The sequence below is a fragment of the Pinus tabuliformis genome, chromosome 8, assembly GCF_031772625.1.
Source record: "Pinus tabuliformis cultivar Carrire ecotype Pingquan chromosome 8, CPIR1, whole genome shotgun sequence".
In the NCBI taxonomy this organism is placed as follows: Eukaryota; Viridiplantae; Streptophyta; class Pinopsida; order Pinales; family Pinaceae; genus Pinus; species Pinus tabuliformis.
The window spans coordinates 1,689,734,587-1,689,806,675 of NC_142294.1; the positions used below are offsets into that span (position 1 = coordinate 1,689,734,587).

The 72,089-nt window shown below is 40.1% G+C and overlaps 2 protein-coding genes across 2 annotated transcripts; one reads left to right on the forward strand and one right to left on the reverse strand.

Annotated features, from left to right (window-relative positions):
- The first annotated feature begins 9,114 nt into the window (after positions 1–9,114).
- LOC149242738 (GTP-binding nuclear protein Ran1A-like) lies at positions 9,115–57,253 on the forward strand. Its single transcript, XM_089370981.1, has 5 exons — positions 9,115–9,320; positions 56,411–56,500; positions 56,610–56,789; positions 56,879–56,956; positions 57,064–57,253. Exons 1-5 carry the CDS (start codon positions 9,115–9,117, stop codon positions 57,131–57,133), a joined length of 624 nt encoding a protein of 207 aa, XP_089227107.1. The 3' UTR covers positions 57,134–57,253.
- A 4,979-nt stretch (positions 57,254–62,232) lies between these two features.
- Positions 62,233–62,541, reverse strand: LOC149242739 (F-box/kelch-repeat protein SKIP20-like). Its single transcript, XM_089370982.1, has one exon. It carries the CDS (start codon positions 62,539–62,541, stop codon positions 62,233–62,235), a length of 309 nt encoding a protein of 102 aa, XP_089227108.1.
- Positions 62,542–72,089: the final 9,548 nt, after the last annotated feature.

A 72,089-nucleotide genomic window follows, 5' to 3' on the forward strand; every position in this document is an offset into this window, starting at 1 on the left:
ATATCTACAAGCAATGAGTGGTATGGGGATATAATCATTTATCTCCAAACCCAAAAATTTAGGCCAAACACCTCCCATTCTGAACAAAAACGTATTTGATACCAAGCAAAAGACTACATGATCGTCGGTGATACACTTTATCGTCGTGGTATTGATACGGTTCTGAGAAGGTGCCTCACCCATGAGGAGGCCGAAAAAGTCCTGAATGAGTGTCATTCAGGCACGTGTGGGGGGAATCAATCTAAATATGCTACAGCAAAAAACATTCTACGAGCAGGATACTTATGGCCAACAATGTTCAAAGATTGCATAACCGCAGTCAGAAGTTGCCATGCTTGTCAAATTTTTTATAGCAAAACCAGAAGACCACCCGCACCTCTACAGCCAATAGTTATTGTTGGGCCATTCGCCAAATGGGGCATCGATTTCATGACATGTAACCCCACCTTGACCGGGGGGCATGGGTATATCATAGTCGCAGTTGACTATTTTACCAAATGGGCCGAGGCGATGCCTACATTAGATAATATTGGTGAAACAGTTTCCCTCTTCAATGGGCCGAGGCGATGCCTACATTAGATAATACTGGTGAAACAGCTGCCCTCTTCTTTTTCAATCATGTAGTCGCCAGATTCGGCGTACCACAGGCTATAGTTACAGATCATGGATCGCATTTCCGCAATCACATGATGGTTGAATTAGCTGCCAAACTAGGGTTATATCACGACAGCTCTACTCCATATTATCCACGGGCCAACGGACAAGTTGAAGCGATCAACAAGGTCCTAAAACACATGCTGCAAAGGATGATCGGAGTTCACAAAACAAGATGGCACCTAATCCTGTACTCAGCTTTGTGGGCTTACCGAACATCGGTAAGAAATGCAACCGGGTTCACACCCTTCCAACTGGTATATGGCCTGGAAGCAGTCTTACCAGTCCAATGTGAAATCTCGTCTCTCAAACTCGCAATTGATATCCTCCCCGGAACTTCGGAAAAAGAGGCTCGTTTCTTGGAATTAATCCAATTAGATTAAACCTGTCTGATGCCGCTTTGGCTAACGAAGCCCATAAGAAATGAGTCAAGCCGCAGTTCGACAAAAATGTCAAACCCCGTGTCTTCTCAGAAGGTGACTTGGTCTTGCTTTACGACCAAGAATTTGATAAATTGGGGGCAGGTAAATTTAAGTCTTTATGGATGGGCCCCTATATTGTTAAGCGGGTGTTAGCAAAGGAAGTCTACGAGTTAATGGATTATGACGGAATTCCACTGGCGCAACCTCGTAATGGGTTGTACCTCAAGCGTTACTATGCGTAGTAGTGACCAGTATGCTTTTGTTATATTTTTTTTTCGCTAAAGTGTTTGTTTTGGTCAAGTAATCCACCTTTTTACATTTATTGCAGATGTCAAACCCATTGGAGCCATGTGTTGGATATGCCGACGGAGCGAGTCGTAGTTCGCGGAACCTGTCCTCCGCAGCCTGGGCCATTTTTGATCCAAGCGGCGAGTTAGTAAGTTTCAGAGGTGTATGTATTGGTCGATCAACGAATAGCGCGTTCATAGAACTTCTTTCTGATGCCATCACTCATGGTATACGCGGACTAATTGTCAGGCTAGAGTCACAGCTCATAATACTACAACTCAATGGTATATATTCCTTCCGAAACCTAGCTATTTATCGCATTTTCCTAAGGGTTAAGATTTTGGAAAGACAATTTGATCTTATTCAATACCAACATATTTCCAGAAACTTAAACACATTAACCGACTCATTATCAAACTATGTGTTAGATAGACATTTGCAACATTTATAAAAGGAAACACATCATCAATATTTTACATGTGGATCATATAACTCAACCAGAATAAAACTTCGAAAATCAAAAATATATATAGTTGTTTATGGTTTACATATAATTTTTTGTAACCAAGACAAAATTGGTCACGCGACCCAAAAACTCAAAATGTTAGGGGGCACCCTAGTATAATGATGCTCGTGATAGCAAGTCACAGCCTATGCGATCATGCGTAGGAGACGAGTCCATCGTTTGGGCACACCAGTAGTATGCCGTTGTAACCGCAAAGGTAGCTCATCAGTCCTCACATCTAGTATACCAAGAGTGAGGCCCTCAACCTGCTCCTGCAAAGTTGTGAGAGTCTCGGCCACATCGAGGTCGCGAAGAATAGCCCTTCCGGCGGCCTCTCCTGCTGGGGCAATAGCTGGTACTCTAGGGCAAACTACTCGACGAACAGGACCAACATCTGCATGTACACATGAGTTTGATTAGAGTCTTGATAGAACAAAGCACAAGGAAATTATAAACAAAGACAGTAAACAACAATATGGTCAAATATTTTACCAATAGCACCCCACTGCTCGCCATCCGGCAGTACTAAATCTGGATCACCCCGGAAGTCCATGCCAGCATATGGATACTCGGCATAAACCATCTCCTGACGTTCAAACCACCTGAAGAAGGTATCAGAAAATGAAATCTGAGATTGGCCAGCATGCCTATACATATGGTCAACCCATCTCTGCATACGTGGTTCAGTAGGAGAAGGTAAATTGAGTGCAATGTACTGTGGCTGCATCAGTGGTATCTTCTCCAAGGCAAAGGCGGTCAAAATAGAACCGTACCCAAAGTTATTCAACCTCCCGTTCTTTATCTTGGTCAACTGTTCTTTCATCACATGAAGTACTGCGTCACACTAGTTGAACACCTTCGGTTGGAGGCATTCCAAGGCATGATGCATATAGGATCTGTTGGCTACATGAAGAGACGCACTACCGGCCATCCTACCAAAAGTAAACAGGATAGTCCTAAGGGACCTATCAGTGACATCACGGATGATGATCTTGTCATCTTTACTCAGCAGAGATCCTTCTTTGCAATACCAGTGGACATAATCTCTCACAAAATCGCCTCCTCGGGCCGAACGTGACAAAGAGATGGGGGCACCCCGCCTCGACAAGCCAGTCAAGAAATAGATGCCTACTAAAGTCAAGGGGATAGATTTTCCCCTTATCTGGAAAACCTGATTGATAAGATCCCATGAATCAAGCAAATACTGCAGTAAGTTGATCTGTTGTCTCATGCTAGAAATGCGGAAGAACTTCAGCAAGCCACAATTCCGCAGCGCGTTCACTGTAACTGCATCATGTAGGGCAATCATGTCCTCTTCTTCGTGCTCGCGTTCTCGCCATGTAAGGGTCATATTGCTCCAAGATCTCTGAAAAAGAAAATAAGAGAGGAGTTAGATCCTGATTTTGGTGAGAAACAGTCAAAAATTCCATCAAAAATTGTGCAACAAATTCCCTTTCTGCGCCCAACGCACCTGAGACAGTGTTCTAGGTGTGTTCAATGTCAAACTGCCTTCATACAAGCCATCATTCAACGCAGGTTTCGATACACTGGGGGTGCGTTGATGGCAGAACGAGTCCCTCAAACCTCAGGGGCTCAGAAAAGCAGGGAATTAGGCTCAAAATTCAAAATGGAAACCATGAAATGAAAGAGCTCAGGTTTAGCTCCTACCTGGTCCAGACGGCACCGAGAATCGTCCACAGAATCTCCTGAAATCAACTGATGAAAATCAAGAAGGAAAGCACCTCCAAAGCTCCAACAAACCAAGTTAAAATGAAATGGTAAAATGAGAGGTAAAAAACACTTTTTAATTACTTTTACATAGTTTAAAGTAAAATATTAGCGTTTTAATCTCGTTTTCAAGCAAATATTGTTCATTTCTAACTAGTTTGATGAGGCAGTTGAAAACACAGTACGATATTTGAAAGGACAAAGCTATTTATGGTAAAAAATCAAAACAAAACCATCTAATCGAGCATTGTTTACCGCAAGGTTCAAGCTCGTTAAAAAATAAACCCGGACCATTTCACCTCCATTTGATTGTTTACCCATTTTGAGGAACAGCTGCGAAGAGTGATTTCACTAGCCATCCTTGTGACACTGCCTTGATTGGAAAATTCCAAACCTTACTTGGAATCAGCTGCTACCCATTTTATCACTTGTTCCTCAAAAGGCGAGTCTTCTTTAAGCTCTTTTCAACTGACTCGTAAAATATGAAAAGATTTCCGAGTTTTGGCCTTCCAGCTCGTTAAAGCGATGGGAAGTGCTATCCCTACTCTAGATTTTAATATTTTTGGACCTAAGGGATTATTGGACAAAAAGATCGAGCGCTTGTTTTGTTCGGCTTGTTAAAGCTAATTGAAAATTTATCCCTTCTGTATTGTTTTATACTTTTTCGGACTTAAGGGATTAGATGACGAAAAAGGAATTTTGGAGTTATCTTTATGTACCTTTTCAGACTCTCTAAAAATGAAAAGGACCGAGTTATCTTTGTCGTTAGACTCGTTAAAAAGATTAATAGCAACAAACTTGTCTTTAGACGAGAACGAGTTTCACTATCGCTAGGCTCGTTAAAACATAGCGATGGGTTTGCCCGAAGGGAAAATTATAGAACAAGCATATGTTATCCTCCTCAATCTTGACAAAAATAAAGAGGTACTGGTCAGCAATGACTAGGGAAAAATTGGGAAGAAAACTCAAAGAATCTTTATTGGTAGCAAGTCGCTCTTGAACATGACAATTCCACTCCATGCCCGAGTCAGGTCGGGTTGTTTCATTCACTGGTCACGTCGCCATGGTCTCGCCATACCATCCACATTTGGGGTTAATGCTACCAATCCATCACATAAGTGTCGCCGACATGTTCAAGAGAAGTCATCCAGAAAGGCCACATGTGTCCCGCCCACTACCATACATTATGCTCCATTCCTTCATGACCGCCACCCTGAACCATATATCATCAGATCGTTTTCACCTCGATCAAAATAATTTGCTCCGTTCCGTGTCATTGATGTGGGATTCATTAAGGCCCTCCTATGACGGATCACTTCTTGTCGACACCCGCTCATTATCCAAGAAGTTGATCTAGGAACACCCCATTCGGTACTTTGAAGATTGCATGCCTCAATGGCAAGTTTCTCACTTTGGGCGACAGGTATACATTAATGACCTTCGACCGAAAGATTTTGCGCGGTGTTCGATGCTAAGTCCTTTATTCACACCACGTGAATTGTACTGCAATACCTTGAGGGTCATTATCATTATCGGTGATTCCTCTCGCGCTTGTTAACAGTTTACATCATTGACTGGTAATCAAGCGATGTCTTTCCATGTTCGACTTCAAAACATTTCTCACATGGATCGACTTGTAATTCGAGTGAAGATCGGATGAGATTGAAGACCCCGGATCTAGTTTCATCCATCCGGGCTGCGATATATATTCAGGAAAATAAAGACATTGAAATGTACAACATTGCAGCACAGATAATCATCCTACCAAAAGGATGATGGCTCTATCGGAATCATCAGTCTACCATCAAACGATTGTCTGTCCTATGTACATGAAAATGAATTTATAAAGCTGGGCATGGGAATGCCCACCTCAGCTAGATCATGAAAATAGTATGAAGATAATGTATTGTATTGTATCTTATTACAGGTCTCCTCCCAGCATTGAAAGAACTTCGGATCCTCCTAATAAAGAATTTCACCCGATAAACGGCCTCATAATTTAGGGGGCAACTGTTATAGACATTTTTGTGCCTTACAGCTCTAAGCATGAAATTTCCATAAACCAAGGGCTCCTAAGTCCCTAAAAGTGCTGTTCTAACTCCTAAAGGAACAAGGTCAACAAATTACAGCTTCTCCCAGAAGTTCTCCACCAGAAACTGCTCAGAATAAGTCAAATCAGGATCATTTCAGCTGCTCCACTAGCCAAGTGCGTTGCATAGCACCTAAGTCCACTAGCTAGGTGCGTTGCAACGCACCTAAATGCACTACCAGGGTGCGTTGAGCGGGAAATGACAACTGGCAGAGTCATTCCACGAGGTGGAGAGACAATGGAAGCTTCCAAAATCTTCTCCAATGACACTTGCCACACTGAATTTGACAAAGGATGAGTAAGAGGCTTTTAGTCTCCAAGTGGAAACAAGAACTGACAGAGAGAAGCCGCTAATCAACTCATGAGCTGACTCATCCTCCTTGCATACATCTATATATGGATCCCTCATCCCAGAGATCCAGAGGCTGGAATTTTTCACATTGTAAGGAATTGCTGTTGGTTTTGAGATACATATCAGAGGATTGGGTGATCTATGCTTTGTTGGGGTTGAAGAAGGGACTTCTTTGCTGGGAGGTTGATGCTGGGTCAGGAATCATCAATTGTAACTCCTCCTGGATCTTCTTGTATATCAATAAAACTATTTGAGTTTCTTCTCCATGCTTGTGTTTCATTGATGCTTGTTACATTTGTATGGTTAACTTAAATCTGATCCTAAGTTATTTATGAATATAAATCCATGTCTTTGTATAGTTTCCTTCTTCTGTGATCTTACAGGTACTTGGTGAAGCTGGGTGAGTGAGGGAGCTGGTAGCTGGAAGCTGTCAAAGAGGAGAGAGATTGGATCAAAGGACTAGCGCAAGGCACAGGTTGGTTCATCCTATTCCTCTTCATTTATAGTTCATAAAGAAGAATACAAAAGTAGTTTTCTCTGTTTGTTTCTAAGGTAGTTGTCACACCTTAGTGGGATAGAGCAGATCTAGATAGACACTTTTCCCGATAACACTTAGCAATAAAATTCCTTTAGTAGGAAGGTGGTGTATTTTATCTGCAAGTCATGCCCAATACTTCATTGAAGGGGTATCTGTAATTTCATGATAATTTCATTTTTATATCTCAAAGAAGCATATAAATTTACATGCAGAGAGAACTCTAAGAGGTGTGAAAATGATTGTTACTCCTAGTATTTCTATAGTGGATGGGAATTTGATGGTGTTGGGGCAATGTATTTTGTCCAAAACTCATGGGAAGATCACCTTAACCCCTGCATTAGGTGTGGGAATCGTTAAAAATCCATTTTTGGGAGCCATGCCAGATGAGAGCAAGAGTCATCATATTTTTCCTATATGGAAACTCAAGTGAGTTATGCAAATCTTGCCTTCAGGATTTGGCATTTTTTATTTTAATATGTATTTGTATCTATCTTTTTGGTTTTATATACATTTCTGAGAAATTGTATGATATTTTTATTTTATTTTGGGTTGGGATTCCCTCTATTTTTGTGAATTTAATACTGTATGCTTTATCTATGTTTCTAATTGGTGGGGTGGTCAACCTTTTGAAGTTGGATTTTTTTTCATTGCCAATGAGAATAATTATTTATTTCTTTGTCTTTTGTGATTTTGGAGGTAATATTGGGGGAAGGATTGTGGACTCATTTTTTATTTCAAGTAGGCAGACAGATCATGGTTCAAATCCTATCCAATATTTACTGGGATCCACATTATCACCCTAGAAATTGGTTGTTCATATTGATCACTTATGAATTTTCGATGATTATAGACTGAATGATGGAGTTGAGGCACTCTTTGAATCTTCTTGATCAAAAGGATTTTGGAAATTGTTCAGGCAGGTCATGTGCTACGTCTACCTATCGTGAAAAGCATGTAGATTATCTTTTGTGTCTTTTAACTAGCTCATTTTATTTTTTTATTTTTCATTTTGATACATCCTTATTCGCAAGGGTTTCAATATAATTTGTGTTTGTTTTGATTGTCATTTTTGTGGTTCATTATTCTTTATAACGTTTAGAATGTTTAGTATTGGTAATCCCTTGTAGTTGTGAGAATTGGGTAGGCGAAAATTGAAATTCTAATAAGTATGTCTTAATTTAGCAGTCTTATTTGCACTTTGTGTTCGTTGGTTTGCTCTAACCTCCTCATAAGGAATCTACAACAACTCTAAATCTCCAGGGTTGCTGCAGATAGGATGTTACCCTCAAAGCGCTCCCCACCATAACCATGAAGTTCCATCAACTGCCTGGTTGACATATTGAATAGATAGATATATGTTTCACTTAGTTGGGACACGGTTGTCATTCTCCCACTCCGCCTACAAAAAATTGGTCACGCCACTGTGTACCGCACATAAAAAAGAAGCCAATATCGCGGGGAATGGGAAGAGTAGATACAACACTACAAGTGTCCTTCCCCACGTCATACTTCACCTGTTCATGTTTGGTGAACACTTACAACTCCCCCCCCCCCCACCAGAACAAGAAGAAATGACACAAATTCTCCACAGTTCTCCCCTGAAATGTGCCATTCTCCATGTTCCCTCACTCGGATCGAAAACTTCTGCACTTTGCCTTTCGTCGTCTAACACCATGAACTTTCCTTCCACCAATCCACCGCGGCTTCCCGGCCCGTGTGCTTCGATCATAGGATGCAATATTTCCCACTTATCTTTCTCCACGTCATATGCTTCTGTAGAGGCAAGAGGGTTGACAGTCTCATTGATCCCACCGGCCACGTAGACAAGTCCGTTGGAAAAAGTGGCAGAGCACACAAAGTATGCTCGAGGTGGGGGCATGTCAGCTCCACGATGCCATCTCGCAGACTCAAAGTCGTAAATTTAAACACTCTTCATCAAAGTTGCTGATTGGAATCCGCCTATGAGAAGTAGCTTGCGATTCACAGCAATACCACTATTACAGCAAGGGCATTTTTGAGACTTTTTTTTAAGACAAAAGAAATCTTTTGTCTCAAAAACTCATTTTCTATTTTAGTTATTTTACATTAAAAATTAATATCAATTGATTTGTCTTAAATATAGATTTTAAGACAAAAATAGGTTGAGACAAAACTATTTTAAGAAAAAACTTTATATTTAAGAAAAAAATAGTTTAAGACAAAAATATTTTAAGAGAAAAGTAGTTTGAGAAAAAAATATTTTAAGTCAAAACTTTAATTTGAAACAAAAATATTTTGAGACAAAACTTTATATTTAAGATAAAAGTAGTTTCAGACAAAAATTTAAAGAAAAAACTTTATATTTAAGACAAAAATAGTTTAAGACAAAATTATTTTAGGACAAAAACAATTTAAGACAAAATTATTTTAAGACAAACCTTTATATTTAAGAGAAAAGCATTTTGAGACAAAAATATTTTAAGACAAAATTTTATATTTAATACAATGACCACTTTAGATCAAACCTATATTTAATACGATATTTCACTTCCAATGAAAATGGAGGGCAGCGCTGAGTTTCAGGGTGATCTACCCGCGCATTCTGAACTGGAGCTCCCGCGCCCTTGCTTCCTCGGCCCCTACGACCTTCCACAGGCCCCCTGCCTGGCAGACCCTACTGCTGGGCTTTCAATCCTTCCCGGCATCCCTACAATCGTGCTCTGCCTCCCTCCTCTGGCCAGTGCTTCTGCTGGCATAACATTCGCGTTTGGGTTTTGCGATCGCAGAGCAGCGTAGCCACCGCCATGAGTGCGCCTGGGGGTGGGGAGCCTTGTCCCACCCCACCAATCTCTTCAAAAGAAGCATTCAAAATATTTCTCTCACAGAAAGGGAAGAAACGTTTGATTCCAGAAGTCCTAAAATTCATCAAAAAACTGGAGGAGATTCCTGCGATCGCCCTACCAGAAGACCAACCAATAAAAATCTCCCTAGCACTGGCTGACAGAGGGTTGGTAGGACAATTTATGGGATTTTGGCCCTATACAAAAACAAGAGATGATTGGATCCAACGCAACTGGAGGCCCCAACTGGAAAACAATGAGATCTGCTATGTTTTCGGAAGAGGGTATTTCATTTTCTAGTTCACCTCCAAAGAAGATCGAGATTTGGTTTTCAGAAACAGTCCGTATTTTATGGGAAATTAGGGTCTGTATCTTAATAAGTGGACCCCGACTTTGATCCCTCAATCAATACCCCTAAAGAGGTCCCAGTTTGGGTCCAGCTTCCCAATCTTCCGATCCATTACTGGAGCTATCATACCTTGCAGAAGATTGGAAATGACGTAGGCCATTTCATTGACAAAGCAGATAACAAGGGCCAATATACCTGCACAAGAATCTATGTGGAAGTCGATCTAGAAGTTGGATTTCCCGAAGCGGTAAAACTTACAGTCAGAGAATGGCATCACTACCAAAAATTGGATTACGAGCAACTGCCTTTCAATGTAGAACCTGTCACGAACATGGACACTTCCAATGAAATTTCCCAAAAGCTCCAACCGGGGACAAAGTGGATGAAGAAGGATGGAAAGAAATCAAAAAGGGAAAGGCAGTCCCAAAACCAACTGAGAAGAAAACTTAAGGTCCATTGGGGAAGCCCGGGCCTAAACCAAAAGCCAAAGAAGTTCCAAAAGAGGGTTCTTCCTCTGGGGTAAAGACAGATGCCATTGGAACCCAAGAGGAACTAGGAGACCCGTCAAAGAAAGTGAAAGAAGAAGAGCCAAAGTCAACTCTTCCTCCATCAGAGGATGAATAAGGGGAAAAAGAAGAAAACGAGGAGCGCATCAGTCTGGGCTCTGATTCCGAGGGAGATTCAGAAGATGGAGTCTCAAATTCAGACAGCTCGCAAGTTACTCCTATCAAGTTGGCCAAGGGTCGAAAGTCTAAGAAGGAACAGAGAGAGGAAAAAACTTATATGGATGTTCTCCAAGGCTCTCAGAAAAATCTCAAAGGAATGATGAATACCAGATCTAGGCACAAGCATGGTTAGGCTCCAAAAGGAGCCACAACCTTCCAAGCCAGTAAATAATGAAATACGTCTCCTAAAATTGCTGAGGGTTAGGCAGCAGGTTGAAAGAAGAAGCTCTGAAAGACATTATAAGGATGTACTCGCCTGAAATCCTTCTCATCCAAGAGACAAAACTGGAGGACCTTTTACTCCTTCAAGCAAGCAAATCATTTTGGCATAAAGGCTAAGCGAGAGTAGTCAATGCTAGAGGCGCCTCTAGAGTGATTGCCTCCTTTTGGGCCAGCTCCAAAAATAATCTCATTCAAGAAAAATGTTGCCCCCATTGGCTACTCACTAAGCTCCTCCATAAAGAATCTGTCCACCAAGTATGTTCAATCTTTATGCTCTGGTCTTACCATATGAGAAAAAAATTTGTTGGGACTAGCTCCAATCCTATCTTTTCTTGCACAACCTATAAAATATTATTATTGCAATTGATTTGAATGTTACGCTAGCTGCAGAAGAGAAAAAGGGGGGCTCGATGGTTAGGGACCTAGCTAGAGAATGGGTTGAAGACCTCATTTTAGATTGGGAATTGGAGGATATCTAGCCCACATCTAGGAAATTCACCTGGTCAAACAAAAGGATAGGCCCCGGCCTCATTGTTGCTCGTCTGGACATATTTCTAGTCCAATCCTCCTTCTTGACTTGTGGTCTAATGGCCACCTCTAAAATTCTGCCGAGCTACACCTCTGACCATAAACCCATTCTGCTTGAGCTCTCCTTGGATGGAAATCTTGGCCCCATTCCCTTTAGATTTAGTTCTCTATGGATTCTTCAAGAAGGATTCTAGGAGGTGGTCCCCAAGGCTTGGAACTGGCAAGTTCATGAAGGATCCCCTTTCTTTGTGTGGGAAGAAAAAATGAGGAGACTTAAAAGGGAGATCAAGGAGTGGGCTAAAAGGTTGAAAACGCCCACCGCCAAAAGAAAGGAGATGCATGACAGTTTAGCAGGCCATCAATTAACAATGGAGAATTCAATGTAACCCAAATCCTTCTTCAAAAAGAAGTAGAGCTGTAGAAAGATCTCCATAGAGCAAGTAGGGACGAAGAAGAGTTCTGGAGATAAAGTCCAGAAATCTTTGATTACAGGCCGAAGACAAAAATACAAGCTACTTCCATAAGCAAGCTGAAGCACGCAAGCACTTCAAAACAGTAAATGAAATTCATTATCAAAACACTGTGGTTAAAGATTCTAAAGGCATAAAGCAAACAGCTCACTCCTTCTTCAAAGATATTTACTCTAGCCCGGAAGACCCTCCTATCGATTCTCAAGCCTATCCGATTGATCTTATTCCTCACTGTGTTCAAGATTCTGACAATATTATGCTGACTAATCTGAACAATATGAATGAGATTAAAGAAGCTTTGGATTGCATGGATCCAGATAAAGCCTCGGGCCCTGATGGGTTCACTGCAAGGTTATACCTAACTTGCTGGACTACAATTAAAAAAGACCTTCTGAGAATGATCCGTAAATCTGAGACCTGCACCAAGATTGCAGGCAGTACCAACTAGGCCTTCCTTGCCTTGATTCCAAAAGACAAAGGCGCCATCGATTTTAGCAGATTCAGGCCCATCTATTTTTGTAATACAAGTTATAAGCTGATTACAAAAATAATAGCCAACAGTATTAAGAAAATTTTGCCGGTCATCATCCCTGAAAACCAAGGAGGATTCATAAAAGGGAGAAAGATTCTTGACAATATTGTGCTGGTGCAAGAAGAAATTCATTCAAGCTGTCATGAAAAAGATAAAGGCATGGTGATTAAGCTAGATTTGACAAATTCCTTTGACAGGGTGAGACATGATTTCCTGTTTTCTGTGATGGAGAAATTTGGCTTGTCAAAAATTCTCATAACTTGGGTGAAAGCCTGCATTGCCTCCCCTTGGATAGCACCTCTGGTTAATGGTGGTTCAACGAAATTTTTCCACGCCTCGAGGGGGCTAAGACAAGGTTTCCCTTTGTCCCCACTTCTATACGCCATTCAAGCTTCGGTGCTCAGCTTCCATCTAGACTACTGACGACAGATCCAAACTCTACCAGGCCTGAGAATGGCTCACAATGTTAAAGACATAAATCATGTCTAGTTTGTTGATGATACATTATTGCTTGGAGGAGCTAGGATAAATTCTGCTAGAACCTTCAAGAAGGAGCTAGATAGGGAGGTTTTGGGTAGCAAGATTAACTATCTAAAAAGCACGATCTATGGCTAGAATTTCTCAATCAAAGATTTGACAGACATAGAAAGGCTATTAGAAATGGAAAGAACCCTGACCTGGCAGTCATTTAAGTATCTTGGGATCCTAGTCTTCAAATCAAATCCTAAGGTAGCTCACTAGATGCCCCTGCTAGACAAGCTAAAACCCAGAATACAAGCTTGGGGAGCCTCATGGTTGAATAATGTTGGGGAGGTAATCCTTATGAAATATGTTCTCATAAGTCTCCCAGTTTATCAGAACTCCATTCTACTAGCCCCTAAAACCTTTATTAGTAAAGTGGATGATCTCCTGAGAATATGTCTGTGGGAGGGAGGGAAAAATAATGAAAGAAGGCTCCATTTAGTTAATTGGGATACTATTAAGAAGGCATTCTTGGAAGGAGGTCTCCAAATGTAGGATCTGGCAGCCCAAAATCTTGGTCTAGGCTCCAAGCTCCTTTGGAACATTGTTTCTGGGAATCCTAGTTGGAGAAAGAGAGTTATGTGGAAAAAATATTTTCATGGGCAGCATTTGAGGTGCTTCGAGCAGCCTCCTAGAATTTCCAAAGGATCACCAGTTTTCAAACTATGTCTCACAGCTTTGAAAATTTTCAGTCATAAGCTTTATTGGATCCCAGGTAATGGGAAAAAAATAAAAATCTAGGAAGATTCGATTCATGGAGATCAGCCCTTGAATCAGATGGTAGAACTGGTAAATATCAGAGCTTGGCTTCAGGCCAACAATCTGGAAACCCTTTGGGACATCTCCAATTGGACAAATGAGGTAGAAAGTCTATGGGATGGTTAGAATTTGGGGGCGGTCCCTCATTGGCTGGATGGTGAAGCCAATTTATTGTTGGATTTGCTCTAAGGAAAATCTCCCTTAAAGGCCTCTTCTAAGGACAAAAGAAGGTGGGGTTCTCTTTCAGGCTCTTACTCAGCAGCAGAAGGTTACAAAAGTATGATGGTTGTCCCTAGCATCCCCCCAGAGCCAACTCAATGGAAATTTATTTGGTCTTTTCCTTCTGTCCCAAAATTAACTTCTTTTGTTGGACTGCGGTGCATAAAAGTATCCTCGCTAGAGATAACCTGAGGAAGCATGGAATGGAAGGTCCCTCCGGGTGCCCTGTTTTTTCATCGGATGAAGAAATGACTAACTACCTATTCTTATTGTGCCCCTTTGCTCAAGAAGTTTGGAAGGGTGTCCTGATGTTAGGACCTGACAAAATAGAGCTTCCAAGAAATATTCAAGACCTGCTAAGAAACTGGGCCAAGTTATCCCTGTTCTGCCTCTCCAAAAAAAGCCTTCTCAAGGCTGGCTAGATGTGGATCCCCAAATTCACATGCTGGAAACTGTGGTTGGAGAGGAACAACAGAATATTTAGGGAGGAGAGTTGTAATCCAGTCAGAATTATCACTAATTTCAAAGCTCTGTTGGGGAGGCCTTAGAAACCAAACCCACCATAAGAAATGGCATGATTCTGGCCAGTGAGGAAGATTAATGGTTAACAGAGCTTGTTCCAAATCATCAGAATATATCCACTCCTCTCGCTAAAGCCCCTTCTCATTGGGAAATTCGTCTGGAAGAATAGGAATTCATCAAATGGAGATCTGCTTTGGATGATCACTGCATATTCTTCGATGGGGCCTCTAAAGGTAACCTAGGAAAGGTGGGTTGTGGGGGAGTTATCTTAAGCCTATTAGAGTCAGTCTAGTAGCCCTCCATCAACGATAAAAGCTCTTTGCATTTGCATAAGTAGGTGTCTCATCAGTTTCATCTTATTGAATTCCATCAGGCATGCCATAACACTGATGGAGGAGATGGTGTCTTTACTCCCCTCTTGGCACTGGTGGATCAAGTTGTTTCAGTCAATAAACTATTTCAAGGTTACTTGTCTTGTCTTGAGGTCAAAAGTCCTAGGTCTAGGGTTTGGGTCCAATTTTTCTTTAAGGTCAGGTCTTCAAAAGTCAATAAATGCCCAGCAGGCCAGAGGGATGACTATCAGAGTGTTTCTTCAAAAGATTTCATCTTGTACATCTAATTTTTACCTTGGATTTAAAAACCCTTTTTTTAAAGCCCAAGGTCATTTTCTCAAAAATTTGTAAAAAATTGTAAAAATTCAAAATTCTTTGAAATTCAGCATGCAGCCTTGGTCCCCTTCGCCAAGATTCCTCAGAAGCTATCTCTGCAAAACATTTCAAGAAAAACATCTGTTCAACCAATTTCAGGACAAAAGGAAACCATAAAGTCAATAGCATTCCAATTTTGAAAAAGTCTCATGATAAACATTAGAAAGAGGGTTTTGAAATGAAATCAATTTAAAACAAGAATATAAAGCCTCACTCTCCCTCCATTAGTCTTCATTGTGCCTCAAAGCAATAGAGAGAATTGTGTTGAAGAGAATTTGGGCGAATTTGTGAAGTCTGAGTGCGCGCGACCTATTGAGACTGGCGCGCGACCCGTTGGGCGAGCGCGAACCTTCAAGTTGCCCATTCCAGTTAAGAATTTACACAGGCGCAACCCATTGAGGGTGCGTGACCCGTTGGGCAGTGCGTGCGACCTGGTGGGAATTCCTCTGCCAAATTTCGCCTGCAAGGTGCAAAACAACCCCGGATTGCTTCAAGGTTGCAGGTAGGCCTCCCATCATTCAAATACATTGTTTGCCAAAGCTTGAAAAGTATGAGGATGTATTTTAAAGTCATCATTTTGAAATAATGAGTCCAATGTATATTTTCTTAAGAAACTCAAAGTGTTAGTAAGGCTAGGGTTTGTCTTGTTGTTTTCAAGGTCATCCTCTTCACCCCCACTTTTTCCCTACATCCCATTTCCACCTCCCTCATCATTTTTACTCAATCTCTCTACCAAAAATACCAAAGGCCCTAAAACCCTACCCCTATTCCTAAAAATCAAGAATCTAATCCTAAACCCTGTTTCTCATAAAAACTTTGCAAATGATAATTGTGTGATGGGGTGTATCATGATTCCTACCCTTAACTCTCTTAAAAGTCTCCCTTCCCTAACATTTCCCTTGTACTATTTGTCCCCTTGAAACAACATTTCAACAATTAAACTAACATATTTTTGAGCAGAAGCAGCAGTATATTCCAGCCACTTTGCTCTCAAAACCATGTCAGAAACCGAGACCGACTATGAGCAGAGTGGTGACCGTGAGTCAACTCCGAAGGTTGAGGTACATAGGAGGCCTGACAGGGGTGGTAAGAGCGGTCACCATAGGAGAGAGGAGCCCACCTCTTTGACCGATTTGCAGGCTTGTCGAATTGCAGTCACATGTTTATGCTATCTGTCATGTTATGAGTTTTGTGAGAGGATCTCTCAGATTCAGCATCACAGGGAGTTGGCTCGCTTGTTTGTTTTGCATTTACATGATGGGCATGTGAACCTTGCAGGGGTGGATTTTACATTGACACCCGAGGTGATTGCTCTAGCAACAGGGATACCTAATGTTGGAGAAGTGTGGAACAAGCGCAAAATATTGGACAGTTTTCAGTACGAGCCTTACATTAAACCTGCATTTATGAGACACTTGACAGGTGTATTTCCTTTCAGATTTTTGAGGAATGAGTATGCTCCTTTGGTGAGTCTTATCATGCGCTATTTCACCTGTGAGGGCAGATTTTCACGTGTGTATTCATACCATATTCGCTTCATGGTGCATTTCACACGGGTACGGATGATGAACATCCCTGTTTTCTTGTGCCAGAATATTGAGAGGATGGTGCCCTTGATGTAGAGGAAAAGCCCAGCAAAACAATATAGGAGCCTCTATCATTATGGTTTGGTCCAGCTCGTGGTCATGCATCAGTTGGCTCAGCATGGCATCCCATGGGAGGAGTTTATCTCTCGTGAGTTTTTCACAGCACCACCACCACATCCTGAGATTGTTCATGAGGAGGGAGGGCCTTCACAGCAGCATGATATTCTTGAGACCAGACATGTCAGCTCTCCTCCATTGGTCACATACCAGAGAGGCCACAGGGCCTTATTTGCAGCGGCTCGACGAGTATTTTCTCCACATCAGGTGGAAGGGGTCTCGCCGTCTTCATCAGCTCAGCGAGTGTTATCTCCACACCAGGTGGAAGGGGCCTCACCTTCTTTAGCAGCAGAGGTACCAGAGAGAGGCAAACAGCCCAAGATTGATGAGGGACCATCAGGTGTTCTAGGCATAGAGGTTGTTGATCTTGACATCATTTCTCCTAGCCTAGAGTCAAAGGAGATCATTCAGCACCTTAGAGCTGAAAATGACTCATTGCAGCAAAGATTGGACATGGAAAATTGGACCATCACCTACTTGGAGCAGCACAAAAAGCAACTTGAGGAGGAGCACACTCTAGATGAGTTGCGGAGGATCCATGAGGACCGCAACTTGGCTCAAAAGAGACCCGGCGATTTGGTACCCATTGAGCGAGAGGCTATGCTTCTTCGAGTCAATGCTCATTTGGAGAGGTTGTTGGCCAAGGCCAACCAAGATAAGGACTTGCTCAAGAACATGAAAAATCATTATTGGGCGCGGATGCACGTATGCAAGGCAAGAATGAAAGTGCTCCAAAGACGGTTGGCCAAAGCACAAAAAAGAAGGAAAAGGCCTGAGCCCCTCCACATCTTGGCTGAGGCTTCTTTGAAGGAGCATGATACTACATAACTCAACTCCAGCACAAATTTCAAAAAATTTTGAGCATTTTGGGTCAATTGTGATTTTTCTGGCAAAAAAAAGGTTTTCTCCACCGCGCCCTTTCGTTTGGCAACTCCATTTTGGGAAAAATAAGAATTTTTGGATTTGTCATGAAAATTTACACTTGCTCAGCCATTGCCAAGAAATTTCACCAAGTTTTGGGCCTCCAGAAAGTCAAAAAACAAGCAAAAACTGACTTTCAGCCACATTTTTGACACACAGGAAGAAGTCTTGGGAGATTGCAATTTTGGAGGGGCAAATGACCACCAAATTTAGAAATACTACTTGGGTTGGAAAGTTGACAGCTAGACCTTTCCAACAAGCCCACTTTTGCCTCATGTGGACACCTGGAAGTGCGTCAAACGTGCCTCCAAAGGCGCGCGACCCATTCAGGAATTGCGGGTGACCCATCAGGCAGTTTGCACAAGAATTCAACCTACAGCTCAGCAAAACGCAATTTTGACTGGATTTGACTTTTTGGAGTTGATTTTCATCCTCCTTGTTGTAAATGATGTAATTTTATGATATTTTGACACTTATTTATCTCTTCTAGAAGATTCATTCATAAGATAGGCAAAAATTTAATGAATGAATTGGTTTCCTAGCTTATAGAGGCAAGTTGTTTTGATTGCCTAGTTTTCAGTGCTTAGTTTAGAATTGGTTGAAACAGCTCCTAGGATAGTGAGCTCGACCCCTAGAGGCAGGGAAAGATGTTAGATGGCCTATATTATGTACTTTCTTGCTCATTTTCATGGTTGGACTCTTGAGGGAGAAGCTCTATTGTATTACTCATTGTATCTCTGCAGTTTTGGCAAAGGAAGAAAGACCAGGGTTTTGCAGTCTTTTTGGGATTCCTGTGGTTACATGTATTGATGGTGTGTATCTCTTTGTACTTGTGAATTTGTTATGTGATTCATCATCTTACTTTTCCTTCTGCAAATTAGGCGAATGAAGTGTTAAAGTAGAATTCATGATTGTCATGCTCTGCTTTTAAGTTTGCTTAATATTATATGTTTTCATCTGTCTAAAGAGAACTCTTGATGGTTTCTTGCTCTCTTTAGCTCCTCACCAGTCATTCCTATCCATCCATTTAATTTAAAGGCATCAGTACAGTCTCCTACCTTACCCCAAAGAACCCCCTGCAAAAACTATGTCCAATCCCTGCACCCAGAATTGCCTTTCCCCAATTTTCCACCAAAACCCTAAAAATCCCAAATCAAACCTTTTATCAGTTTACTAGCCTAAAATCAGTGTTTCCTTGTTGGTTATCTCGCATGTTGAAGATCTTTGCCGAGATAGACCGGAGAGAGCCCTCTCCTGCCCCGTAGGGCTAGCTACGAGGCTAAGTGGTTTGATGTTGCCTTGAAGTTTACCTTTCTCAGCCTGAGGTGAAATTTCAAGCACTAACAAAGCCCAGATGACTCAACTGAGTTGTGCTTTACTTGGGGTTTGTTAACACCCAGGTTGTTCCCTATGACTCCCAAAGGAATACGGCCGGGGTAACCACTAACCAATCTTTGGACCACAGTTTCTAGCCAAACTGTAATCAGAGAGGGCTCTCTCTTTATAATTTGTCTCTGTTTTGATAGGATTTTTAGGATAGTTATTATGCTTAGGTTTTGGTTTATATTTTTGTTGAAGGATTTCTTTCAGGGCTTAAGATGTAGTGTTCAGAGAGTAGTAGAACATTGGGCAATGGAGTCTAGAGCTGTGAAGTGCTTTAAGATGCTGGAGTGATGATGTTCAGACTGCAGGGCCTATTGTGTATCTCAAACAAACAAATTTAAACTTAAGTGGTGGGGCATGGTCAGCCAACAGAAAGCAATTAAGAATTCTCTATTAAGCTGGTGATGTGAAAGTGAAACATGTTGCATAGGAGCAAACTTGAATTCCTGAAACAAAGATCACTGTGAAAGATATTTTCTGAAAGTGCAGCAATTAAGAATTACACTTATCAAGATTATAGCTGAAGAAAAACATTCATTAACAACATGGATTGAACTCAGGGTATTGCATGAATAAGTCCTGAAGGTTATTCTTTTTCTTTGTTGCTAAACACTTAGAAACTAGAAACATATATGGATTGTAAAAGATTAAAGCACATAACAAAGAGAGTTACAGAAACTTATTGTATTTTGAAGTACACAGGAATCCTGCAGTTTTCAACAGACACCAGAACGCATTCAACACTTCAGAACTTTGAGAAATTCCATCACTTTCTTTATTTAACTCTGAAAGGATTACAGCATAAGAATTTCTTCAAGAGAGATCAACAACAACCCCTGCAAGCTTGTGCGAGGGGAAAATATATGCCATCGGTCATTACAAAATATCTGAGTGCTAAGTTATCTCAGAATTGAATATCTTCACCAACTTTTCAAGATATTTAGATCAGAAAGTTATTACATCATTGAATACAAAGTAAATGCATCTTTATGCTCGTCAGAAGATATTTTGGCCTTTGGAGGCCACTGAGTCGGTTGGTGTGATCTGCATAAATGCTGAGAAATGCGCTTTTGGAGCTGCTCTGCTGTAGCTTCTCATCCTGGACACCTGTAGCTTCCTACTTTGCTTCGTTGGCCGAAATTTCTGCTGAGTTGGCTCAGCTTTAATCTTTAATGCATGCTGATTCTTCTTAGATTGTCCTGTGTATGAAAATTTTGAATTTTCGATGATCAAAATTTGTTGAATGGCTTCCTGTTTATAAAATTGTCTGTATGGCCTTAGTCCACCACTCTAGTGTAGGTAGTTGATGCCTGAGAATGGCATCCATAGTCTCCTCTGCCTCTGTATACTTATAAACATTGGGAGGCACCTCAAACAGGTGTTTGATTTCATTCATTATAAAAAATAAATTCTCTACTCTGTTGTAGAGAGTCTGTCCTGTGGCTGGCCCTGTTTCTTCTGAGGTGCTGGGTTTCTCATTGATCTGACTTGTGGAAAATGTGTTAACCCTTTTGGCATATTGGTCATGTGTGAACAATCTCCCTGCACTGTTCAGTAAGCTAGGGAGCCCTCTGTTTTCTAACACCTGAAACTTCTCCAAAAACTTATTTACCTCAGTCTGCATATCTTGGGTTCTTCTCTCTAATGTTTGTACTAAGTTTCTCAGTGTAAGAACCCTTTTGATTAACTGAATGTGCTCAGTTCTATTTGAGATCCCCATGGCAGCCAACTGAGTACTTGTCCTATTGTTAAGCACATTAATCATCCTGGTGGCTATTTCAGGCATGTTGCTTAGAGCAGCTCTTGATCTTTGAATCTCAGTCTGTGCTTTTGGAATGAGCTCCAACTACTCATGGATTGTTTCAATATATTGCCATTGCTCATTAATAGATTGGCCAATGTTAGCCCACAGCACTATTTTGAGCTCAGCCACCACCTTATCTAATTTGAGCTCATTTTCTAGCTCTTTGATTCTATCTTTGAGGGATTTTATCTCCCTACCCTTTTCTGCCACAGACTGCTTGGATTTGTCATATCTGTCATTCACTTTGGCCAATTTATCCCTGGTCTCATTCAGCTCTGTCATTTGAGCTTCCAGGACCTGGATCTCATTCCTCAGCTTTTGCATGTCCAGGCTTGGGGCCTGCTCTGTCGCTGGTGGTGCTGCTGAAGTGGATGTTGCTGCCTGTTCTGCTTGTTGAGGAGGAGGAACAGTGATTGGATCAGTTTCCTCAAGGTTTATTACTTCAGGAGGAGGCTGGGAGGTCTGACCTTCTTCTCTTTGCTTCAAAGCTGCCTGTAGTGCTACCTGTGCAGCCTCTGATTCTCCCAGCTTTTCTTGTGTCTGGATTAACTGCTTATATAGAGACACCAGCAAGGTTGAGGCCTCTTGATCATGCCTCTACTGGGCAACCTCATCTGTTTGGGGGTGGATTGTGGCTGGCATTTTGATATTTTTCTTCAAAGCAGCCATGTCTGCATCCCTTAACTTCAATATCTCCTGGATGCCCTTGATATCTTTGGGATCATGCCCAATCTCAATAATTATATCTTCTAAGGACCTAATTCTGTTGTCCTTAGCCTGTGATGATGCCCTTTCCAACTCAAGTTGGGCAGCTGTATTATTAAGGCTATATTCCAGCCTATAATTGTCCAGTTTTTTGTCAGCCAAGGAGGCATAGACCATCTCACCTGTTTGCTTATGCAACTCAATTTTATCCATTGGGTGGATGTCTTTGGAAAGGACCTCAAGATTGGTCCTTATATAATCTGCATGAGATTGGGGCTGTGCTACAGCTAGCAAGAAATGACTCATGATCATCTTGCCTTCACTAACATCAAAAGCAGACATCAGTCTTTGCTGGTTAGTGGGAGCCATCTTCAGCAAATGATTGTAGAGTTGTATTTTTATGAGCTCATTTCTTTTCTTTATGTCTATGAACTACTGTTTGATGCTCAGTTCACCCTCCCTCTGCTGGCTAGAGGAGCTGACTTCTCCTCCCACAGTTCTGTTTTGTTCCTCTTGGAAGGAACTTGCAGATGCTTCCCTGCTAGCTGGGCCCATGCCCAGAGACTGCCCTGTTGGCATTTCCTCATCAGAGAAAGGGTTCAATCTCTGTCTTTTCTCACCATGACTTTCTGATGTGGTCCAGGGAGTCTCTCTGTCCCTTTTTCTGCTAGTATCCTCCTTTTGTGGAGTTTGGAGGATTGATGCATCAACTGATGTTTCTTGCCTAGGAGGCACCCTATTTTGTGCCTGCTGTTCTGTGGAAATTGGGGCCTCAACTGCCCCTTCTTGTTGTGGGGGTTGCTCTTTATTATGCTGCCCTTCTTCTTGCTGCAATTCCTGTTGTTGTTGTTTTTGTTGTACCTGTTGCTGTTGTTGCTGCACCTTCTCATGCGGTGGCTGTTCAGTATCCATCTCGTTTTCCTTGCCCTTGCTAGATATATCTTCAGTGGCTTTGGGTGCTTGCTGATTTACAATCTAGGAGGATGCAACTGCTCCCACTTGTGTGCTTGGCAGTGAAAACACCTGTGAACAAAGTTCAAGGTCAGCCATCTTTTTAAGATTCCTCACCGCTCTTTGATTCAACTCTTCTTGTGTAACCGGCTCTTCTAGGGTTCCTCTCCTCCATTTTGCTTGGTTTTCATGTTTTTCAATGTGAGGGATCTTTACATGATCATAGCCAGAGAGCCTATATCTGAGCCTTCTCAAAGTGATGAAGTGGTTGGGGTCATAAGGTTTCCAGAGGAAACTGGTTTGAAGGCCAAGGGACTCAAGCATCCTGTCTGCTTCTCTCCAACCTTCCTCCCTTTGGTTATAGACAAAGTGGCCCAATTGGTTCCTGACTTTCAACTGTGCTTTCTTGCCTTTGCCTGAAAACTGAAGCACATTGCCAAACTGCCTGAAGTATTCTAGGGCAAATGGCCTCATAGGCACATATTTGGGTAGTCTGTAGGGAGGCAATTCACACCCATACATCCTGATGACGGTGTGGTGCTGGTAAAAGTACCAGTCCCCAATGCTGTATGATTTGGATAACTGCAGGATCCTTTGCATTTCATCTATGAGCCTTGGAGGAGGTGAGCCCATCATCATTGACATAGCTGGGTGGATGAACTGATCTATGAACTCACAATAAGTATAAGGAGTTTCACCTCTACAGTGGAAAACAGATGACCAATAGACCACTGATCTTGGATTGCCTTGGGCATCCTCTTTTTTGATTGGAAAAGAGAATTTCTGGTGTTGATGATATAAGATCAAGTGGTAAATGTAGGAGGTATACCTGAACACTCTTTCTCTTGCCAGGTTCATTAGTTGCTCATGTATTTTGTCTACTATATAGGTGGCATAGTCACAGCAGATAGGAGACTTGCCAGGAGCAAACATGAGCATGATTACCAGCATAGTTTGATCAACAAACTCAATGGAGTTGTAGCCCAAAATGGGACTAATCATGTCTGCCAGATCTCTGCCCAGTTGGTTGAGGCATACCTGATTGATAGGAGGATACTTCACAGAGTCAGAGCCAATGTATAGCTGGTTTAGTTTGGTGACCTGAGCATCTGTCATTCTGGCTCCTTGATTTATCAGGTCTACAAGTGATAGAGGGACCAGTTTCTTCTCAGTCCTGAAGCAGAGCATATCCTTGATAGCTTCTGGGGTGACATAAAACACAGCTGACCCTGAATGGTCAAGAACTGCCCTCTGAGTGGGGTCATAATTTTCAGCACACAGATGGATCAAATCAGGGAATTGGTTAACTTGAGGGAGCTTGAAAATAGGGAGGAATGAGTCCCATATGCCCAGCACATCTGTTCCAGCCTCATGCTTGGCCTTCAATTCATTGAGCAGGTGGATGTGGAACTTAGTACCCATCAGCATTTCCTCTGAAATCTGATAGTCCATGTCTGCCAGAGACTGCCATTCCAATTGTCTCTGAGGGGCATTTAATGGAGCAACGTTTAATGCTATTGGAGCTACTGGTGGATCCATGACTTCTCCTAGAATTATGGATAGAGTTGCTATGCAGAGCAACACAAAGAGTTTTCTTTGAGGGAGAAATGTGAATTGGATGGAACAGAGGGTGAGTGAAACAACTGCAGCAATTGAAATACTGTTTAAAGTGAAAATAAGACCAATGTGTGGTCTCAATCTGTCTTTTTAACAGGTAGGTGCAATTTGAGTAAGTTGTTTCGCGATTGCGCGAACAAAGTGCAGTTTTTTGTGAAAGTACAAGCAAACAAGGCTCAGCTGGTGTTTTTCGAGTTCACAGTTGTAAATGGGGGCAAGGCACCAAGATTCCGCCGGTGAATTTTGAGAGTTTTTTGTCCTTTAAGCTCTTTTGAGGAAATTCACAGACAAAGTAGGCATATGAAGAATTTATAATGGAGAATACCTGGTAAAGAGCGAGCAATGGTCACGGATGACTATGGAAATAGCGCGCTAGATGTCTCCGAGTTGATTTCAGCAAAGGTGGTATAATTTGGACGTAAAATCATGCAGAGAAAGCAATAGCTCTTGCGGCAAAAAGTGTGAAAAAACGCGAAAATTGGCCTAAATATGGATTTTTGGCATATTGGAGCGTTTTTTGGATGACGTCAACATGACGTCATCAGGTGGGGTCAAGGTTGGATGACGTGAGCATGACGTCATCGGGTGAGGTGGCAGGTTCTGATTGGTCCACGGGGATGATGAAGTGGCAAGACAGATCGGCATGGGGGCGGACGCATGGGCTGACGCGACGGCAGGGTGGCACTGACGTGGGTATGACGTGGTGGTGACGTTGGCTGGGTGGATCGACCGAAAACCGGGAGCGGTTAGTTGTTTCTCATCGCACCGCTTATGATACGGAAGAAGGATTTGTCAGGTGTACCTCCGATGAGCTGTGGGGATGACGGGTGGCGGAGGCCTGACGTCACCTTCTGACAGATATAGGAAGGTATCTGTCGGACGTCGGGGCCGGTCCGATATGGATTAGGGCCATCCGATCAAAAGCGCTCGATCGGACGGTTGACGGGTCGCTGAGATGATCGGTGGATATGACAAGGGGCGGGATTATTTTAATATTTATTTTCGGGATCAGTGCTGGGCGGAAACTCTTGGGATATGGCGGGTTTACAAAGGTTTTTTAAATGTCCATTCAATATAAAATTTAAAAATAACCCGGCGCCCATACTTTGGATAAACGAAAATAGTGGGTTTTTGTTCATTTTTTGCAAATTAAAGCGGGTATAGGTAGAACAAGGTCTTCTATAAGGTTTTCTTTGACAAATGAGGGTTTTAAGGGGCCAAATGGATTCAGAAGAGGGGAGGGGGTTAGACTTAGGTTCAACAAAGTGACCAGATGCCAATTTGATCCCTAACAGAGGATTTATTGGCTATAATGCCAAGGGGAGGGATATTTATACAATGTTTGGGGTTTATACACCATGGTGTTATAATACTAGGGAAAGGGTAATATAGGGGAGTTATATAATAGAGTTAGGGTTAATATGGATGAAAGGAGTGGATGAGGGGAGATAACACTAAGCTTTTTTGAAAATAACTTAGTTTAAGGAGTAGATCAAAGTGAAAATAGTTTTTAGACAAGATATGTGGCTTCCAATAGGACCAAGAACACCTAAAAACCACCAATTCTTTCATGAATATCCACTGATGAGGGGATGTTAGTAATGAATGGAGAGGGGTGTCACACGGAATTGGTCAAGGGTGCGGACACGACTGACCTTCCTAGAAGTCTAAGACGTTCTAATGACAAACAAGACAAAATGGAATGATCTTTCTCTAAATACACCTTTTACAACATGAAAACTACAAGTGTTTAGGCTTACCTTATTCCAAAACGCTGTTGTTGAAGTCCGTTCTTGACGATCCGGATGAGCTCCTCCTTCAAGTCAATTCCTGCAACCACAAACAATCAAACAATTACCAAGCACTTGCATTTCATATAATAAAACATATATTCAACATGCAGACCAAGGAACACATGAAATAACTCATTAACACAAGCTATTGAGAAAAATAAACCAGTTTGTATTAATAACGAAACAAAGAAACTCTTACAACCTGGCCTTGGTGTTGTGAAAGTTCCTCCCAGGGTCCATCAAGGGTTTTCCTCTACTTTGACAAAGCTCACCCTCTCCCAAGTAGAATCAAGTGAAGACAATCTCTCCTCACAAAGGCTCTAATGGAAGACCTAAATCCTGCAGCATTTACCCAAAGAAAATGTATAGCTCCAACCTCTTCTCCTTCTGGCTCAATGCCTTTATTTATAGTGCTGTAAAGAGGTTATTCAGGTCCACTATCAATGGGATCATCCCCCTCTTTGGGTGGGATAGCTCCCTTATTGATGGGATAAGTTCCCCCTTAATAGAGATACATGAACCAACTGGAGGCGCATCCATTTCATCAAACCGACCTCTAGAATGTTCTAGAAGTAACCACAAGTAACTTTTTCAAGATAAAACTCGCGCATTTTGCCTTTTACAGAGGGACGCACCTGTCCCTTAACATACAGAGCGTCCATGGACGCAGATTTTGTGAACAAGGTCAGCGTCCCCGCAGGTAAGGCTAGAGAGAACCTGCGACCCCAGAGATAAACATAGTTTTTACAAGACTTTCTCTCTTCTTTGAGTTTGAGATGGATAACAGAGGCATGAGACTTGCCTAAGAGGGTAGCATGACTGTTGATTTGAGCCATACTAACTGTAAGTAGTCAAGGTGACATTTTTTAGTGTAACAGATTGCCCCCTAAAGTGCGAAGCCTGGAATAGAGTAGGGTTTTGTAATTCTAGGAAGGGTGAAGCGCTTTATCATTTCAAGGATTGCCTTGTGGATGGCCTGGTTGGAACCTGCAATTTTCAACACAAAATACATGGATAAGATTATATCATCACTGAGGTAGGCATTCCCATACTCAGATTCAAAACTTTAACTAATGGACTAACTATTCTGATACAGGAATGATCTTGCAGTACATCATTTTTATAGACTTTTGTAGACACAGTATGGACGCAGCCATCTGTTTATGATTAGTCTACATAGATAATGAATACAAAACTCCTCGCAGCCTGGATGGTAGAAACTAGATCCAGGGTCTTCACTTCTACTTCCCGAATTGGTACGATTCTAGCATGTGATTAAATGATTCGATGTCGAACATGTTAGAAACCACTTGATTACCAGTCAATGATGTAAACTGTTAACAAGCGTGAGAGAAACCACCAGTAATGTCAATGGTCCTCAAAGTACCAAGCACAACCCGTGAAATGTGAATAGATGTTTTGATGTCGAACACTTCACGGAATCCTTTGATCGAAAGTCAATGATGTAAACTGACGTCAAAGGCGAGAAACCTGCCATTGATGCATGCAGACTTCAAGGTACTGTCGATTCCTAAGTCATCTTTCTAGATAATGTGTCGATGTCGATAGAAAGCGACCCGTTGCAGGCAAGCCCGCAACACGAAATCATTGTTCAAGTTGAAGAAATGTTGCTGTAAGGACTGACTCAGGGATGGTCAAATGGATGACAAGTATTTTGCAGATGAAAGTTTTTGCTTGCAGACCTCTTGAACACATAACGACACAACAGATGGCTTGGTGACGAATAACTCAAAGTTAATCCCCGGAACCCGGTTAAAGACTTTCAAAGTGGTTTGGTCAACTGTGAGGTAAAAGATTTCCCAACCCAGGTGAATAAAAAGTGTCGTGTTCAAGAGTGGTAATAAAGTTTCTTCTGAGACAAAAGGTGACAAACAGGTTCATTCTTCTCTCTTTTCCCCCACCATTTCTGGCAAGTACCTCTTTATTTTTAACAAGCTTGAGGAGGATAACATATGCTTGATTATAAGCTCATCCTTCGGACGAGTCCAACCTAGTTTAAATTCGAACCCTAGGAAGGAGTGGTTCGTTCCTGTTTGTAATTGAACAGGTCCTCTACTGTAAAAGTTTAACGAGCCCAGTATAGGAGAAACTCGGCGTTTTTCAATTTTAGAGAGTCTGAAAAAACTAAAGGAGACTCCACGTTGAACTTTTTCGTATATTTGTGTCCCTCAAGCCCGAAAAAGTATAAAATAATACCTGGGGGAACCGCTTGATCTTGCGACCAAGGAGTACTTTCATAATAGTGTCGTCAACCTGAAAAGTAAAAAGCGATCAAGGACACGTCGTTTTATTTCCTTATCGAGTTTGAAACGACAAAAACCCGGCAATCTTTTCCTGATTTTGCGGTCAGAAAAGAGCTAAAAGGGGACCGTCTTTTAATTCCGTTTTAACGAGTGTAAAAGAAACACTCGGCGATCTTTTCATGTTTTAGGAGTCAGAAAAGGGCTTAAAAGATGACTCTGATATTTTTGTTTGTGAAAAATTACAATTTCCCTCGAAATCCCTTTGTCCTGCACAAAAGCGACACATTACTCATACCTGTTTAAAATAGGCAAAAATACATTTAAAAACATCTTTTCATGGTAAAAAATGAACTAATTCATCCAAAAAACCTATAAAAAGACCTTTTACCATGTCATTTTTACCGTTTCACTGTTGAGGTTGAAAAAGGAGCTTTTGACAAGAAACTTCCCGTGGTCGCTGCGGAAAATCTGACCGTTGGAATCGAACGCCGTCTCATCCAGGTATTTTACACATCCTACTCTGCATTTCTATCCGTTTAGAATCAATTTTTAGGTTTTAGTTTCATTTTTTGGGGGGGTTTTGGTTTTGGAATGCGCCTCTCGGCGGACGCAGGTGCCCTTCGGGTGACCTGCGTCCCCCGACTTTTTCTCATACGGGAAAACGGTCGGAAGACGCAGCCCGCCTTCAGGCCAGCTGCGTCCGGGCGCCCTGTGCTACAAAGCCGGGGTGCGTCCTCCGAGAAACGCGCATTTCAAAACCCCAACTCTCTCAAAAAACCACCAAAAATTCCCAAATCAATTTCTAATTGCTATTTTTGATATGCAGGGCATTAATCATGTTAGACTGGAGAGAAAGAGAGCATGTAGAGGAAGATGAAGCTGCAATAAATCATCAACCTTCCCTGGATGCCCTAAGAGCATGCGGATTATACAAATATTGGACCATACCGGGCATGAGGGGCCAGGTAAGATTCTTGGAATGGCTGGTTGAGCGATGGAACGTACAAGAACAATGCTTTTACATAGGAGGGCACCAGCTCGAGATAGAGCCCTCGGATGTATACTTTCTCACTGGCTTGCCAAACAGAGGTGAGCAACTCAGTCTTGCGGGGACTAGGCCGGGTGGCCAATCCCTTGATAGTCTCCGCGAGGATTGGTGCACACGTGGGGCTCACCATTCAAAAGGCATAGAGATAAAACACATCACTCTACCGGAACTCAAAGTCATAGCGTTCACGGTTACCAGAATTTGCGGCGCGGCCGCTTTACACATTGCTTCCGGATCCCAAATGCGGATGGCAATTGACTGTTACCAAGGCACCATTTTCAACTGGTGTGAAGCTGTGTCGGCTCATATGAAGAGCCAACTGACCAAGGCAAAGAACGGACGACTAAAGACTTTTGGATATGGGCCTATAGTCGTGAGCTTTGCCTTGGAGAGAATTCCAATGCTGATCCCTCAGCAACTCACTGTTGATATCTTGGGTCCTCGGCAGCCAAAGCTGATACGATGGGTTGCGGTGATGGCCCGGCATCCTGACGAGGGCGCGACAGTAGTTCGATTCTCAGATAGTTATTTTGACTGGTTAGAGGGCCAGCTTTTTGTGATACAGGACTTTCCGTATGCCGGAATGGATTTCAGAGGTGATCCGGACATGGTTCTTCCACAGGGAGAACAATGGGACGACAGAGGTACTTTTATTTTCACAAGTTTTCTAGTTATGTATTTTTTGTATTTTTTTTATATATATCGTCTCAAAACTAATAGTAAATCTTTCAAAATGCAGATGTTGGTCCACAGCGTCCAGCCAACCTCCGGCCTTATGATAGACTACATCCAGCTGCACCGGTACCGGCCCCACAGGACGCGACAGCAGAAGTACTAGCTGAGTTGGAGCATGATCTAGAGCGTCTCACGGCAGATATACCTGAGACTACTATGGACGACATTCCTATCAGGCTTCAGCGCTTCGTAGTCGCGGTCCCTGGACCGTTTAGGAGATTTTTGCGTAAGGTAGCCCGCGCAGTGGTGTCGTACAGAGAGCACCACCAGTGATTGACTAGTCACTTTTGTAGTCACATGTGACATTTTTGACTTTTGTACTATCATTTTGCCGATCATAAGGTGTTTTAAACCTATGATCGAAGACGATGTATATATTTTTTGACACACTTCTATCTATATATATCACTATTACCGGCTTATCTTGTTTAACATATGTGATGAAATGTTTTTAAATTTACTTGCATGATTATCGTAAATGTCTGTCCAACATTCGAGAAGCAATTGCATCTGCTAATGTATTCAAAGACCTTGGAATATGTTGATATTCAATGTAATCAAATTCACGTTCCAAGAGACGCACTCTCAAAAACAACCTTAATAACACAGGATTTCTAATGGCATAAACTCTATTAAGCTGTAATACAACAAGTTCAGAATCTAACCTCACTATCAAACGTCGAATTCCAAATGAAATAGATTCGGATAATAATTCAACCACTGCACTGTATTCTGCAATGTTATTCGTTGTTTGACCGAGGCTTACCCCATGCATAGAAACTAACTCGTCAGAGGGCGAATAGATAACCCAAGCTGCGGAAGAGATATTCCGTGTATTACGACAAGCACCATCAGCAAATCCAATGTATGTTTGGAGAGGCGTCGACATCTACAATATCAAGAGTAAAACCAAGATAAGCCAGAATAATGACGAAAAACCACACTCGCTAAGCTAAGCACACTGACTAAACTAACACACTTGCTAGCTAGAAAGGAAATCTAACCTATCTAAAAATTTCTCCATACCCATCATTTTAAGCATAATACCTCTTTAGGTAAAGTCCATTTCTGGGTTTACCCAAAGAGTCCCCATCAAAATCAACTAACTCATAAGCCCCTTTTGCTAGCTTTCGCTTTACAATGTAGGGCCCATGCCACATGGGAACGAATTTTCCGGCACCTAGCTTATCGTTAGCTTGATCATATAATAGTACTAGGTCTCCTTCCGAAAAACTTCGAGGGGTTACATTTTTATCGTACTGAGCTTTCATTCGTTTCGCGTGAGTCTCGATAGCTAAAGTAGCGTCACGTCGAGTCTCATCTAATTTAGCCAAGTATAATAACCGTTTCTCCTCTTCGGAAGTAGCTGGAAGTAATTCGACAGCCATTTGAAGTGATGGGATTTCGCATTCAATAGGTAACACAGCTTCTAAGCCATAAACTAGCTGGAAAGGGGTGAAACCTGTTGAATTTTTCACTGAAGTTCGATATGCCCATAGCGCCGAAAATAACATGTTATGCCAATTCGTTCGATGGATACCAATGATCCGTCGAATCATGATGACTAGAACTTTGTTGATTGACTCAACCAAACCGTTGGCTTGCGGATAATAAGGAGTAGAGCTATCGTGGCGCAAACCAAGCTGGCTTGTAAGCTCAGTCATCATGACGTTTCGAAAATGGCTCCCATGGTCAGTAATGATTGCTTGTGGGACACCAAACCTAGTTATGATATGATTGAATACGAAAACTGCAGCTGTCTTGCCGCTTGCGTCGAATGTAGGCATCGCCTCGGCCCATTTTGTAAAATAATCAACCGCGAGGATGATATACGCATGCCCCCCGGCCGAGTGAGGGTTACAAGTAATAAAGTCAATGCCCCATTTGGCGAATGGACCAGCGGCAATTATAGGGTGGAGAGGAGCAGGTGGAGCGCGCATCTTTCGATCAAACACTTGACAGTTGTGGCATGTTCTGACGGCAAGGATACAATCTTTAAACATAGACGGCCAGAAATAGCCAGCGCGCAACACCTTCTGAGCTGTGGCATACCCAGACATATGACCGCCACATGCTCCAGAGTGACAATCATTCAAAACTCTCTCAGCCTCTTCGTGAGTTAAACAACGTCGAAAAACTAAGTCTGCCCCCCGGCGATAAAGTGTATCTCCAATAATTCTGTATTGCTGGGATCGAAACCGAATTTTTCGACGGTCTTCCTTGGAAGCTTCAGGCCGAAAGGTTTGGGTTTGGAGATAGATGATTATATCCCCATACCACGGATCTAAAGTGCTAATAAGAAACAAAGATTCGTCCGCAATGGACTCCTCTGCCACAGTCTCTGTGTCAGCACTCGGGAAATCACACATCAATTCCGCAAAAACTAAAGATTTCTTAGACTTGGACTTCTCGAACTCCAAGTCGAACTCTTGCAGGATAACAATCCATTTAGAGTACTTGCCCCCTAGCAGTTGTTTTGTCAAAATATAAATCATAGGGTTGCAATCCGAAATAACGTAGTTTTGCGGAGAAGAATGTAGTGACGAAAACGCTGGACAGCTTGAACGGCTGCCAGGGCCAATTTCTCCACATGCGAATATTTTAACTCAGTGGGATTTAAGGTTCTACTAAGATAATATATCACATGCTCTGCTTTGAATTCATCTTCTTGAACTAACACCATTCCAATGGTGGAATGCGAAGCTGCGAGGTATAAGAAGTAGTCCTGGTTGTAGTTGGGAGGATGCAATAACGGTGCATGGGTCAACGCGTGTTTTAATGCATCAAAAGATTGTTGGGCAATCTCGTCCCAAAAGAATTGTGCGTTCTGTTTCAACAACCGTGTAAAACCTTTAGTGACCTCGGCGTAGTTTGGGATGAATCGGCGTAAAAAGTTCGCTTTCCCTTGCAAACTTTGGAGTTGGCGCAAACTCGAAGGAGGAGGCAATTTGATGATAGCCTCGACTTTCGAGGGATCGACGCGAATGCCGGCTTTTGAAACAACAAATCCCAGCAATCGACCTGTTTCTATACAGAAAACACACTTGTGGGGATTCAACCGAATTCGATAATGCCTACACCTCATAAAGATTGCTCGTAGGTGGACAAGGTGATCAGCTCGATGTAAAGAATGAGCAGGCAAATCATCGAGATAGGGTTGCACAATGTGCTTGATGTCATGAAATGCATAAGACATCGCCCGTTGAAAAGTAGCGCCGGCATTCTTAAGCCCAAAAGGTAATTTGCAATAAGCAAATGTCCCCCATGGACAAATGAATGCCGTTTTTGGTTGATCGGCAGGTAGAATATTGATTTGATTATAGCCTGAGAAACCATCCATGAAGGAAAACATCTCACTTCCGGCACAATCATCAATTATTTGATCGATATAAGGCGTAGGATAGTTGTCTTTTGGACAAGCTCGATTGATATCCCTATAGTCGATACAGATTCTTATTGTTCCTTGTTTTTTATTGACGGGAACAATATTCGATACCCAATCCGTTAACGGGATCGGATAAATGAAACCTGCTTTCAACAGCTTTTCGACTTCTGCTTTAATCGCAGCCGCTTTTCGAGGGTGAATCTGACGCAACCGTTGCCGAATGGGTTTAGCATCCGGGTAGGTTTTGATTTCATGAACAACAATGGCAGGATCAATTCCCGGCATTTCCTCGTAAGACCAGGCAAACACGTCGCGGAATTCTTGGAATAGGGCCTTGTAAGTTTGGATTTCTTCTTCAGTACATGCGGCACCTATATGAATGTTCTCCTCGATTCCGGGCTTCACTGAAATATCAATGGGAATAGTACGAGAAATATTCCCTAAATTCAGCTCTGAATCAGAATGTTTCGTTGGATCCTGAGCGTCTTTGACATATTCAGCGGTAAAGATAGATGAAAAATCATTTTCAAATGCATCATCCTTAGGTAAAAACGAAGATCTGTGATGGAGATCTTCCCATGGTAGATCATCTACACTTAGGATTTCGCGAAGTTGTTCGTCAGATGACACTTCTTCGGGAAACGTTATCCGTTCTAAGGGTGAGGTGAAAAGTGACTCTTCACTGACCACATTCATTTGGTCGACTTCGGTTGAATGAAAGTCGGTAAAAGACATAAGAGCTTCATAAGCAATCTCATACGGACTCAACGGCATAACATCACCGAGTGAGTCTAGCTCAGAGTCAGATGGAACATACCAAGGATCATCATAAATAATGTTTTCTGACGTGATCATATGAATTGTTGCAAACGAAGGGTCTGCATTGAGTGGAGGGAGAGGAAAAGTTCCCAGTAAACCGGAATCCTTAACTAAACCTACACCAATGTCCCTATAAGGGATTGTCGTTTTACCAACATGCTGGATAGTTTCTGAAGAGGTTGGGTCGGATGAAAAGTATGTCAGCTGATCAATAGTCACGATCTTACCGTTATGTGGAAACTTAATGACTCTGAAGACCGATGAAACGACCGCTGTCATAGCATATGACCAACTTCGACCCAAAAGAAGGTTGTAGTCTAGAGGGGCATCAACCACTTCCACATCCAGACTAACGGTTTTACCTTCGACCCCTATAGGCAATTCTTGTAGAATACCAAACGGACGGAACCCACGGCCATCAAAGGCCTTAAGGATGGTGGGGGATTGGTTCAACGAAGGAGAACCAAGCGATCTCCAACATTGAATCGACATAATACACGTAGAAGCTCCCTCATCAATCACAGTCCGATGAATAGGCCTGTTTTTGACTATCACTGGAATTTGGAAAGCCATTTGATGGGGGAGACGCGGTGTACTATTTTCTAGATCAAAGATCATTAGGTTCGGGTCCTGAACATCGACAGCTCCAATAGCCGACAAAAGCAATTTTCGTTGCGCTGGACATGATTGCAGCACTTCGAGTGCCGACATTGCTGAAGGTGAAACAGCTAAGTCTTCAACAATGTTGTAATTCTGGGCTGCTCTCGCATGTGGATTGAAAGCAGACCTTCGAAGTACACCCTTGGCGGGCGGCTTAATCACTAAGTCTGGGTTAGGTTTTTCGATCTGTAGTGGATCGGAACCAGGAGCTGAGGTTGATGGGTTAGAGTGAGAAGATTCTGCTTCCTTACCATCAACAGGAGCCTTACTACCATAATCTTGCGATCGAGTCGCAATCCTGACATGAGACATCATCAAAATGGGTTCTTCACTGGCATTCGAAGAAGAACCTATCATCTTATTCTCCTGCTCTGGAAATGGATTTTTTAACACAGCAGGAGTGGGAGAACCTTTGACTATTTTCACTACCTCGGCCCGATGAGGGCAGTCTCTCGTAAAATGATCTTCTTCACAAATAAGACAAGGATATCGAGGTTTGCGTTTTTCGTCATTGGTTTCCGACTTTTCCGTTTTCTCCTTTGGAGCCTTGTCTGCTTTAGCCTTCTTCTTTCCTTTCTTCTTTCCACCGTTTTTTGATTTGGCCGTAGATGACTCTACAGCGTGAATGTCGGCGGTAAGTTCAGGAGGAGAAGACTCTCCTGTCGGAGAATCAGGCAAAGTGATAATTGGAGTATTGGAGGCCTTGGAAGACTTCTTCTTACTCTTCGTAGTCACGATACCGATCATACCATCAGCGGCATGAGATCCCGAAGGAGCAGCAGCGATTTGGTTTGACTTTGGAAGATCCGGAATTTTCTCGTGTAACGTACCCGACTGAGTGTAAACTAAGTCAAGGTATTGTGCCTGAGCAATGACTTGCTCCTCAGTAACTACTCCGGCCTTAGCTACATCTTCAGTAATTCTTGGTAATAATGATTTGACAAACCATTCAGCTAAGATTTGGTCCGGGATAAAAACTTTCACTAATCTTCTTCGACGTCTCCACTCATGGATGTGATCAGAAATGTACGTGGATGTCGATTGTTTTAGCGAAGTTAATAATTCTGTACCATTATCGTATCTGACTGGTAACTGAAAATGAGTTAAGAACGAGGTAGCTAACTGGCTAAAGTTGTAAAAAGAGGCCCGTGGTAACTCAATGTACCACTTGGCTGCGAGACCAATGAGTGTACGCTGGAAAAGACGTAAGCGGATGGAATCATCTGAGATGGAATTTGATGCACACCAGAGGTGGTAAGTCATCACGTGATTAGACGGATCCTCTCCAGACTTACCTTCGAACTTGGGTATATCGCTGGGCAACTTATTTGGCATTGGCGGCCAGAACTGAAGATATTGAATTGGATCGTTCGTTAGGCGCGTCAAGTCGGGTAAATCTAAAGTCGCAATAAACGGTAACTGCCGGTTAGGATCTCTAAAACTCTGAGTCACAATACCAGCCCCAGGAGGAGGATATCCAGGATAACTAGGAACAGGAGTCGCATTTGGGATATTATATCCTCCTGGAAAACCAGGATTAACCGGACCGTACTGGGGTTGCTGAGGTTGTTGATAAGTGTACCCAGGATACGGTTGATACTGGTAAACCGGTTGTTGGGCAGCTTGCCCAGGTTGATACTGTCCCTGGTACGGAGGTTGAACAAATTGAGGTTGAGTAGTAACAACCGTACTTGTACCAGGTTGGCCTGCAGGCATCTGGACTGTGGTTTGAACCGTGGGTCCAGACAACGGTACAGATGTCTGAGGAGTGGTTACAGGGACAGTAGAAACCGGAGCTGCCGATACTCCAGAAGTAAGCATGGTAGATGAAGCGGTAGTTGCTGCAGCCGTGTGAGGTGGAGTACCAGGTGCAATTGGCGGCTGAGTAACTACGGAAGTTACAGGGGTCTGAACACTTGACTGGACAGGTTGCGGTTGCTGGGGTGGACCAGGAACTGCAGGTTGTCCTGCTTGAGGTACCGACTGTATACTTGGTTGCGACATCTGTTGACCCTGTGACGGATCCCATGTTAACATTCCAGGGTATTGACTCGTAACAGGTTGAGGATACTGAGATCCATAGCCGTATTGAGGATAGGGTTGATAACTGTAAGGTGCAGTCCCATATGATTGCCCTTGAGGTGGTTGATAACCTTGACCAGGGTATTGACCCGTAGGTTGATAACCTTGAGGTAAATACGAATACTGGGGTTGACCTTGACCTTGAGGTTGGTATCCTTGAGGTTGATACCCTTGGGGTTGATACCCTTGGGGTTGCCATCCTTGAGGTTGCCATCCTTGAGGTTGATATTGATACTGAGGTTGACTTTGGGGTACATATTGAGGCTGGGGTTGATACCCTTGGGGTTGATACCCTTGAGGTTGCCCCCCAGTCACGAATGAAGTACCTTGAGGTTGCCCCCCAGGCATTAACGAAGGTTGCCCCCCAGGCGGTAATTGGCCACCTTGAGGTTGGTTAATGGGAGTTGAACCTGACATCATATAAACGTCACCTATACTCAATGGTACATTACCACTGTTTCCAACTAATAACCCATGATCAACGGGTTGAGGAGATGCTCCCGCAAAGGTACCAGAAAGTGATTGATACCCAGTAGGAACAGAAGGACCGCCATGTAAAAATGATTCAGGACTTTGTGAAAACACAGATGACTGACCAGACATATTTACAGGAGAATGAATTCCTCTAGGTGGAACCGGAGTACGAGGTGTAGAAAAACCTACTGAGTTGTCTAAAAAATTGGTTAATGCAAGGTACCAAGATTCACTTCTAGGAGGACTGTAAAAGATGGATTCACGCTCCCTTAGATCAAGGGTAATTAGATCTTCAGAATCAGAAACGCCTATTTCTTCCTCTGGAACAAGTTCTTCTATAGCAATTAATCCAACAGGAAGATTTTCGGTGATAATTCTTTCTATTCTTGGTGAATCAGGAACACTAGGAGTTGGAGTAACAGGTTCGGAAATTTCAGGTTCTTCGCCTGTTTCACTGGCAGATGAAAAACTACCAGCAAGCTCGGAAACTGTAACAGCTTCGGGATTGTAACCTGTTTCTAAACTTTGGTAATCTGGATGGACTACCAAGGAAAATTCTCCTTCTTCAGGTGATCCTACTCTACTGCCACTAGGAGGAGTTACAAGGACCTTTAACCCTTCTAAATGACCCGGAATGTCTTCAGGAGATTCACCCCGCGATTTACGGAGTTTTCTTAACAAATCTATTCCGGTAACAATCTCAGGAGACTTGCCCCGAAGTCTACGGGACTGTCTCGGTAATTCCGCCACAATTAAAGATTTTAACTACAACACACGAAAACAAAGTAAAAAATTTCAAATCAAACCACCTAAAGTCTTCTAAAGAAGCAAACAAATTTGAAGCACACGCCTAAATAATCTAGAGCGTCAAACCACACACAAACAGTAGTCTTCCGGACCAAAAGCGCTAGTTGGTGATTAGGCCCAACCTCGCAGGATTCAGTACAGAAATGGTGGGTGGAACAGTTACCCCGGCAACCTGCTTAATGAATAGACTGGACCAAGTTCCTCCACTTTAACCGTCTCGAAGTGAAGCGAACCCCCCAGAAAATCCAAGTGAGTATAACCGACGTCTGCTCCAGGTACAGTGGGACCTTCCCTCCACCGTCACCTTGGGTAGAATCCTAGATATTATGGCCACTAAGGTTACCAATCACAACAATTACACCTGGGGGAACAGTCTAAACTCCGACAGCACGCAAGGGCAGAGTAGCAAGCTCCAATCCCCTTACCGGCTCCTTGACAACAATCCAAGGTTTACCGATAAGTGACCCCTGGCTCCTCGACAATGGTTAATCCGAGGTTTACCGTTTGTAATACGTACTGCCTGGCGTCGTTCCCAACGAGGGAGGAATGATCCCCTCACTGGTTCGGACACGAGCTCGTGCTTCTCCTTTAAGAGGAGCTTTCCCAGAATGTAACTGAAACAATTGGATTTGTTCTACTCAAGATAGACTATCTGTTTGGTTTTGTAGTCTTGGAGAGTTAAGTACTCACCTACTCCAAGACCCTAGCCTAAGCTATGTTGGTGCTTCAGAGCCCTAGAAAAATAAAGATTACTAGATTGATTTTAATTTAAGCGTTACTTTTAAGGTTGTTTCTTAAGTCAAAAGGTGATGGAAGTGAAACCAGTGGTGTGTTGACTCGACTCGAAACCACTACAAAATGCACCTAGAATGATTTATCCACTACTTTACTTTTTCGATGAATTGCTTAACTAAAAAGTTGAGAGAATGCAATCTTTATAAAAGCAACTTCTTAATTGAAGACAATCAAAGAAACAATTCGTTTTTCTTTTCCAAGCATAAAAACATAACCTCTCTTTACATGCACGAAAAAAACTCTTTTCTTCTTTCAAAAACAAAAAGCTACTTGAAACAAGACTTTTTAAGAAGATGTTTTTGTATTTTTCTTTTAATAAAGCAAATAAATCTAATATAACCAAAAATCAATCTTAACAACTCTTAAAATCTATGAAAATGCACTCATAAGCAAACTAAAGGCAAATTTACTCTAAGCAATCTTAACGAGGCCAAAACTAACAATGATTATTTCTAAGGTGTTTTACTTGATCACAATCAAATCAAGGACTAGCTTATTGCAGAACCAAAAACTAGTCAAAACAAAATTCTAATCTTTTTGTTCTTTTTGTAAAATGGAAATCAATACTTTATAAACAAGCAATTCGAAATTTGACCCAAAACAACTCAAATGGCAAGTTGCTCACACAAGGAGACTTTACGACAGGCCCAACTTCTAAGAAGGTTGACTAACCAGAGAGATCTAAGGCTGGACAACTTTCTACTATCAAAGTCACTACAAAGCCTTTCCAAAAATCAAACCCTAGGTCTAAACTTCGTTGAAAACCACTAAAACACTCAAAGCTCACAAAACTAGTTCAGGTGAAAATTCTTGACAGGGTACTAAAGGATCTGGGCAGAAAACACTAAGGAAAAACAAAATCTAAAAGCAATTTAAAGCAAAAATGGAATTTTCTTAAGTTTTACAGGAAGACGCAGGCAACCCGTTGTCACAGGTGCGGCCCCGCTCTGTGCAGACGGCAACAGCGCGTCCAAAGACGCACTGTGCAGTACTCAGAGGGTGCGTCCTTCTGGAAAAATGAAGAAAAACCAAATCTAACTAAATCTAAAGCTAAGCCACCCAAATACTAATTCTCACAGTCAAAAACCAGAAAATAAAAATGATTTTCTCAAAGCAAAGTTCATATAAAGGAAAAGACTCTCTCATTAATGGATTCCCCAGTGGAGTCGCCAATTTGTCACACGGAATGGTCAAGGGTGCGGACACGACTGACCTTCCTAGAAGTCTAAGACATTCTAATGACAAACAAGACAAAATGGAGTGATCTTTCTCTAAATACACCTTTTACAACATGAAAACTACAAGTGTTTAGGCTTACCTTATTCCAAAACGCTGTTGTTGAAGTCCGTTCTTGACGATCCGGATGAGCTCCTCCTTCAAGTCAATTCCTGCAACCACAAACAATCAAACAATTACCAAGCACTTGCATTTCATATAATAAAACATATATTCAACATGCAGACCAAGGAACACATGAAATAACTCATTAACACAAGCTATTGAGAAAAATAAACCAGTTTGTATTAATAACGAAACAAAGAAACTCTTACAACCTGGCCTTGGTGTTGTGCAAGTTCCTCCCAGGGTCCATCAAGGGTTTTCCTCTACTTTGACAAAGCTCACCCTCTCCCAAGTAGAATCAAGTGAAGACAATCTCTCCTCACAAAGGCTCTAATGGAAGACCTAAATCCTGCAGCATTTACCCAAAGAAAATGTATAGCTCCAACCTCTTCTCCTTCTGGCTCAATGCCTTTATTTATAGTGCTGTAAAGAGGTTATTCAGGTCCACTATCAATGGGATCATCCCCCTCTTTGGTGGGATAGCTCCCTTATTGATGGGATAAGTTCCCCCTTAATAGAGATACATGAACCAACTGGAGGCGCATCCATTTCATCAAACCGACCTCTAGAATGTTCTAGAAGTAACCACAAGTAACTTTTTCAAGATAAAACTCGCGCATTTTGCCTTTTACAGAGGGACGCACCTGTCCCTTAACATACAGAGCGTCCATGGACGCAGATTTTGTGAACAAGGTCAGCGTCCCCGCAGGTAAGGCTAGAGAGAACCTGCGACCCCAGAGATAAACATAGTTTTTACAAGACTTTCTCTCTTCTTTGAGTTTGAGATGGATAACAGAGGCATGAGACTTGCCTAAGAGGGTAGCATGACTGTTGATTTGAGCCATACTAACTGTAAGTAGTCAAGGTGACATTTTTTAGTGTAACAAGGGGAAAATTGGGAAGTTAGACATGCTTCTCAGCTTGCTGCAACCTGATGGAGAAGAAGGACTTCTCAATTTCACTGATTTTGCTTTGTGAACAAGGCTAGCATACCTTCAATTTGTGGGAGTGACATTTCTGCAACCCCAACTGCCTACCCATCTACTTGCCTAGCATTTTTTGTTTCTTCTTGGAGGGTGCACTTGGACTTGCAGACCCTTATCTGCCTTTTCTTTTCTTTGGCTTTTTCCTTTTGTTTTTCTATCTACTTCTACCCTTATTTCTTCCAAGGTCCCAGATTAAGCTGTTGGGAGCCTTTCTTCTCTACCTAAACTGCTTTGTCTGCCAAGATTAAACAGTTTGGACAGACTTCTTTCTCTATTCTACAACTGAAAATTTAAAACATGGCATGATCCAGATTAGGCTGTTGGACCATCCATCAAAATTTGAGTCTACATCAAGCTATAAGCACAGATTGTATTCTCTTGGAAATATGTGATCTTTGCATTATCAAAGCAGAGCATATTTGGACCTTTTCATTGCCAATCATGAAATATGAAACCTATTGGTATAGGTAGCTAACAGGGTCTATGGCATGAAACAAACAACAGAGCATAAGTTCTTGCTCTGTGGAAGGGTCTAAATCCAGCTATCAAGAGGAACCTCCTCTCCATCTCGATCTTTGGAGACTCCAGACTAATTATATAGGCTATGAACTCTCAAAAGATTCCTTCTCAGGTGTAGTTAGCTCCCATCCTCAAAAAAAATCAGACTACTATTGCCCAAGTTCTACAAAATCTCCTTCTATCATGTTCTGAGGAAGTTAAGCTCATAGGCGGACTTGGAAGCCAACCTAGGCTCTCTCAGGAGAAGGAGATATTTGTTAGTAAATGATATTGAATCGGACTGTAGGATTCCTTAATTTTGGAGTTCTCTGGGCCTCTGTTCCCTTGAGCATTTCGTTGATTTAGATTCTCCAGACTTTGTGACCAAACCATTTTGAGCTGGCTACTGTTAGGAAATGCAGACTCATCCACAAGGGAAAATTCAGAACACAACCATGGAATTTTCGATCTCTGTTCATCGTTGGAACTCACTATTGCATCTGGGTAGGTGCTGGGGAGTTTACAAGGGCCTCATCAAGGCCAATTTACTACTCTTGGCATTCTTGAACACTATATAACACTCTGCCAGACATTTCAAAAATAAAACACAGTGATTCTTGGGATGATCTGGCACTCCGACGCGTTGGATCTTCTCTCTACAAGCTAGGAAGCAGAGCTACGTCACGGAAAGCAAAAGTAGTGGAATTTCAAGGCACCATTCTGAAACCAAATCAAGTTCTTTTTCAAGCCTCTATTTGCATTCATAGTGTAACTCATTTAGTAGACTATTCAAAAGCAAAATATTCTTTCCCCACCAACTGTAACAAGGAAATACAGGGTTTCAGTGTTAAAGTCTTCGGCAGATGATTTGCCAGATTTTAAATGAAAAACTAACCGTTTATGTCAAAAAAAATAAAATGGAGAGCGGAGCGCTTAGGGTTTGACACTGCTCTGCAACTGGTAGACCTTCACAGACTATGTCATTCTGCCATTGACCTTCATGAATAAGGCAGCTACAACACAATAAGGAACAACTATCATGTAATGGAATCCCCTCAGGGGGAGGACATGATGCCTCCCCCCGCTGATACGGAAAACGGCTTACAACAGACTGAAAATGTTAGGATGGACCATCTAGAAGATACAACAACAGAGAATGAAAATACGCCAACAAATAACAACATAAATGAAGAAGCACGAGTGATGTCAAACACCTGCAAGCCGGTAGCAGTTGACAGACCCAAAATCAAGCTCCCAAGTCAGCGCATCAACACGCATATCCAGTTTATGAGGGATCATTCATTGATAGGAAAGTTCATATGCCTTTGGCCAATAGAGAAAGCTTTGCAAGGTTCGATCACAACCAAATGGAAGCCAAAAGGGCATATAATACTGCAGTTAGGGCCTAAGGGCTTCTTTACTGTCATTTTCAATTGTCTGGAGGACCGAAACAGGGTATTGGATGGAGGACCATATTTCTTCAATGCAGTAGGGTTGTACCTAAGAGGATGGATCGAACACTTTAACTTGAACAAAGAAGATCTAAGCTGGGCCGCAGTGTGGTTGCACCTTTATTCTCTCCCTCTGGAGTATTGGGATGAAGACTCTTTGCAAGACATTGGGAATGGTTTAGGTGAATTCATCAAAGTGGAAGAGGAGACAAAGTTGAATCGATACACCTCCTATGTGTGGATTTGTGTATACATGCACCTTAGCAAAGCTCTCCCGGATGTGGTAAGCCTCTACCATGATGATTATGAATGGTTACAAATAATAGATTATGAGCATGTACCATTTTTCTGTCGAAAATGCCATGCCTTAGACCATTTATTCCAAGACTGTCCCTCCAATATGAAATCCATGACCACCCCTTCAAGGGAAAAATCCGACTCCGATGGCTTCACAAAAGTTCCCAATCGCAAAAAGACCCATAAAAAGCCCTCTACCTCAGTCAAACAACCTATCACCAGCACCTCCTTGCCTTCAACAACAACAAATTTGAAATCCTACACCAGCCAAAGGTTCATATTTTAGATAATCAGAAAAAACCTGACGCCATTCCTAAGACTTCTGCCCATTCTGCCCCATCAAGCTCAAAGAAAGCCCTCACTTCTATGCAACCCACGGACACCAAAACACCCTCTCCCAGTAACATGCAGAAAAGGACTACTCAAGATATGGAGGTAGATAGCACTCAGATGCATCTCACGATTGTAGATGATACAGAGGCAGAGCAAGAAATAGTATAGCACATGGAAGAGAAACTGGAGAGCTTCGACATCGGAGATCTAGTTATATCAGGACTTGAACAGGCTTGTAAGAAAAAGGAATATGACAAAATTCCTGAGCGATAGCTAGAGAACTTAGAAGTAATTCTCTTAAGAGCACATAAGCAAAGATAATTAGGCGTCCAAATTGGTAGTCAGTGGGATGGAAGAAATATCCTCAAATATAACAAGAAACGAGGATGGAAAACCGATCTTCAGAGAACCATCCACATAGGGGAGATGCTGGTGGAATCTGGAAGATACTCCAAGCTCACCAAATACTATAATCCCCTTCCCAATCGTGAATCATGAAGCTCATCTCATGGAACATCAGAGGGCTCAACAGCCCGGGGAAGGGACAATTAATGAAGAACATGCTACAACAGGAAAAGCCTCAAATTCTCATCTTGCAAGAGACCAAGTGTAATTCCACAACGTTGGATCAGATCCTTGCCAAAGCGTGGCCAGGAAGCAAAGAAGTGGCGGTGGAAGCCATGGGAGCCTCAGGAGGGCTAGCCATTGTTTGGGATGATAGAGATATAACACTTACCAACATACATGCCAGTAAGCACTTTATTCAGGCCAAGTTTCATTTAATAGGGACAAATGTTCATGGACACTTAACTAATGTCTACTTCCCCCAGGAGGTGACAAAGAAAGTAGACACACTAAACACCCTAACTCAAATCAACTCTGAAAGATCCCACCCACTTTGGATCACAAGAGGGGACTTCAACATGATTACAAGGTTGGAGGAAAAAAGAGGAGGACGGATCTAGTTGGACTGTGAAAGCATGCACTTCAAAAACTACATTCATAACAACGGGCTTATAGATATAGAATTCAACAATGGTGTTTATACTTGGAACAACAAGCATGCATCTATTAGAAAAATTCCTGATCTCTGATAATGCAATACATCTTGGCGGGGATCTCTTGGCCTCTATATTGCCACTCTCTCGCTTGGACCATTGGCCTATTATGCTTCACTAGCAAAGAATGGGAGACAATGTTCACATGCCCTTTCGCTTTGAAGCCTTTTGGCTGAATCACCCCAATTTTCATAACCTAATAACAGAGACATGGAGAAATTTCACACCACGAAAAAATGTACAAGCTCCAATTCGACCTTTTGATCGCATGTGAAATTTTGAACCGGAGCTCCCACGCCCCTGCAACCTCACCACCTACGGCCCTCTGCAGGCCTCCTGCCTGGTAGCCCCTACTGCTAGGCCTCCAATCTTCCTCCTTGGCACCCCCGCAGTTGGGCTCTGCACTCCTCCTCTAGCTAGTGCTGCGACTGGCTCCATTTTGGACTTTCCATGCTGGGATTGACCCCTCCTAGATGCAAGACAATGAAGACCAGGCTGAGATCTTCGCCTCTCTCATTTCTAAAAATGCTACCATCTGAAGCAAAGCCACAGCTTCAAAGTTCGTCAAGAAACTGGCTGAAATCCCAGAAATCTCCCTTCCCCCTAGTCTCCCAAGGAAGGCAGTGATCTCTCTAGCAAAGACAGGTCTGGTTGGACAATTTACTAGCTTATGACCCTCTCACAAAGCTGTACATAAATGGGTGGAGCACAACTGGAACGTGAACATCCAAGGAAAAATTGCAACAATATTCTGTGGAAGGGGTTACTACACATTCCTATTTGAAACCAAAGAAGACCAGAATCTCATCTTCAGAAATGGTCCCTACTTCATGGATTCGAGAGGTCTCTCTCTGAATAGATGGTCCCCTGACTTCGACCCAGAAATGGATATACCTAATGTAGTCCCAGTTTCGGTTCGCTTGCCCCATCTCCCTATTCATTGTTGGGGAGATGAATCGGTCAAAGCCATTGGGAACACTGTCAGAAAATACATCGATAGATGCGAACCAAAGGACAACATGCATGCATGTGCAAGGATCTGTGTTGAAGTCGACTTAGGAAGGGGTCTTCCGGAAGCAATCAAGATCAAAGTGGACCAATGGACCCATATTCAGCAGTTAGAATATGAACAAATCTCATTCAAATGTAAGGTATGCCATGAATATGGTCATTTTTCTAATAGGTGTAGCAAACTAAAAGAAAATGAAATGAATGAAAATGGTGAAGCCAGTGAAGACACATGGGAACAAGTCAAAAAAAAGAAAACAAACCCCAAATATTCAGCCCCAAAACCAAAGCCTCCCCTAGAAATCCAAGTTGCAGCCTTCTCCCTCCATCCCATCTTGACTTAGCCATTACCCTCTACATCAAACCCCTTTGAATCTTTGGAGGAAGAAGACCCCTCATCCCCCCACTCTCCTCCTGATCCCCAGGAGCCCCCTCTCCCTGAAAGCCAATGCCAAGACACTATCGAATCCTCATTTCCTCTTACTATTTCCTCTCAGCCTCTTCCTGATCCTCCCCTCAATAGAATCATGAGAAGCTCATCTAAATATCATGGGGATTCTAGTGAACCATCCAAGAAACTTGGCCCAGGCAGGATATCTGCTAAGCAGCACAGGGATGAGAACACACAAAAGGCCATAGCAATGGTAACGCAGACACCCATAGAAACTTATATCCTGGGGAAGCATGACAAAAAAGCAATCAACAAGGACCAAGTGGGGTGAGCACCTCCCCGCATACTGCATATCCCGATGAAAATATTATCTTAGAACATCAGGGGACTTAGTCACCCCTCTAAGGTAGCAGCCCTAAGGGACCTTATCATTTCTGAGAAGCCAGGAATTATTATGTTACAAGAAACAAAACAAAACCACAAGGAAATGAATAAAGTCATTGAGCAGCAGAGACAGTATAGAGGAAGCATTAGTGAGGCAAGAGGAGCCTTAGGAGGAATAGCAACAATTTGGAATCAAGGTATATGGAACTGTATTTTGGAAACAATAAATCAACACTGGATCAAAACGACTCTAGAAAATAAAGCAGATCAACAAGCCATTATCATCTACAACATCTATGTGTCGCATCACTGCAAAGATAAGGATAGTTTTTGGCATGATCTAAAAGACAGTCTGGACACAGAAGAGAACACTAAAATTATTCTAGGAGGTGACTTTAATTTAATCCTCCACACCAGATGAGAAAAGGGGAGGCAGTTTTACGCCTGATCCATATAGAATACAGTTGGAAAATATCATGCAGGAGCATGATCTTATGGATGTCCCTCCAAAAAACAGTAGATACACCTGGAACAACCACAGGATGGGTGTTGGTAACATCACGGAGTGGTTGGACAAAATTCTCATCAATATTACACTTCTCTCTGCTTTCTCCATTGGATATGCTAACATTCTAACGTGCTCTACCTCCGACCACTTCCCAATAACTCTAACGTTGGAAAATCATAGGCCACTTGGGCCCATTCCATTCAAATACAGTTCTCTCTGGAATGATATACCAGCAGTTGCAGGAATTGTTTACAACTCTTGGATCCAACACGTGGAAGGCTCTCCCGGTTTCATTTCGAAAGAAAAACTACGGAAAACAAAACAAGCCATCAAAGAATGGGCTAAAACAAAGTATCAACAACCAGAGAAGGTAAAAAAAGAAATTAAGAACAATCTAGATAGTATCCGAAGAGCAATAGAGGATAATGGCCTTTCCCAAGAGAACAAATAGGAGGAAAATGAACTCTACTTACAGCTATATCAAGTTAACAGAGAAGAGGAAACAAAATGGAGGCTCAAGTTGAGATAATTATGGTTACAAGGGGATGAAAAGAACTCAGCTTTTTTTTCACAAGAAAACGACAGCCAGAAAGATAAGGAATAATGTTAGCTCCATCCTAGATGCAGAAGGTTATAGACAAAGCACTTAGGAAGCCATTCGAAGAGCTACTACATATCACTATCGGGACGTGCTAATGGAAACAAAGGAAGCAGAGGATTATACAGATTTATTGTAGCATTTCCCAACAGGGATAAGCAGGGAAATGAATGAAATTTTAAGCAAGGAAATAGATGAGGAGGAAATCAGGAGATCAATCTGGACTCTTCAACCTTATAAATTCCTGGGACCAGATGGCTTTCCCATCTGCTTTTATCGATAATTCTGGGGAATTATTAAAAAGGACTTGACAAAAATGCTCAATTGGATCCAACGAAAAGGCAAAATAAGAGGATATACCAATGCTACTCATCTAGCACTCATCCCCAAAGAAAACAGGCCATCTTCCTTTGCTCGTTTGAGACGCATATCACTCTGTAACTCCTCCTATAAAATCTTGACAAAAATCATTGCTACCTGCCTAAAGCCTTCGCTACCTTCTCTCATTTCCAAAAATCAAGGGGGATTCTTAGCCAACATAAACATAACTGATTCCATTTTACGTGTGCAAGAAGCCATCCATTTGAGTCAAACCAAAAATGAGAAAGGGTTTATCCTCAAGCTTGATCTGGCCAATGCATTTGACAGAGTGAGACACTCCTTCCTCTTGGCAGCTTTGAAGAAGATGGGATTTGATGACCGCTTTATCAACCTCATTCGAGCCTTCATTTCAGGGCCATGGATCTCCCCTCTCGTAAATGGCAGACCTGGAGAATTTTTCCAATCCTCCAGAGGTCTCCGATAAGGTTTCCCCATCTCACCTTGTCTCTTCATTCTAATGGTTGAATCCTTCAGCAGAGCATTGGACTTCAGCCGAAGGGTTGGCTTAATCACAGGAATAAAATTTGGGGACAGGGTCAAGAACATAAATCATTCACAATTTGCTGACGACAGCCTGCTGATTGGAGGGGCCTCCACCACAATAGCCAAGCACTTCAAATCTCTCCTTGACAAATACATGAGCTACTCTGGCGGAATGGTAAATAATTTGAAAAGCTACATATATGGCTAGAACAAAATAGTACAGGAGCTTCACAATATCGCCATCATCTTTGGATTCACATGCAAGTATGATTGGACTCACTTCTCTTACTTGGGCATGCTTGTAAGTGCTGGACCTTTGAGAGAAGAAATCTAGGACACAGTAGTTGACAACATGAAAAGAAAAGTGCAACAGTGGGGATCTATTTGGCTCAGCAATGCTAGTCACCTCACTCTTCTTAAGTTAGGGATATCTTCTCTCCCCTATATCATTTTTCTCTTCTTTAAGCTCCGGCCTCCTTCCACAACAAAATGGAAATCGTCCTTCACCAATTCCTATGGCAGGGGGGAAAAATGATAAAAATAAACTCAACTTGATTAATTGGAAGTAGGTGATCCAGCCCCAAGACCGAGGAGGTATTGGAATTAGATCTCCTAAATTTCTCAATTTAGCCTTTGGAGGCAAAATTGTCTGGAGACTCATTACTGGACTCCCAGCATGGTGGAAAAAAGTTCTAGAAATTAAATACCTCAATTTTCCTAGACAACAGCTTCTTGATCGAGATATCCCAATAGAGAATCCTCCAAAATTTCGCGATTATGCAAGAGAGAAATTCCACTAATTGCTCAAAATACTCCAAAAATCCCCAAGGGAGGTGCAAGCATCAATATTGGAGCAGACAGAATCATTGGTCAGCAGCCAATAAATAGACATGGGGGGGTCTACCCTATCCTTTCCTCTTTTAAAAGAATAGGCATTCATTACCTGGATCAGATCTCCCAATGGGATCCTCACACCCTTCTTTGGTTAGGTTGGGCCTTCCCAACCATACCCAATAGCCTTAACACAAGTCTTTTTGTCGTTCAATCCCTTTTGCAAAGTATAGCCCCTTTAAAAAGGAACGATCTTGATGTGTTTCGTTGGGACCCATCCGGATCCTCTTACACCATCCAAGCTACTCACCATTATATTTGCAACATCAGCTACCCCATGCCAAGTTGGCACCACCGGAAGGTATGATAGAATATTAGGACCACATGAAGACCAAGAAACCCAAAGTATGATAGAATATTAGGACCGCTTGAAGACTCCATCTGATGCATAACCCTTTGGAGGCTAGGTATGGAAAACAAAGCACGTCTTTTGAAATACACCTCTTAATGTAGCTTAAAAGTTTGCATATCATTGTCGTATCATTCCGTCTTCAATGACATTAATGGTTGCAAGAAATGAAAGTCATTCCATGTGTTTGATCTACATGTCTTTCTCCCTTCCACTTGTTTATTACATAGCTTAGAAGATGAAGAGTATTACCACTTGTTTATTTAAGCTATTGAGGTTGTGACCAAGATGAGCTTATGACTAACCAGGCACGATGCAAGGCATCCTAAGTGGGATGAAAGATGTTTGATGATATGTATGTAGTCAGTACACTCCTATGCATTACACCTTTACATTAATCCTTTCTTTTTATCTTGCATGTACCCTCACTGCTTGTCAGATTTGGCTACCTGCTCCCATTAGTCTCTTAGATATTTCTTGACAAAGCAGGTGAAGGAATTTCCTTCAACCTGATTTCTTCAAGGCTCTTCATAGAAATTATAGATCTAAGAGAAGGAGACGTGGAATCTCACTATCAAACTCTTGAAAATACTTTGCATGTTCGAATATGTCCAAACAATTAATCTACCACTCAACAACGTTTTCAATCTTGGAAGACTCAAGAAAGATCACATATCTAGAGATTATAAACTTCTTATTCACTTCATCATAGAGATGGTATGCTTTGGAGGTATGAGTGCCCAAAGAAGATACATTTGTGATTCCTTGCACTGAGTTTTTTTATCTGTTCCTTAGTATGAAGGCATAATATGAGGAACCAAAACACCTGAGATGCCTCACTGAAGGAAGGTGGCCATACCACATTTCATAGGGAGTCTTGTTTCTAATAGCAAGGGTTGGACACCTATTATTTATATACACAACACATAGCATCACATCAACCCAAAATTTTATGAACTTACCATGTGAACTATGCCAAGTTCATAGTGAAAGTAATACATTCCAATGAACTATGTGTTGAAAAAAGCAGTAAGAAATTCTCAATTTGATTTTTCCTTGATTAAATTGAAAAAATTCAAATTTCCACATCAACAGACAACTTGGATGATGTTAAATTGTGTGAATTAACTTCGAGAGAGAAATAGAGTAGGTTTGTGTCTTGTGATTTTGATTAAAACTTCATAAGTAGTTGCAACTCTACACCATAATTTCTACAAGGATGCTGGAGGCAAATTATAGAATATTTGTTAGTAGAAAATATCCCTACTTAAAAGTATCTATGACAACTTTTGCGAGAAGAAGATGTTGAAGATAAAATATTGGATTGTGGAAGAATTAGTGACAAAATTCACAAGGGCAATAGTTTTGGTTGCAAGTGTGGATGTAGATGGATTAAATGTAATTGTGTAGTAGACAAGTCACAGCTACTCCTTTGATATTTGTCGATGATGTGTTACTATTTGGTAGATTGACCTCTTTTGATCATTATCTACACTCCTTATGAATAATAATAAATCTCATATGATTTCTGCTTACCGAGATGATGCATTAGTACTGGATATTTATCATAATTTTGGTGTTATCTCCACTGCATTGGATATAGATTTTGAAAATCTTAGATTTATGCTCCAACCTAATTGTTATGGAATTAAGGATTGGAGTTTACACAGAGAAAATCCACTGTAAACTTTTATCATGGGCAGAGAGGTGGCTCTCCCTAGGAGGTAAGTTGACTCTAGTTCAAGCAGTCCTTCAGAGAATCTCTATATATTGGCTTCATATTTTCGCTCTTCTTAAGAATATCAGTAAGTGTATATTTTTCACTTCATCTTGGCATGAGACAATGTGTCGTAAAGGACAGAGTGGGCCTGGTTGTTGTTTACTATGTATGGAGGCGATGGATAGCCAGACTCATCTATTTCTTTGATTCTCCTCAGAAAAATCATTTTGGAATGGTGTATTTAATATGTTGCATTTAGAAGCATATTATAACTACTCTTTTGTGGTTGATTGTATTCAAGACTGGATTATTGAATATAAAACATTTGGACCACTTCCAATATACATTGGGGTTTTGACCCAAACAATGCATTATTGTCTTGAGCTCCTTTGTTGTGATACATCCACCTCCATCCTTGTCAAAGAAGCTAAAAGCCTCCCTGAACTTAGACATAACCTACATCCCATATTCATTTAGTAGATAAAACCCTTCTCTCATTTTTTGACCATGCCAATCTACCCTCCATCCCATATTCTCTCATGAGCCCTATGTAAACCACCATTTCATTCAAGGATGGGGATTTTGAGCGTACTCTAACCATATTTGTTAGATACTTTCCCCCTTTTCTTGCTTATTCATTCATTGCCAAACACTATACCACTAGTTCTAAGAATCTTGTGGATACTTATGACATCATTTTACATCAGTATGGCCACCTTTAATAGGTATACAATAGATTCAAGACATGACATATAGACACATGAGTATGTGACTTCATTATATCTTATGTTGGATTAGATCACTAAAAAATCACTTTTTATATGATTAAACAATATGGTTATGGTACTTTTCTTTTTTATTCATTTCAATAATTTTTAGCTCTAAGATCCCTCCTTCTTCACCTTGTTTCTTCAATTTAGAGCAAGTGGGTGGTTGGTTCATTGGTGGTTGGTTGGTTCATATCAATTAGTGAGTAAAGAGATCAACTACCTCAAATATAAACTATGGGGAAATCAAATTCTCATGGAGTAGGAATAAGTCACTCCTTCTTTAATGATTGAAGAAAAAGAAACTCAAGGAAATCAGCACCAATGAAGGAGAGACACTAAGTCCAAATGAAAAGATCAAAGAAGTAGCATATAACCCCTATGCCACCCTATATATTGAAACTAGGAGCCAAGATATCTTGAGTACAAATATTATGCATGAAAATAATCCATTTGTGTCTAAAATCATTGCTAATATATCAAAAAGTATACTCCCTAAGATTATCTTAGAATCCCGAGGTGATTTTGTGAGGAAGAGACAAATTATGGAAAATATCATCCTTATACATGAAGTTATCCCCTTTAGTATGAATAATGAGGAAACCTAGATGATCCTTAAGTTGGATATGGAAAATGTCTTTAATTGTGTCAAGCATAGCTTCATGTTTGGGTTCCTTTAGAAATTTGGGTTTAATACAGGATTCATTGCTTGGATATCCACATGTATCAACAATTTGTTGGTTTATCCTTTATGCAATGGGTTCTATATGCATTTTTTTGTGTTAGGACTTTTTTAGGGTTGGCCCTTATCAACTTTCATGTATATCATCATGGTAGAATCCCTTATCTAGAAATGGAATATAAATTGTTTTGATAGCTTATTTCAAGTATGTATGATTGGTGGAATCGAGTCATTCATAAGAAGAATCTAGGAGTGTGACATCATTTCCTTGATCAGGTCATAAAAGTTAGAAAAGGTTCACAAGTCTAGAGGATTATCAATGTTGTTTTCCCTCCTTAATATTAACTAACTTTATTTCCAATAAATAATGAGCATATCAACATTTGGCATGAGAGTATCATGGGGAGGACTCCTTTATCTCAACATTAAAACCTTGTCACCCCTAAAAAATTGTGGAACACCATGGGTCGTCATATATTTTGTTTCGCTTTACATATCTAAAGAGGAAAGGCTGTGATTTCAAATTCAATCATCTAATCTATTTGTTGCAGGTAGATTTAAGCCATATTTTAAGAAAATTGAATTCATCTTTAGCCATTTCCTCCTTCACACAAATGGCTAGGGTTTGAAGTATCAACCTATATTTTAAAATGAGATTCTATTAAGACCCATCTAATATTTTGTTTGGATTTTGGGCCTAAGCTTGATTCAAAATATATTTTGAGGAGGCTAAGAGGGTTTTAAAGTTTATTTATAGCTTCAAAATTGATTTGTTTTTTTAATTTATGGAGCTAACTCGATTTACTTACAGGCTTAGGAGTTTTAGACACCAAATTCATTTGAAAATTTTGTCAAATTTTATTCAAGCTTTTCATGGGATTTTTGACGTGGTTTTGATTCAGCTTTTGGAAGTACTCTGGACATTGACTAAATCACATTTTGGGGCTTGTATTAGCATAAACATCATGCATATTATGCTTCTGAGGTTTCATCGATCTTGAGGATGCAACAATGTTCAATGTTGATTGCTTTAAGCATATGGAGGAGGATTAACTAGATTTTCCTTCATAAGTGAATATTTGCCACTAATGCAACCAATGTTTTCGCTAATGTAATAAACACAACACTCCAAGAGAGGGTATAAGGATTATTTCCACGTATAAAATCTTAGTTAGCACAATATGAATTATGTAATTCCCCAACACCACAACCTGAACAATGAGTGACGATACATACCAAAACATGTATTGCAATAAAATTTATTATGAAAGTGTAAGCTCCCCAAGAAAATATCATATAGAAGTAGGATAAAGCATTTAATTTTGACGTTTCCTTATCCGCATTGGCTTTTGGAAAACCTACAGTCAAGGTGTTTGGATTTCTTTTCTGGCCTCTAAAGTGGTTACGAGGAAAACGAGCCCCTGGCCTCGCCAAACATCCGGTTAAGACCACAATCTCATGATGTACTGTCATAACCCCATTTCTCAAGAAACATAAGGTTTTACATACCCGGGATTACCCTTTGGAATTATATTTACAATTTCCTATGATTCATTTACCTTATGTCACTTTATGCACGTCAATTGTCATACAGGTATGGTTTAAGGGATTGGTGTACTGCTTTTTAACTTTAATAAAAATCTCTGTAATATGGTTTGGACACATGTTAACCACGTGACAATAGTTCTGGGGGTAACTTTATGTTTTCCCTTTAGCCATCACGTGGCACCCCTTATACATTACTGTGAGAATTATCTCCTCCTCTGCTTCGTACTGTATGAGGCTGGTAGGCTGTCTAGTATTTTCGCGCTGCATCAACGGTGGAGGGAACACTTCGTAATCCAATGGTGGCAGATCGTCTCCGCGGCCTGTTGCCTAAACTAACACTTGCCTTGGGTGATGGGAACATTTTTTTGGGAACTTTCTCTATGGCTTTGCTCTAGTTAAGTCCATGTGTTTCATCTTGGAGACCCTAGCTCGCAGAGCCTGTTCAAATACTGGAGGATTCATTTCCAAAGCCTTCAGGTAGATAACCGTACAATGTCTTGTTCCTTTTGTAAGCTTTTGGCTATGCGTTCTTTTCGATTTACTGATAGACTTCTCGATTATGCTCATGAATCATGTGTTTGTGGGTTTATCCGGCAACGGGGTCCTCCTACAGCACTGGAACGAGTGATGTTCATTCGTTGGCTGAAGTTTTCTTTAGTGGTAAGTTTATTGGCAAGCATGAGGATAAATTCCTTGAGTTTTTGTTTTACTGTGGTTTGCATTACTTCTATTGTTGTCTAACATGTGATATTCGGGTTGCTCCTTGTATAGATTAGGCACCCATTCCTCACACGGCCTAAAGACTAAGGAAAACCCCACCCCCGTTCTGTTCTAAGTTCCAGGTATGGGGAATCCTATTGGCTGTGGCTATGTCTGTTTTGCTTTAGAGTTTTTCTTGTGTTTAGAGGAGGATAACCCTCTAGGTCACCTTTATTTTTTATTGAACCAGGGTGGGGAGGGTTATTTGTTCCCTCCAGGCTCCAATTACCATGGACATGACAAATGTAATTTTAGACTGTTGAATTTGGTTGTCCGACTGCAATTCCTCTGCTCGGACAATTGTAACTTTATATATATTTTAACACACACCTGTTCTTATTTTGTTCACAACATATTAGGCTCCTTGTTTACTAGACTATAATTTATTGTGAGGGTATACTGCTCTTAATGACATAATATTTTTTCCTCGTTTGTGCTTGTTTAAAGGTTACCGGACCGCGGCCTTTCTGTATAGGAATTTGTACTCGTTTTTGTTTGATGATTTCATAGTATTGCACAGCTTTTATCTATGTCACGTTTTTTGTTTGGTTTAGTTGCACATTCCTATACAGTTTATATGATGTTTTATGTAATTGAGTGAAGAGGTTCTTATCCCCTAAGCTTACAACCTCCCTCGTTGAGAGGGTCCGAACCCTGCCCCTCAATTACAGTGTTCCTTTGAATTAATTCCTGATTGCTTCCAGGTTATTAATACTTGTATGCTGGAAAGAGTTAAAACTTGGACAAGATAATAATCCTACCAGCCTGCTGTCCCATTCTATTCCAAACCCAATTTTCCTTTTTGGGTGTTCCATTTGGCTTAGATAATGTCCACAGAGCGGGTCTCCAGCTGCACCACTCCGCTTTCTGGCCTTCCTTATTACAAAGGAAATGCTCTACCACATCTTAACACAACCTGCAATAATCTCTACCTTATATTAGGGTCGATACAATTTGCGGCAAAGTCATTACTAAGTAACGTTGATCTTGAGTTAATTCCATTCACTAGTCTAATTTCGGGTCTACCTAAGCATTTATTTGTTTCCTTCTTATTTACTGATTGGGATTTTGTTCGTTGTAGTATTCATGGGCAATGTGAAGTTGTCATGTTTGATGTTACTACACGATTGACTTACAATAATGTCCCAACGTGGCACAAATATCTTTGCAGGTATCTCTTTTACAGAGGGGTTGGATCTCTAAGTAGAAATGAAGGTTCCTTAATTGTGTGGTGGCACAACTGCTTGAACCAATTAACTAAATATCTTTGTGAATTTTAGGGTGTGTGAGAACATTCCTATTGCTCTTTGTGGAAACAAGGTTGATGTGAAGAATAGGCAAGTGAAAGCTAAGAAAGTTACTTTTCATAGAAAGAAGAATCTTCAGTACTATGAGATATTTGCAAAAAGTAACTACAACTTTGAGAAGCCATTCCTGTACTTGGCACGGAAGCTCTCAGGGTGAGCCTTTAATCTAGTTTCTGATGCTCCCTAATATGAATGTTATATTAAAAAAATTGCATTGATTCTATAATGGGTTATTTTTATAGGGATCCAAACCTTCATTTTTTGGAGTCACCTGCTCTTGCTCCTCCTGAGGTTCAGATACACCTTGCGACCCAACAAAAGTAAGTAGAATGCTAATTTCTTATTATTTTTTGTTAACTTTTATTGAAATAATTTGTTCCATTTCTAAAAGATTGAAACTTTGGCTTACAATAGTTTATGTTGTCACGTACGAGGCAAAACTTGTAGAAGCTGTGGCCCAACCCCTTCCAGATGACGATGATGATGCTTTTGAATAGCTTTGTTAAGATGCTTTTGCATATTTAGGGATTGGCGGATTCAATTAGTTTTGTATCATTGGAGTTTTCTCTTGAGTTCCGACATTTAATTCTGATTTGTATTTGGGGCTTAGAATAGCATTATCGCATCTCTCTATATGTGATTTGGGTACTGTGCATATGTTTTCATCGGTGGAGTTGGCTAAGCTATCTTAGTTCAACTCCATTACAAAGCTATTTTTATATGCTAAGATAGTTTTTTCCGTTATATACTCTTGCACATTTTGCACAAGAACTTTTTGTACTCTTCAAATATTTCAAGAATGCTCAAGTGCCTTTCGTTGTGTACTGTTGGGGAAATTCTAGTTGCGATGATTGTTGCTTGTAATATATTATGGCTTGTTAAAACTTTCTCTGAAAATTCTAGCTATGTTTGAGGATTTATTTTAACTCTGAAATTGGTTTACATAGTCGATAATTGTGGCTATCAAGCCTGCCTGGGTATTCTTGTGGGTATTTTGTTTGTCGAACACATAAAGGTATCGTCATTTCTTTAATTGGGCTCTCGATTGATTTCTGCATAAAGATTCGCATTGTCTAAATCTAAAGTCGTTTCCATTCAACACTCTACAGATCTTCTTTAACTATAGTAAAACTGGGAGATGGAATGCTTATCAAAGCTAAGGTGACATCTTAATTCCAAACTTCTGACTCTCATTTGAAGTAGATATTAAAGCTTTATAAGATGGCATGTTGTTGAAAATTTGACAGTAATTAAATATGCTAGCTCGACATTGCATTTATATATGGGTGGCCATGTTAAGCTCATGTCATATATCCCGCTGTAATTTTTTTTTTATATATATACATATACACACATCTATAACTTATTGGAATTGATTTACAATGGAATATTTTATTTTTTACACTTTATGATATTTGTTATCCTCCCTAACGAGTAAGTAATTTAAAGTATTTATAAATTTTCAAGTGTTTTTCAAATTATGCTTTTGCCATAAGTTTGGAACCCTTGGAAATGTTAGAAAGAGTTCGATTTTTATCACTTTACCTTTTTGAGATAGAAAACCTAATAAAGTTTATCCAAAACAAATTATATATTTTATTGCAAAATTACAGTATTGGAATAAGAAAATAATCATTATTATAGCTATATAATTACCAACACATAGACGTGCTTTATAAGGTTGACAGTCTTGTATCATGTGTACATAATTGTCAACACATGAGTTATTCTCTATACGGTTGACAGGTTTGCAATTCCTATTCTTCTGTACGCTCACATAATGGCTCACTTTAAAACTTGCATGAAACAAGTCCTATAAGTGTAAAACTACCCAACCGGTTGGACAAGAGTGCGATGATTCCCACGCAGTTCTCCATGACTTGAACCTATTAGCAATTGACACGATCTCCACCCGATGATTCGTGTAATCCCCCAGGGCTATGAAATTAGCAATGTTGTGGTTTTTGTGTTGTTTGATACACATTGATTTGGGTTAACATTAATTGAGCATTAACTTGTCTGTCCCACCCTCGGTACGTGGCATGGGTAGTCTCCAGCGGCCGCCTCAGGATCCTTCATGTATCAACGGCTACGAGACGAGAGAGGCGATCCTATGGCTGCCATGGATGCTTGCCGACTTACACTACTCTTGGCACCGGGTTGTAGTCCCATTCTTCCGCGGGAGGACCTAGAAGTTAATCTGCCTCCTGCCTTAGTTGAGGGCTTGACAGCCTCAGATCTATGGTTTGGTTGCAGAGAACATGTGCGCGAGGTTTCGGAACCTAATCCCACCACGAGAATTTATCGACCGTGTAATTATTTGACAGTTTGCTTTCCTAGTTCATCGATTTATAATCCTTTTATTTGCAGATAGATCCATCATATACACGATTTTACAATTCTTTAACCACAGTGTTTTTCTCACACGCAGGTACCCCCACTCCTTCTGTCTAGGTTGCAGATGGCATTGGACGGAGTGGTGAGCGGATAACCATCTTGGCTTCCACTGGCATGATGAAATTCCACTTGCTTTTATTTGTAGGAATGGGATCTGGACCTCGTTTACAAGTTATTACACCTCATTTGTGTCTACCGCTTGCCAAACCTCGTGGATAGGTGGCCCAGTTTTGGGTTCTGGTGAAGTTATCCCCGAGAGGGCTTGGGTTGTTCTAGTTAAATGAATATGAGGCTTCGTTCCTCGTGGTTTGCTTTCTCTGAGCCATGCTCGCTGTGCGTGTTGTTCTGATTGTTTAACAGATGATGAGATATTGGATTCCTACTTATGGTCAGAAGAAGATCATCCCATTGAACAGCTAGGAGACTATGGAGAAAATGGTACTGCAATTTTTTTATTGATGGGGAAAAATCGTTGGACCTTCCTGCTTAGTGCTTAATTCTGTATCGTTCAACTTAGTTTTTCATTCGAATTCACCCACAGGGAACTTGCTAGTGCACATGTCAAGGTAATTACTCTCTGGTCTAAATTACTCGAATATTCTTTTGTCAACTGTGGTTCTCGGCTATTTTATTATTCTTCTTTCCAGTGATAATTCATTTTCCATCATTACTTTTGCCTCTAATTATATATTTGGTTAGGGTTTCAAAGGGGAAGCCCTAGACTGGTTTTCTATAAATAATGCCTCTAACTTCAAGGCGTATGTGGTTTCGTTTGACTCCCGCCGGGCAAATTTTGTTTGAGTTCTAGTTTTCTCTTTGCACAGAGGGATTTCTTTGTCGGCAACACTCACCGCTTATATATATATATATATATATATATATATATATATATATATATATATATATATATATATATATATATATATAATTTCATTTGGAACAGGGTTCTGTGTCTTTGTCTTCGTGCTATATGAACATGTATAACTCTTACTTTCTTTGTCTCAACTCATTATAGTGCTCATAATAATTTTTTCGAAGGCCTTCTCATATACCCTAATTGATGTTTGCGTATATTTTTGTTTGCAGGTGTGTTATGAACACGGGTATCCTATGAGACCCCCTTGTTCTAGACAAATTATACACAATCTTTTCATCTCAACTATGCCATTTGCAAGTTCTTACAAACGTTTTATTTTCTATAAAATTGTACAGGTTCTTAAACTTGATGGTCGAGACCACTTTAGGATTCCAAGCTCAGGGTTTAGATGCATTCAAGAGGTCTTTGCACTGGCCAGCTTTATGCAATTTTTGCCATAATACCTTAAGAACCATAATTGTATGTTTCTAGCATCAGTTGGTTCACTATAATTATTCATCTCACCACTTGGAACTATGTTTATTTATTTATAAATATTGTTTTGTTATAGCTTTATTTGGGTTTGTTGTATTTGCATTTCTCTGTATGTGGTTAGTCTTGCATGGTCAGATTATATAAACTCTTTATGTTTATATATATACACTTCGGGTCTATGAGAAAACTATATACTGAATTCAAATCGAACCCTTTATGGTTATTTATGGTTAATATTTGATAAAGCCCAACTATGCATTTTCTTTGTTTATTTTAATGCTATGTATAATTACAAGGTATGTTCATGGTATGTTCATGATCTTAGTCTAAATAAGAAGGTATTTTGAAATATTTATTTGATAATGAAGAAGCATTGATTTTGTATTTCCTCCACATGGAAAATAATATTTTGTAGCTTACATTTTATATCTCACTTTTTTTCCTTAATCTATGATATTTCTATTGTATTCTATGATATTTTTTTGTTTTCTTTTCTTCATTTCACATTTGCAATTACTTTACATGTTTTTTGATTCAGTGATCGGAGAATCCACAGTATGAACATTTTTACATGTTATCTAAATGGTTTACATACTTTTCCAATCATAGAAACAAAGTTTTATTTTATATTTATTTACTCCCCCACAATAGTGTTAGGCCAAAGGCTTCACAAATCTTGTTAATGGAATCTCTAGACTTCTTCTTAGCTCTAATCTCCCCAGTATTTAGGACTGATATTCTTGGGTTAGATAAATAGGGTTCCCCTAAACTCTGGAGCTTCTAAGATGAATGCACTCTTATCTAGGATGACCCTAGAGACCCTAATATTAATGTAATTAATTATATTTTATTCAAAAGTAAACTCCAATCTATGAATATTATATTTTTCTCAATGCTAATTCTACTACTTGTTTTGTCCATAACACTCCCCATAATTTTCACAAACCAATTAACTCTTCTAGAAAAATTCAACAATTCCAATTTAATAATCCTATCGGCCTCTCTTTGTACCTTTTGGGACAATTGCTAGTAATAACCCATATGCGTTGGTTTCTATCAGACAACAATTTCTGTGGTGGTTTCTCTCATACATGAGTACTATTTGTGAACTTTGAATGTGAAACTACTTTGAAAGAACATTCAAAATGATTTTATTTATTTTTTTTTAAATAATTTTTTATATTGTCTCTAGAGAGACAATATTTTGAATTATGGACATTTATTTTTTTTAGATAATTTTTTATATTGTCTGTAGAGAGACAATTATGGACATTTATTTTTTTTAAATAATCTTTTATATTGTCTCTAAAGAGACAATTATGGACATTTATTTATTTTTAAATAATTTATGGACATTTATTTATTTTTAAATAATTTTTTATATTGTCTCTAGAGAGACAATTATGGACATTTATTTTTTTTTAATAATTTTTTATATTGTCTCTACAGAGACAATAGTTTGAATTATGGACATTTATTTATTTTTAAATAGTATTTTATATTGTCTCTAGAGAGACAATAATTTGAATTATGCACATATTGTCTCTATAGAGACAATATGTTTTTAATCTCAGCTATTGTTTCTAAAAAGACAAAAATGCAATTGTCTCTAAAGAGACACAAATGAAGTTGTCTCTAGAGAGACAAACGAAATTGTCTCTAGAGAGACAAATCAAATTCTCTCTTAATAGACAATAATTCTTGTCTTTATAGAGACAATAATAATATGTGTTCTATATTGTCTTTATAGAGACAAATTCAATACTTAAGACAATACACAAGTTTCTTTTTGTCTTAAGTTAAGACAATTGACTCAAATATTGTCTTAAATATTGTATTAAAACCCCCCTACATGTAGTAGTGCCCACAGCATATTGGTATTTCAGTATTGGGGGGATCGTCGATTGGATGTAGCCTTTCCGAGGTGCCCTTTACATGGTCGTATACCGTTACTACAAGTAGGACGGGAATCTTGATATCTCTTTGAACCAGGCAAATAAGCTGCTCGCTTGTCCCAAATTTCTTCCTGTCACCATAGAAAGTAGGGCTACTCAGTATAGCCTCCCAGCGTTTGCACACAGCTTTCAGAGTATCATGTGATTTGTAAGGCATTTTCAGCAAACACTTTCGAGCAACATCCTCCAGAATAACCTCCATTAGGACACTTTAAACACACTAATTTTCTGATCGATCGAGTTTACCGAGAGTTTTACCACATATAAAGAAATAAACAAGAAAGTGAACCACGGAAAAGTGCAGTTAAATATATAGTGGAGATGTGGAAAACCTAATTTCAAGCCAACAAGAAACGGAGTTCGTTATATCCATTCATAAACTACATTAAATGTTATTTATTAGTAATATGAAAAATATATAAATTTTGAATTCACAATATAAGGAAGCATTAAATATTAGTCAATACTTTTAAATGGAAATGTTTTATGTAACAACGATTATGACCGGACTTCCCTTGGGGAATATATATATATATATATATATATATATAAATAAATAACTTTTAATATATATATATATATATATATATATATATATATATATATATATATATATATATATATATATATTAAAAGTTATTTATTTATATTATGAAAAATATATAATTTTTTAATTCATAATATAGTGAAGAATTTAATATAAATTTGACATGTCAATGTTTTATGTAAAAGATCATGACCTCCACATGAGCTTTTATGGAGGAAAATTATATACATATGTGGGGCATGAAATGGGTTTAGTTAGTTTTGCAATTTAAAGTTTTTAAATGAATTAAGTATTTCATTTTACTACAACATATTTTTTAATATATTTTTAACTCATTCAATGTTAATTTATTATCAACTTTTTATATTTAGAGTTTTTAATTTGAGGTTTTGTATTTTATTTATGGCTATTAATTATAATATGATGATGATAAAATATTAATAATATAAAATGTGAATTTGAGTTCTATTAACTTGAGGTACCCTACAGCTTGAGAAGCCTTTTTTCTTCTATCCTCCTCATGACAAGTGAGTGGTTAGATGCTTTTCTCACCTTAAGCTTGCCATCAAACATATGAATGGAGTGACCTTGCTAGTGGATGTGGACCAAGGATAGCAAGTTTCTCTTCAGCTCTGGGAGATACAGAACATCACGCAGCATGAAGTCTGGAAGGCGAGACAATTTAAGCGTAATTGTGCCAAGCCCTGATGGCTTGAGTTTTGATATACTGCTCCATCAACATTACGAGTAAATTCTTCAAAAAATTATTTTCTATGAGTCATGTAGCAATTTGCTCCTAAATCAAGCAACCAATCATTTTTCCAAGAAGCAAGTCAAGCATTAAATAAGTCTTCATTTACTCCAATATTACATTGTGCCACAACATAAAGAGCAGATTCACGTGCTTTACCTTTGTCTATGTCATTAGTTTTACCTTTGGTTTGGTTTCTTTGTTGCGCAATTTTGTCCCAAGGTAACTTGCATGTGGAGGCATCATGAGATCCATTTCTTTTGCAGTGTATGCAATGCAAATCTAAATTTTCTCCTTGAGAGTGTCTGCCCCCTATACCTCTAAGATATATTCCTCTTCCTCCTCGACCACCTCTTCCTCTGTAAAAATCTTGGGCAAGATTATTTTCTTTATGAGTAAGGCACACAATCTCTTCAAAAGATTCAAGGGTTGTCTTCTTTCCAAAATCTTTCTCTCTTTCACTAAATTTTTTCAAAATAGACTGAAAGGTAATATCTTTGAGATTTCCATTTGCTTGCAATCACTCAAGATAATTGGAGTAAGTAGGATAAAGTGCCTTGAGAAAAGCTATCAGAGGAATATCTAGTTCAACATTAGTGACTTTGATATCATGCATTATGGATTTTACTTCTGATGCAAGAGCAAGAGGATCATTGTTTTTTAATTCAAGAGTGAAGAGTTTAATCATGAGTTGAACAACTTCAAGTGCAAAATGTGAGTCATAGAGTTCTTTTGGCATTTGTAAGGATTTGAAAGCATTTGAAAATGGCGAAATATGTTGACTCACCTCTTCACTTACAAATGTTGCAATTAATGAATAGGCTTTGCTGTTGTTATTTTTCCAAATGGCGAACTCCTTGTATGAGCTAGGTTGTTCTAGCTCTTTGTCTCCATCTCCAACACACACTCCTTTCCACAACTCATTGAAAATGAGGGTGTGTTTTATCTTCTAAGACCACTGATGATAGTTCTCCTTACGAGTGAGAACTACTCCCACAATAGATATGATTGAATGCATTGTAAAATCTGAGTGATGTAAAAATACTTCCCCTGGAAAAAAATGTGCTTTTGTCAAGAAGAAAAAAAAAATTGCTGCTAAAAGATAACTGATTCTGATAGAGGTATTAGAGTGGATATCACTTTTAGATCTTTTCTTTATCACTTCTTAACCTGATATAGAAAGCACAAATGGAAGCAACCTACTGAATCATCAAAAGCAACCTATTCTTAACCATAACAGAAATGCATCTAACAGCACCCTAATCTACAAAATGAAATGAAACATACAAATACAAGTAAATAGGAGCTTGGCTACTTGGATTTGGCCCTAACCCAAGAGCTTCAGCCCTCTGAGGTAACACAGTGCTAACCCAAAAAGGATTCAATCTTTATTCCCAAAACAATAACAAGATTACATGAATTGTGAAGATAATCAGCTCGAAGTTGAGCAGAGTTTACATAAGAAAATCTACAACAAAAATCGAACCTTAATGAGGCCTTAGGCCTCTCTACTTATACAAGTGAAGCTACCAACAGCTTCCTTAAAATCAGGGAGGCTTGGCTCCCAAAACTCGAGATAATCATCAGTCATCCTCCACTTGCTCTGCCGCATTCTAGTGCATGACTTGGCTCTTGTTCTCCGAGCTAAATGAAGGGGAATTCGAAGTGAGCAATAATAAATGAGGGGGATTCCCTCCTATAAGTCCTCTTCTTTTTCCACTTCGAGTTATTGCTGCCATTTTTCCACTGCATCCTTGACATTGACCACAAAATTCATCAATAATATGCATTAAACACATATTAGACCACATGGCATCATAAGTAACTCAACTCACTCTCTAAGCATAAATATAATCAGAAAATCATACACTAAGCTAAGAGAATGGTTGATTTGACTTGGTTAGGAGGTAAAATGAGCCCATATAATTACCCATTTATGAGGCTCATCACAATGTACCAACGGCTTCATTGCTACTACACCATATTTGGTTCATCATTGTACCCTAGCTAGAAACATCATCATGCTCACTGTGAGTAGTAGAGAGTGTAATTTATGAAAAAAGTGCCAAGACAATGAGGGCAACGATAGAATCAATGTTTAAGCCGATACAGTGAGACCGAGGCAATATGAAGACAGTAAGGATTCCAAGATTCTTTCTATCACATATATGCATTGACTGCCATGAATTAGGTTCACCGAAATTGTGATTACTTTCTTTCGTGCACTGAGATATTACTTTCCATTTAAGACGAGACTGTAATGATTATTGTTGCTCCTTATTATGTCGATATTGTAATGGTTATTGTTGCTCCTTATTATGTCGAGATTGTAATGATTATTGTTGCTCCTTATTATGTCGAGATTGTAATGATTATTATTGCTCCTTATTATGTCGAGACTGTAATAGTGTGCGATCACTGAGATACACATATATATGCCTAGATCAAAACTACAAGGATATATGTGAGGGCTTTACAGTCACTATCACAGCTTACTGTGCCACCTAAAGTTATTGTTGTCTGCAATTACGGTGATCTGAGAACTGCACCTTACAGTCATGCAAAGGGTCTCATAGATATGTCGAGACCCTGTCCTCACCTGGAGTTGTAGAATTGGCTGAGATTCCTCCTTCCTATTCCATATACCTGAGATCATGACTGCACCTAAAACCCAAATGAGGTGCAGTCAAACCATACTATGGATCTGCTCCTATATGTGAAATTTCATAGGCGTGCAAGATTTTTTCTTCATGTATTTTTGCTAACCCTAGCTGTGTATTTTTAGTGGTTATGTCCATACATGCAAGACGACATAAAATCATGAACTGTTGTGACTATTTTATTGAGCTGACGTTACTTCCATTTCTTTAATTTAATTCATTTTCGAGCTGAAATGAAGATCTTCATTATTCTATTTACAAACTTCGGTGTTCTTGCTTTTGGAGAAGTGTTCTTGCATTTGGGGATTGCTCTTGGTTTTGGAGGGATATTACATTCAGTTGAAGATTTGTATACATCTAAATGACAGGGAATGCAAGTTCTGTGTCACTTAAATAGAATGCGAGTTGAAGATTTGCAATCATTTTTTCTTTGAAATGGCTTCACGAATGCAAGGAGATCCATATGATATATGGGTTATCTTGTACAGAATAAAGGGGATTGACATAATCCTTATAGGGAAGGGAAGTCAGTGAACAGGTCCCCTTTAAGCTCATGAGAAGGAACTCTTAAAAGTCCTCTCATCTTTATGTAGCAAGAAAGGATATAAATAAGAGATATATACAAATTAGAGAAGGAAATCTCCAACATGAAGTAAAGAAGAAATATATTCATGAGATCTCATTTGAGAGATCTAAGAAAGATGATATTAAAATAATCATCTACATTCTTAATAAGCAAGATGTCAGGTGTCCTCAGGATATGGAAATTTCCTAGTGTAACAATTTGAGGTCTCTATGCTAGGTAGAGAAAGACAACTTGAAAGGACTCAAATATGTGCGGAAAGGAAAGGGAAGGTTGACAAGAAATAACAATACTATATTTCCAAAAGGGTGAAGGAGGCTGAAGAAAGGATCAGGGAAAAGGGAGTAATAGATCTCCATTATGAATGAGATGGTGTCCCTCTCAAAAGGATCCTATTAAAAGTCCTTGCATATATGATCATGGTAAGAAGACGCATTGTGGCATCATGGAAACAAGATCTTTTATGAATCATGGAGAACATAGCTCTTGGGAATCTCGTTCAATATCAAAGGAAAGGAAGAAGTCATCTAGGTCAAAGGGAACATTTTCCAAATAGGAACATTCTAGATGATAAAGAGCTTATGATAGAAACCTTAGCGGAGGATCCCCTAGTTTAGAAAGGCAACAAGAGTTTCATTAGGATTTCCAACTTACGGAAATCATGAGACAAAGGACTGATGACATGATGAAGACGATCAAGGGATTGAAGATCCGTTCAATCAAGAAAGTTGTTAAAAGATACAAGAAGGAGAAATGAGGTTTGTATGATTGTATTTTTATTTTCATTTGATCTTGTAATGTCATGATATATGGTTGCACATAAAATGGATCAAGCATGATCAAAAGGGAAAGGATCTCCTCCTATGAAAGGATGTAGAAAGACATAAGTATAACTAGATGAAATCAACATAATATGCCTTCATATGAAGTATGAGGTAGTTGACTACAATTGAAGAACTCTAAGATCTCTTGTGAATGAAAGATATGAGGATGGAAGAGATCGTGAAGTATGAAACCTTGATGAAGGAAATCAACGTCCAAAAGATCAGGAAGACTTGACCAAGAAACCTCTTGGAAATATGTGAAGACTTTGATGGAAGTTTGAAAGGATGAGGACACTTGACAACATATATCATTGGAAGATGTTTCAACATCTATGCAGGATGATTGATACCTACAAGAATATATCACTCAAAGAAGGCCATCACCAAAAGGTAATATGTAATTTGTTTTCGGTATATGACCTCTTGGAAAAAGTCTAGGTATGTGTGCAGGATTAAGAAAAGGAGAGTTGTGAAATATGTCACAACTATGTACCTTGTGATCTAGAGCAATCACTGTTGAAGGAAAGTGAGGATAGATGAGCTTATGAAGGAATCCTCAGATGTAAAGCCAAGAAGGATACTTTCCGGGAAAGAATGAATGACATCATGGAGGAGAGTTATGGATGACTGAACCATACATATGATGAAATTGGTGACATCGAAGTCTTGAATCGTCAGTCAACTAGAAGACCGTATAAAGAACTAATGATAGAGCCCGAGGGAAAGAGGGAGATATGGGAAGTTCCTATGAGAAAAGGAACTCGTGCAAGTTTCTGAGTAAGGATAAACTTGGAACTCTTCCCTAGTTAAGAGGGATAGTTATAGAGGACATTCTTGTCTTTAGTTTGGAAGAAATAATGGAGGATTGTGTAGTCATATGGCATCTGACACTCTTTGAGGATGTGGTAGGGAATCCAAGGCAAGAGTGAGTAAGAGGGTCAATATTGGTGAGGGTTGGGAACCCATGATGAGAATAGTCCAAGTAGGGCATACTCCCCCAGGTGGGTATGACCCTAAGAGCAATAATGATGATGTGTGTCTATGAGTCATTGGTCTCACCAACATTTTGCTCTAATCTAAGTGAGAAATGGAGTTGTTAGTCAAGGCCTTGGTAAATGGAAACAATGTTGGTTGAAATGATGCTATAATAGATGGATTGCAAATGTTATTCTTCTTATGAGAAATTCTTTAAATTGAGAATGACCAAGTACCATTATGAATACCTCCCTAGTTAAGAGGGAGTGTTGAAGAAAGTGTAACTATGTTTGGTCTTCATATTGACTTGATCTTTGTATTTGTAATAAAAGGAAATAAATTATATTTGTAATCTTTCCACATGGGTTTCATGAGTAAGAAGTGTCACTAGGTGAAATACTTGTTCTTTATGTCTTTAGGATTTATTTATGTATCAAAGAGTCATGTTATGTGTATAGAAACTCATCATGACTTTATGTAAATATAATCAAGTCCACAAAGATGTGTAGAAGCCCTCCAACGGCCAAGCATAATCCTCCAAAGAAGTCTGCTAGTGAAATCAAGAAGAAGATATTCATGTTGGCTACAATATCAAATTAATTAAGAAAATGAAAGTCATGTTGGGTCAAGAAAGAGTCATGACGGCTCACAAAATCATGTTAGCTTGCATATATGGGCAAACTATTATAAATTCCCACGAGAGGGTCACCAAAAAGAACATAAGAAAGTTCGCATTTATGTCTCTCTAAATTTTCAAGTGAAGGAAAGACAATCAAGAGACCATAGAGAACACAATCAAGGAAGAAGATCTCACTCTCAAATCTCGCATGGAGAAGAAATTCTGCACTAGGGCCTCACTGCACCTCAGCTAGGATATTAAGTGTGGTCATGATAAGAAATTGGAGGTATAAAGTGGACATAGAACTGATCAATGTATTGGGCTAAATACTCTCGGCATATCTATGAATCAATACATGGATTGATGAAGAAGTGACCTCATGCTAGTAGATCTGAGATGGATGAAGAGGATTGTGTATTTATTTTAGTCTCAACTTTATGGAGATCATGCTAGCTCAATCTCGACATACGTGTATATGTATATCACATTCTCGACATAATAAGGAGCCACAACATCACTCACAGTCTTAGCTTACATAAAGGGTAAGGATCTCAGGGAAAGAGTCTAATCACAATCTCAGTGGACCTATTCCATGACAATGAATACATGTGATGAAGGAACCTCAGAATCCTGATTGTCTTCATATAGTCTTAGTCTCACTATCTCGGAACTTCTATTATAACCTATGCTCTCTACTGCTCACAGTCAACATGATGATTATTCTAGCTAAGGTTCAATGATGATTCAATAATGGTGTAGCATTAATGAAGCCGTTGATAAATTGATCAAAGGGAGAGAATTAATATCAAAATCAAATAAAGTAGATAAACAATGCAAAATTTATTTAAAAACTAGATATTTATTACATTTTAGCAAAAAAATAATAAAGAAGATAAACAACACAAAGCCTGATTTTCCTAGTTTGGGAGGTTGGCTTTGCTTGCAATTTCCCGATTTCCTCAGCTGGAGGTTGGATTTAGTTGCAATCGCCCCAAATTCCTGGTTTGCAAATTGAGGGCATGGTTGAATTTAGGGGATTCTCCTACATAAATTATATAATCTCCATTCGTGTAGCTCGTGACTCATTTTTTAGCAAGAGACTCAATCTCCATTCGTGCAGGTTGTGATTCGTTTTCAAGCAAGAGACTTAGTCTCCATTAGTGCAGGCCGTGACTAGTTTTTGAGCAAGAGACTCAGTCTCCATTCATGTAGGTCGTGACTCATTTCGAGCAAGATACCTAGTGTCCATTTTTTCTAAGAATGACTTCTATTATAACTTATGGAACTAGAATGGTTGTTCTAAATTTCTCCCCCTTGCATGCAGTTCTTGAGACTTAAGATCTTTCTTATTAATGAGACTCTTCAAGCAACTTTTACTCACATATTTTTGATTTTATAGTAAGTGCAGATGTTTGTGGCAGAAGTCATGGAGCTCTTAGAGCTCACTCCTCTGAGAGATGCTCCTGTAGGGCTTCCTGGAGTGACTGGTCTTTCTACAGAGCAAAGGAAGAGACTTTTCATATCAATTGAACTAGTTTCCAACCCTTCTATAATCTTCATGGATGAGTCAACTTCACGACTAGATGCCCATGCTGCAGCAATTGTTATGCTTATTGTTCACAACAAAGTCAATACAGGTCGAACTATTGTTTGTACCATCCATCAGCCCAACATTGATATCTTTGAAGATTTTGATGAGGTGAATTCAAACACTTTCATGATCAATCTATGCAATGTGAAACAAAAGGCCTACTCTATGTTTATTTGCTTGGCTTAACAACAAATAAAGGGTTGCAAAGGGCTGGAACAAGTCACGGAATAATTGCTAAATTTTCAGTTTTATTGGTTTTCTAAACTACAACTCTTTTTATAATCATGAGACTTATTTCCTTAAATTTTGTCCAATTCTTGGTTGTTTGGCCACGTCGTTCTAGAAATACCACAGATTAGCCATAGCTATTGAGGAAAAACTTGTTGTAGAGTTTGCTCAGATCTACAGAAAATTAGCACTCTATGAGTATGTCTAACATCTAACATAATTGTAGGAATTTGTTTTATAACTTTGAGCTTTTTTGTTTTGCATCTGTAATTTATTTACTCTATCTTTAGTTACATAATTTATTTACCTTAATTTCTCCCAAGAAACTGTAATTTTTTTAAAGCCCTATTTGACAGTTATGTTGTTCTGTTTTCAGATGGAATCAAGACATTATTCAAGAGCTAAGCACCCCTGCTCTTGGCTCGTAGAATCTGAGTTTGCCAACACAATATGCAAGGTCCTTCAAGGTTCACTGGGTGGCATGCGTTTGGAAGCAATAATGTTTCCCAAGAAACTGTAATTTTTTTAAAGCCTTATTTGACAATTATGTTGTTCTGTTTTGAGATGGAATCAAACCCTTATTCAAGAGCTAAGCACCCCTAATCCTGGCTCATAGGATCTGAGGTTTCCAACACAATATGCACGATCCTTCAAGGTTCAGTGGGTGGCATGCATTTGGGAGCAACATTGGTCATATTGGAGGAATCCAAACTATAATGTTGTGAGATTTTTCTTCACTATAGTCGTTTCCCTACTGTTTGGGACCGTATTTTGGGACCTTGGAACAAAGAGGTTGGAAACTCTCTTGACAGGCATAGCAGACTTATTTGCAAAACTGGTCCCGCCTCACTTTGACATTTTATTTTCTCTACCATTGATTAGCTTATTTTCTATTACATATTTGAATCAACAAAGTGACTTAGCATATTGAGAAATCAAAGCATTATATGGGTAATATATCAAAGCATTATA

Coding starts and splice junctions, on each gene's coding strand:
- LOC149242738 (XM_089370981.1), top strand. CDS start 9,115: ATGGAGGGCAGCGCTGAGTTTCAGGGTGATCTACCCGCGCATTCTGAA. Junction 9,321..56,410: donor TCTGCTGGCATAACATTCGC/GTTTGGGTTTTG, acceptor TGTTCGTTGTAG/TATTCATGGGCAATGTGAAG. Junction 56,501..56,609: donor TGGCACAAATATCTTTGCAG/GTATCTCTTTTA, acceptor TGTGAATTTTAG/GGTGTGTGAGAACATTCCTA.
- LOC149242739 (XM_089370982.1), bottom strand. CDS start 62,541: ATGGAGGTTATTCTGGAGGATGTTGCTCGAAAGTGTTTGCTGAAAATG.